This window comes from Euwallacea similis, chromosome 31 (assembly GCF_039881205.1).
Source record: "Euwallacea similis isolate ESF13 chromosome 31, ESF131.1, whole genome shotgun sequence".
NCBI lineage: Eukaryota > Metazoa > Arthropoda > Insecta > Coleoptera > Curculionidae > Euwallacea > Euwallacea similis.
Window position 1 is genome coordinate 204,292 of NC_089639.1, and position 57,343 is coordinate 261,634.

The 57,343-nt window shown below is 31.6% G+C and overlaps 3 protein-coding genes across 10 annotated transcripts; 2 read left to right on the top strand and 1 right to left on the bottom strand.

The window, feature by feature from the left end:
• Positions 1–3,090: 3,090 nt before the first annotated feature.
• On the bottom strand, positions 3,091–27,317 carry LOC136417972 (ELAV-like protein 3). Of its 8 annotated transcripts, none has more exons than XM_066403842.1 (8): positions 26,945–27,317; positions 13,092–13,494; positions 11,709–11,747; positions 8,584–8,720; positions 7,315–7,468; positions 5,335–5,373; positions 4,645–4,876; positions 3,091–4,562 (listed from the first exon to the last, which is right to left on the bottom strand). In XM_066403842.1, the coding sequence occupies exons 2-8, from the start codon at positions 13,279–13,281 to the stop codon at positions 4,238–4,240; spliced, it is 1,116 nt and encodes a 371-aa protein (XP_066259939.1). In that variant the 5' UTR covers positions 13,282–13,494; positions 26,945–27,317; the 3' UTR covers positions 3,091–4,237. The 8 variants fall into 8 exon arrangements, with proteins under 8 accessions (XP_066259939.1, XP_066259938.1, XP_066259937.1 ...); XM_066403841.1 differs by having other exon boundaries at positions 26,941–27,317; XM_066403840.1 differs by lacking the exon at positions 26,945–27,317 and adding an exon at positions 18,853–19,098.
• Positions 27,318–40,872: 13,555 nt separating this feature from the next.
• LOC136417945 (uncharacterized) lies at positions 40,873–41,552 on the top strand. The gene is made up of 3 exons (XM_066403790.1): positions 40,873–40,921; positions 40,972–41,305; positions 41,415–41,552. Exons 1-3 carry the CDS (start codon positions 40,912–40,914, stop codon positions 41,530–41,532), a joined length of 462 nt encoding a protein of 153 aa, XP_066259887.1. The 5' UTR covers positions 40,873–40,911; the 3' UTR covers positions 41,533–41,552.
• A 5,768-nt stretch (positions 41,553–47,320) lies between these two features.
• On the top strand, positions 47,321–53,879 carry LOC136417908 (cytosolic carboxypeptidase 6-like). The gene is made up of 8 exons (XM_066403769.1): positions 47,321–47,443; positions 47,506–47,848; positions 47,913–48,138; positions 51,022–51,157; positions 51,223–51,449; positions 51,526–51,617; positions 51,694–51,917; positions 53,342–53,879. Exons 1-8 carry the CDS (start codon positions 47,389–47,391, stop codon positions 53,854–53,856), a joined length of 1,818 nt encoding a protein of 605 aa, XP_066259866.1. The 5' UTR covers positions 47,321–47,388; the 3' UTR covers positions 53,857–53,879.
• The last annotated feature ends 3,464 nt before the right edge of the window (positions 53,880–57,343 follow it).

Consider the following 57,343-nt stretch of genomic DNA (forward strand, 5'->3'; position numbering starts at 1 on the left):
TACAGTGCTTTCATTTCAAAAGTAGCCATCTCCATTATTTCATTTTGGGAAAAAAAATTGCAAGGTCCACGAAAAGATTAAATTCTATTTAAAAATTATAAAATTGTGAGAAATTATTATATAATTACCTATATGTACAAAATCTCACAAAAATTAAATAAATTGGAAATTACGGGAGAAATATGGATTTTACTGATTTACATCGTTTTTCTATTACCTAATTATTCAATAAGTTGTTTAGTGTTCATGCTTAAAATAGAAGGTGTTAAAAAGATAACGTTACAAATCAATCAGTATAAACGGTAATGCCCTATCGGACGTACCGTTAAGTGAAGGATTATTGTATTTAGATTTAGTACTAAACGCACACAACCTATGGCTGTAAATACACCCTGTAGATAAGCCGTATGACTTGAATACTCTAGCTTTTCCGTAGAATGTCGGTTGCTAGTCTTGTTACTTTTAACATTTTTATTTTCGATTTATTTGGAAAATTAATAACGTATTCAGCATTTCAATGCTTAGTATGTGATTATGTGATCTTTGAACTATCATTATTTACAATAAGTAAAGCAAAGTAGACCTGCATATTAGATCGAGACCTAAAACACGTTTATTCACATATAAATAGGAAACATTTAAAATTGGGGTACCTGGTAATGTGGCCTGCACTACCCACCCTCCAATTAATCTAACTTAAAAACCTTTAGGCCTGAATTTGACAGCAATATGTTCCCTATGATAAATTATAAGTAAGATAAAACTTAAAACAAGAATAACTTGAATAGCTTACTGGTACAATCGGATCTAAATGGCACACCTCACCTTATAGTACACATGATGTTACTAAAATATTTGGACAAACTTTGAGAGGTGATAAGCTTGTCCAAATTAAGAGGGGTATATCTTATAAACAAAGTAAGAAAACTGTGTGATTGGTGACATGGAGTGTTGGAATTAAAAAAGAAACAGAATTTTAGATAATATTTTCAAAATTGTTATTTCAAATATTTTAACATTCGAGGCGTTATGGTGTGTATCTCTTATGTATGTAATAACCACATTCTTGTTAAACATCGCTACTTAAAAAAATGTAAGAACTTGGTCAACAAAATAAAAAAAACAGTGACGTCCAAATTATGACAAAAAAACTTTATTGGACCCCCGAATCTCCACCGTTGAATAACATATTTTGTTGTTGTGTTAATCGTAAGTAGCATGTACTGGTTAGAAATAGTACCCTAAGATTTTCTGGAAAATCTGTTTTAAAAATATCAATAAAATTCGATTTTTAATTTAACTGATTTTAAATGAGTCTTTGGTCTCGGCCTAATTTCTTTACGAAAATAAATAACGAAAATACTTACTTTTGAAATGAATGCATTATATAGCCCAAAATACGTCAGTTAAGATATCAAGAGGTATATTGAAAATCAGTGCCTCTTTTAATGTGGACTCTATTCCCTCGTTCACTAGCTGACCCTGCATAAAAATGTTTAATGGTACATAGATAAGTTTCTTTTATTTTTTATTCTCAAATTGAATTGGGATTCTTAAAATATTTAGTACTTTAGATCCTAAGTTAAAGTCTGATATTAAAGATTTTTAGCTTGGGTCAGTTGGAGGATGGGATCCACATTACAAGGGACACCTGATTAAGATCTCCCCTTCGATATCCCAATCTATGTGTGTAAACCTAATGAGCCAAATTTCACCCATGCATTCTTTTTTCAAAACTATGACGATTTGGCTAAACTATCTCGTCGTGTCTTTCAACTCGTAATATTTTTGTATAAGGAATATGTGGATGTAGTTTTACGCATTAAGTGGAGACCACCCTCTTTAGGGATTCCATAATGATTAGTTTCCTATGTACTAAGTAAAGAAATCAATAAACCCAGGTCTGCTTGTAGCGTTTTCAGCAATAAGTAACTAACAAGTAAATACATACATATATACTTATTATATACATATATGTGTATATATATGTATATCATTATAGCGAGAGGGATTGCTTATATTGGGTCCATCATTCATCGAATTTGAAGTCGAATAATTTCTATGCCGATCCTATTTTTAGGCAATCTGATAGAGTTCTTTTACAGTTTGAAACTACATACAATTTATTAGATAGCAGATTTCTTCAATTTGGATAAAACAACCTAAAAATGTACACGGTATGTCAGCCGCTATTTTTAGAAGTTAAATTTAGATTGCCTAACTATAGGAAATTAATTTCGCAACACGGGCAAGCGGCAAGCGAATACCGGGATGGTTATTAAGGACGTCCCTAGTAGGTACATATCGTGCATATTTGGGCGGGAGTACCTATATACTCGAGTTACAAAGGCAAATAAATTTGACAAATAATTATTACCTATATAATGTTTTGTTTGTAGGTAATTCGAAAATATGCAGTTGTTGAAAGGCCAAGAGGAAGCAAGTTACCCTGCTTACCATCCTTCGTTACGCTCACAACTAGTATCAAAGACCTCTTAGGTTGATTAGATATAGTATCATATACTTAGCAGTTCACTCGGTTGATTTTCAACGTTTGTATATAAATTTACCTATTTATTTACAGTTTCGTAAATCTGATGCGCTGTTTGTCGATGACGGTGTGCGTTAGCCCGTTTGTTCGGACTTTTTCATTTACAGTTCTAGAACTATCAAAGTTGGCAATATGTGCAACGCGAAATTAAATATGTTCGCTACAATTATTTTTAGCACCGTGTTTTCTGGAAATCAAGACAAGGGTATAATGTTAAGTAAACCAATATTGATATTACAAAGGCAAATATAAGAACAGATATTGAATATGCCAGAAGTGTAAATAATATTTTGAGTTAAATCCATTTCAATTTTGAAGTTTTTTTTACCGAAGTATGCACTGTTTACAAGAAATGTGGTAGTGACTGGTCAGTCTGTGATTTTGTTACGACAATCTTTTCTAATAGACGCGAACGTCTGAGTAATGATTTTGCTTTTATTTGTGCAAAGCTGAAAAATAACTGTAGGTAATTGGTTGTTTATCGATGCCACCAGCTAAAAATGCGAAACACAACTGGGAAGTAAGAAAAACCAAAGAAAGCCAGAAATTATAAATAAACTTTAATTGATATTCTGTAGTGTAAAACGGAAAAATGAGAAAATAAAATAAAAAATAGTCATAAAAGTGAAACTAAACTAATAAATTATATAAAGAAATAAAAGATAGATCCCGCGGAGACGAAAAACAAAAAAATGAAAATGAAACAAAAGTAAAATAAAAACGAAAGAAAAGGTTGTTGTGGCCTTGCCAAAGCACTGTTATCGGCGTGAATGCAGACACTCAGATAAAACGAATCAATTTTCTTAAAATAAATAAATAGAAATTGAAATTATAGCGAAAATTGTCAAATGAACACAACACACTATACGTGTGGGCCGATGAGTAGCTTCGACCCGTTGACTTATCCCAACAATCCGGCAAATCAACGTTAGAAGAGTACCGAACTTCTAAATCGGAGAATCGCGGTTGCCCACCGACCCAAAACTAGAAAACTGCGTTCAGCGACGAGGGCGATTACTATTTTACCAGTTATTTACGAGTCAGTCTGCGCCTACACGGCACTAGAACTATGAAGCTACCCTATCACAAAGCTATAGATGACGCCCTCGACGCAGTACGCCGCTTCGAACACAAATTACGACGACATTAAGATGCGGAACTGACCACCGAATTAGGTGCGCACGTGAATTCGGCGGCTAAATTCCGGGACTAGCAAATACACAAATTTAAACACTACCTTTTAAATACATAAATTACTACAACACCTAAGGCATAGGTACATCGAAATCAATAGTAAGTAATCAACTGCATAAGAGGTACCTAGCAAAATACTATCCCGTAAGCAACAGAGCGTAAGAATTGCGTCTTTCATTCCACACAAACGGTATGGCACAGTCATTACAAATTTACTAATAGTTATTGAACGTCGAACCGCTCAATGTGCTTAGGAAACGCGAATGCACTTCTGACTAGCTTCGTATTTTTTTAAGTACTAGAATAAACGGGGGACGCGTCAATAGCGCCCCCGGGCCCCAATACCACCGCGTCTCCGCACGTTCCGCCACGTCAAATTGCCTAAAAATCATCGAGTCATCATCCCGAAAAAGAAAATGGAATAAGTTAAAACGGCGAAATGTGTCGGAGAGGCGTCTCGACGCGCGTAAATATCTAAAGCGAATCATCGCTTCATGTCGTTTTACTTTTGTTTGTTTTGAAGCTGACCTGGAGTACCCGATTGCCAAGCGTGTAACCGTTCAAAGATTGGATAGCTACCACAGCCTCGTCGTAATTTGTCATCGTGACGAATCCAAATCCCTTGCATTTGTTGGTCTGCAGATCCCTGATCACTTTTACGCTTTGCACAGCTCCGAACGGGCCAAATAGCTGCCAGAGGACGTTCTCCTCTGTTTCTGGAGCCAGATTATACACAAAAATGCACCAACCAGATCCGTTCATAGCGTTTCCAGGTAACATGGAATTTGCCAACAGGTCGCCGGCTAATGGAGAATATCTGCAACAAATCGATTCATATTCTGAGAAAGATGTTGACATCAAGAGAAAGAGAAACTGGTCCAATAACAACGAGAACTTACCGAAATCGTCCAGTAGGATGGTGGATAGGTCCAGCAAATCGTCGGGTGGCTTGAGGTGTAAGATAAGCAGCCAACGGTGGAATGGCTTTATTGTTATTGCTGGGATTGTTTGCAAATTTTACGGTGATAGGTTCAGTAGATCCCTTAGGAATGGTACCATTTAATTCCTGTATCGCCCTTTCGGCTTCCATGCGCTGATCGAATCTAATGAATCCTACTCCTTTCGAAAGGCCTATTATAAAGAATTGTCTTGTTAGATCGGTTTGTTCTGTTTAAGCACAGTGCCACGTTCTGCTGGAGCGGAGCCGTGCTTTGGCGACGAGAATACACTATGGTCTGTAAATGTGTGTATAAGTCAATGTCGTGTAGTGATTGCTCTGTTCTTTATACATAAAACTAAACGAAATCAACGAAAATATAAAGAAAGAAATAAAACGGCAACATAAATGTGTCATGCTTAATGTAAAATCAAAATATATTGCTAAAAAAGTATTAATTTAAAATCACTTTCATGTGTTCGTCAATTTTGGGGCAGAGGGGTGACGTTGGAGCAAAATTTAAAATATACTCATTATCACGAACAATTTTTATCAGTTAACATTTAGAGCGAAAAACAGAACAACCAAAAGTGGGTTCGTATTGGTGGTATGGTGTTCAGTTGGTGTTAATGGTAGAAAGACAGGTACGTACCAGGTAAATTTTCTCCGGCCCCCGAGACAAATTGACGTACTAGGGAAAAGAAGAAAAACGCAAAATGTAGGTCACAGTAAGACAACTAATGATGTAAATAACAGTTGAAGACCGCACCTTTGTATCTCAACTTCAGTAGCAATCGAACGAAACTTAAATATTAGAGAATAAGGAAGAGCGTTGCTACTTGACAGTGGACATACATGAGTGAAGTCTAAAACCGTTTTAAATAAAAACAAAAATATATCAAGGCCAAATTCAACAGTAACACGAAATGAGAAAAGTAAAATGGACAACCCAAAGCTACAAATTCAAATAATAATAAAATAACACAAACTTTTACTGATTATGATATAATCAATAAAACGTATATTAATGTATATTGTATGTATGTTACTGTGATAGTGGCATTTTTATTCTAGATAAAGCAAACGTTTTTATTAAAATCGTATTCAATAAAATGTACAAGATGTTCAAAGTCTGAACTCTCACTGGTTTATATTTTATATTTTAACAAACACGTCAAAATTTTAAAGAGGAATTCAGAATTTATATTTCAACATGATGTTAGTTCAGGTTAAGTAGGTAGGTAAATGTCATAGGAGGACTTCTTACTTGATCATCTCGTACAAATAAAAATATTTGCTTCAAAAATTTCTATTGAATATACAGGGCCCGCCACTAACACGCAGACGGATTATTGCTCTTAAATGCAAAAATATATTGTCTAAATTTAACTTCGGTCATCGATAGATGTTCACTGCGTTAATTTTAAAATTATTTAGATTTATAGAACCAAACATGTATTTATCATAGAAACGGCACTTGGCTAAACGCCCGAATACGTCCTTAGTAACTCAACTATGTATACCTATACCTCGTGTCTCCCCCATCCGCTGGAAGCAGCGAAAGTAGCAATTTTAGCTCTATCCCAAAAGGAAAGGAAATCAATTCCGGATTATTTAAAATTATTACAAACAATTAAAAATATGTTCAAATAGTTTCAATCTGTATATTGCGAATATTTCCGATAGTTCGAAATAGGTTTTTCTCTTTGTTGGAACAGACCTTTCATTTTATTATAAACAACGTATTTTTGAATATAGTTCTCTGCGGATCCTATCAGCATTGCGGTTTGATTTGTCTAAAGTTTCTATGATAAATGCATGTACTGTGTAATTATAGGGCCTAGATATAGGGTGGCGACATAAAGTTGTTTGTTAAAGTGGGATCTCTATACATAGATATTTAAATTGTTTTTCTCAAAGTGTTTTATTAGGTTTAGATTTAGGAAATATAGTAGTATAAATGACCTTTATGGGTTCATATTTCATTTTCAAAAGAAAATTTAAAAGCGAAGTATGTTCAAATAATTACTAGAAATCTTCATATTTGCGTTTAGGAGCAATCATCCGTCCACATGCTGGTGACGTAAATTTTATATTAAGTTCAGTATAAAGGGTGGTCCCATGATTAAATCTATTTTTATTAGAACGTATTATAATATAGAACGATGACACCGCAGATTTCTTCCCTTTTTGTGTTGGATGAGTAAGTTTTTCCGATAAAGTATATCGGTTACCTATCATTAATAATTATTTTCCACTTGCACTTAAAGTTCATTTATCTTTATTCCACTTTAACACATTAATATTTAAGTACGTACACAAAACATATAGTTTTATAACGTTAGCCGTACCCAGGATATGTTACAGGTCAGAATATTTTTATAACGTGAAAAAATTGTTTTTGGGTATACTCATACTGAAAATCAAATGAATAACCTTTTTACCTGTCCTAATTGTCCGTCCAGCGCTACCTGGACCACCCTATATGCTTTTACTTTCAGTCAGATTAATCAGAAGAAGCATTATATTTAATAAACATGAATATTAATCGTTTAATATAAACACATAGGTACTTCTTCTTATTAGTGAGTGATTCAGAGAGTTAGTCGAAGAAACATAAAATGATACTAACCGGTGATATTATCGCAAAGTATGCGAGAAGTGATAATTCTACCAAATGGGCTGAATAAGGCTTCTAAATCTTGTTGGGTCATGTTCTTAGGTAATCCAGACACGTACAAATTGGCCCCTTTGATTGCTTCTGAGCTCGGTCGCGCATATGACACCTGTAATGAAAAAAAATTCATAGTGATTTTCTTATTAACATCTAAAGTGAATTCTATGTTTCTTTGAATTAATAAAATTAGAGACCTACATATCTCATTTTTAATTTTTCTTTTGCAAAGCGGTAGCCTATGAAAATTTTATATTGAAATTTTTTGTGCATCTTCCGAGTATAGATTAAAAAAAAGATGGAGAAAAATAATACTTCCTTGGCCTACTGCTTTGCAAATAATTTGAAAAACTTGGCTATATGACTAAGCTATTTAAGTAGGTACCTACCTAAACGAAGTGATTAGTAGTCTGCATTCGAACAATTTTTTTTTGAAGATTTTAAATATATTTCTTAATTTAATTATAATCTTCCTAGGTGGCTGAAATTACAACCACTCCTAGGTAGTCATGGGGATTCAGAAAGAAGTACTAAACCTAGGGATAGATAGATCTTAAAATAATTACAAAGAACATTGATTTAAAAATGTACTTGATGTACTTGAAAACTTTAACATGTACCCTGTGTATGAATAACTAAGCGTGAACGAACACACAATGTTTAATAAATCTATATTTTTCTCTTTATTTTATTAAGGTCTATTAATCCCTAAATTTACAGTAGGTACTTTTTTCTAAATTGCTCTGTATATAATTTATTGGTTTAGCACACGTGTTCACATATAGTGACGATCATTTCCGAGGAACGTTGCCAAAACAAAGGTCGTATCAGCAATGTGTATAGAAACTTTAGGTATGTAATTTTCCGAGTAGCGATTTGACGGGTCACAATTCCTTAACGCGTGGTTTTTCTGCGGCTACTTGTAAAATATAAATTTCTTTGCAAATTTCTGACGGAACCAAGGCTAAAAACTGACAAAAAAAGACACACCAAACTTAACGAAAAATACCCATCCTATTCGAAGCATGGTAAGGAATTACAACACAAAATAGTGATACATAAAATTTAAAAATGCAGAATTCTGATCGGGAGCTGATTCTAAATCCTACATTGAGGCTTGTTGGCGATCACGACAACGATATGCACGTTTCAAGTGCGACTCTCAAGGATGGATTTATCAAATAAAAGTACGAGTCCCAATCGGATTCCCAAACTTGAAAAACTTACCTTGATAGTTTTATTTTGTAATCTTAGCCCATTAAGAGTATTGATAGCTTTTTCAGCGTCTTCTGGCCGGTGGTAGTTCACGAATCCGTAGCCCAGTGATTGCCCTGTAAGCAACGGACTAGTGATAACCCCAGGAACTGTTGGAAATCCAATTTCGAAAAAAACACATGTTAATAACACAAAATAAACCCAAAAAATTAAGTTAAAAATAAAGTTAAGTAGCAAATTAAACAGTGTACAAAATATTTCCAGGTACGTGTAAATACAACCCATATTCAAGATTTGTCTCAATAACTGGAACGAGTTCGACTAAACCCGCATCAATAGTACGATACATGTGTCGAGTATTGACTGGTGTTAAATTTTGACTTTTCCAAAATTCTGGTAGATATCAAACTCAGTATATAAGGCTGAGATTATTGGAACGTAAAAATTTAGCTCTAGCGTGCATATACTTGTTGGAAACAAGAGGGATATCGCAAATACAAACGTTACTTGGAATTTCGAGATAAAACAGTGTTTAAAAATACAAACGTTTATAGGAGATTTCATTCAAAAACGTTTATAGAATTTCGAAGGCCCAAAGAACAACGCTACATCATCGTTTTAGCGCTAAAATTATGACGTTAGTGTTCTTCTCCTTGGAACATTTAGATTCTAATCTGTCTCCGTGAATGATGAAATCATGAATTAAAATCAACGTCATGGGATTATCCATATTTTTGTGAGCTGGGACTGACAGTTTACAGTGTAAAAGGCCTGAAGTTGATATGACATTTCATTTGGCGAGAACTGAACTATTCCGATTCTGTGACAAATCTTGTGTAATGAGGGATGGATATGAAAAATGTTTAAAACATCGAAGTTGAATAACTTATTTTGAATAAATCTCTTGTAATTCGTTACGTTAGACAGAAGCAAAATAAGATTCCAAACATTGTTAATTTGTAAACAGTATACGTAAATTACATGTACCTATGTATATCCATGTCATATAGGGATATACATTAGAGTATTTGTAATTTAACAATTTTGTCATACTATGTAAATACATTAGAATTCGAGATTTAGGGAAAAATATCGATGTTAAGTGATAACATCAAATTAATAACATCATGTTATTGAAACAGAAAAATCGATGTTTTCCAAACATCAATAAATCATATCATGCGCATCCCTGTATGGGTTTTGTATCTATTAGTAATTAGTTAATATGACATATTCGAGCATTTATAATTCACATATTCTTGATTCTTGGGAAAAAGTAAACCCATTGAACATGTATTTTTAAATCCAATAAAATATATATGAATTATACATACATTCTGATGCAAAAAAATGTTAGTGTAAAATCGACTTAAAGAAGAGGTTCTTTTACGGAAGTTAGAAAAAAATGTTAGTATGTAGATACCCCTACAACACAAACATGGTCGAGGTCGGGCAAACACTACCTATCCAGTAGTTCTAATATAATGTGAGTATAATAATTAATTAGCTACAAAAGCGGTAACTACAAAAATTTGAAATGAAACAAATCGAACAAATATTCTGCGTCAGATTGCAAAGAATCGTTTTTTGTTTCTAATATTGGCATATATCTATCACAGATCCAGTGTAAATATGGACCACTTTTAAATCTACCGAATTTGCTACCTTTGATTTCATTATTATATGGGTCAATATAACAGATATACGGAATGACTCTGTACCATGAGGCAACGTAGCAACACATTAGTACATTCGATACGTAGGTACGTCCTCGAGTTCACATTTCAGTGATGGGGAAGGAAGTATCAATTCAGAGCCGTAGTGTATAGTCTACATTTTATTTCAAGTATAAACCATCACTTTAGTCCCAAATAAGCCTCATAGAAATTTTTGTTAAAAACAGTTTCCTCTTAACGATTTCCATAATATTCACTTTTAAATTTACCATAAGCCCAGACATAACGGTTGTAAATTTGAATACGGCACTGCTTCAATACCCTGCATACATGATAGTCTCCCCTACATTTTGAATGGCACGTGCTAATGAAAAGGTGACTCACTTTTTTGTTCAAAGGGGAAGCACAATGGTATTCCAAACGAATTGATAAACTACAGTTTCTATGGCCTGAACTTTAATTTAGGATTTAATTTACAATCGCCACAATCTGATTCAAAAAAATACATAAATTGGCAGGCAAAAAATTACAAAGTATATACTTATGCATTGTTTTGTTATATAAATCAGATATGCCGTAACACCATCGAATTTGAGACACCGTGTACATTCGATTAATTGGGGCGCACCCGGTATTGCGGACTCACTAATGTGCAACAAACAAATTATCAAATTCGAGGGAGATCTTTATAAGGTATGCCTCGAAATACACATTATCTAGTTCCAGTCTACAGAACCAATGAATTAACATATTGAAATGGAACAACGATATTATTTTATCATTTTTATTGATACCTACTATGTAGGTACTGTAATTATTACAGATATACTTAATTAGTAATGATTGCATATTTGAACACTATATTATTTAATGTTAGTTGTTCTCTAATCCCATCTACTTCAATATACCACCTACGATATGCACAGCACTTCAGTGTTATAAATAATTGCAATAATTTACAGAATATATATTTATTTTTTAAATAACAAATTGCTACATACAAATTTTATGAATATACAACGAAAATGTCAGTATTTAAATATGTACTTTAAGCTACATGAGGTTGCTGTGGTGCGTAACGCGGTAAATAATACAAAGCTGCCGGTAAAATTTAATTTTGGTTTAGAGGTAGTACTAAAAGTTATTGCCAAAGGATTTTTCAAAATACTCATTAAAAATTTTATTAAAAAATACATATATCTACTGGCATATGATCAAAAAGTATGTGGAATACATAGGTTAATAATGGGAGATAAGCTTTGTTAGAAATGCATGTCTGAATAGTAATAAGAATAAGTAATACTTCGGCAAACACCTTGACTGCCACCCGGAAGTTTGCGAAAATCTAGGACCAGTTTTTCAATCGATTATTAATAAAGTAGCGGTTGGTAAGTATTGAGATCGCAAAACCGGCCCTTTTAATGAATTAGTAATCCCCAATAGAATATATGTTTATTGTACCTTCATCTGTAGATCCTAGTTTAAGAGCCGACCTTTTTTCTGCAAGGAAATATATGAAAGTAATTCTGATTGGTACTCGTAAAGACAATAAAATTTATTAGCTGAGGAAAGATCTCCTCGAATGTTAGAAATTAGGAATGGCAATGTTTAGTGCGAAAGTAAGTACAATTTTTGTTATTACACTATGTTTAATTGCGCTCTATTAACAAAATGCGACTTAAATAGTATAATTAGGGAAACTGCAAACACAACGGAAATGGCAAGTTAGCATTTTCAATAACAATTTTTACGATTCAATGGCCGACATAAAATGAAATTCTCTTTAAGTTGTGCGACATAATTTTTTCAGTTCTTTGCATTAGGGGTAAGAGTTATATTTCCGGGAAATGATTCATTTTAATACCATTTATTCGGATTAATCCCGCCATCCAGTTCGAAATTTGTTTCCCTAGTAAAATTTTTGAATACTTCGAACACAAAATAGATATTTTTTATGACGTGTTTATAGGTGTATAGTGCGTTCTAATGAAAACAAGCCACCCTACATTATTAAGTTACCATAAACTTAAAATTATGATACGCACAACTGTTGTTTCAAGAAGGACATCTGGGGATCTCTTTTGGTATAAGACTCCAATGTACCAGTTTCATCTTTTATCCACATTATTTTTAGTGACAAAAATTTCAAATTAAAAGATTTTTTCACTTTGAAAGGCCCTTTTATAGTCTACTGGGGCATGTTTTTTTTTCGATAAAGTCTAAAAAATAACAGACAATACATAACAGGGTTTTGAATATCAATTCTACACAAGTATGACTATAAAACGGAGGAACGTTATAACCACTCTCATTTAGGCTATTGTTTGTGAGCTTAATGGCAATGTTGTAGATTTATGGCATAGAATTTTATTCAATCTATTAAATTCTGCTTTTGGTTGGTCATTTTCCATTTTTATTAATTTATTATTTTTCCGAAAGTTTTAGAGAAAAAAACTTACTAAATACCTTAAAAAATACATGCTCTAACAGAGAATAAAAAGACCTTTTAAACAAAGTACTACTCGATACGCCTTCCTTCTATAATAAATTGGAATTTTTGATACAAACAACGATAGCGAGACTGATAATAAAATATTTGAATCTTGTGTCAAAAAACGTCTCCCTAGACGTGTATTAAGATTGTTTTTTAAGCTAACTGTAACTTAACAATCCAGTTTAGCTTGTTTTCGTTTTTCCTTAGAATGCACTATATGTAATTACTAAATTGTGATTTTCTGTATTTGTGTACGTCTTTAATATGTAAACTGGTAAATCACTATATTTTAGTACGCAAATCATGAATTATTTAAGAATAAACATATGCATAGTAATAAAGATACATACCTGTAACTTTATCCCTAATAAGTTTACAACTTTCAACTTCGCCGATACTGGAGAATAGCGACCTTATTTCCTCCTGCGTCATTGTTTGTGGCAGATAGTTTACTATCAAATTTGTCTTAGATTCCTCCTGTCCCCCGCCAACATTATTACTTCCGCCGTTTTGCTGGGCGTCCAACCCGTTTGACATCATATTCTTGTTGGCCGTGGCTGTTTTATCGTCGCTCAAATTAAAAGTAGTAATTGAAAATTTCTTTATTAAGTCTTCAATGGTGCTGGTTTCTTGGGACAGGGTTCGACGAAAAACGAGTAGCTCTTGTGCAAGATTTTGGTGTTTTTTACGTGGTAATCAGTCGGTTCCAGTCTTGTGGACGACTTTCTACGGATGTCTTCTTCTAATAGGTAGCTGAAAAAAAACAACACTTATTCAGTTATATTATAATATATGCGTTCAAAAAAAAAAAAAAATTAATTTCTTATTACGCAATTGGTGTTTGAAAAAAAAATTTAATTAATGGCGTTTAAATTCCCAAAAATGGTTTATTAAGACATTTAGCAGATTTTGGGAAACAATGTTAACTCCGAGTCAAGATAATTTTTTCCTAATAGATATTGCACGTGGCCGATTTTATGGGAACACGTGAGAGCGAAAATGAAAATTTTGTCCAACCAAATTGATGAATGACATTTTTTATTGACAAGAATTTTATTCTCACTCTCGCGTCTTCTTTCAAAATCAAGGACATGCAGAAGATCGACTCAAATTGTTTTCATAACGTATGGGCATTTATAGCTCACAAGTCATCTAAAGGGTACATTTTTGAGAGCTCGTGTTTGTGAAGTACCTGAACCTATGTTAATAAAGGTAAAAGATTCAGAAAGTCAATTTTTTTTAGAATCATTAGCTAGTACTGGCCTTTAAAAAAAAGGTTTTTTTCAATACCATGTAGTGTAAAGTAGTAGTAGGATAAATACCCTGCAAAATTGTAAATTTTCAAACTTGTGGATTTTTTTTATGTCAATAAAAAATTATAAGGTATTTTCCTAGACATTTTCAAAAATATCTCATTTTTCATTTAATTACTATGTATCAAGGAAATACTTCAGCCTACTGAAAAAAAAATTATGCCTGAAATTTCATTTCTTGCAGAATCATTGGCCTAGATTGGTAGACATAAAAGAAATCTATTCAAAATGGTACGAGGTTAAAAACAAAAATGTGTACAACTCATATATTTAATAGGTACGCACATTAATGGAATTTGCATGACCGTATAAATTAAGAATTGAACTTTCATTCAAACATCATTTACGGACTCCGGACGGCATTCTAAAACGTATTCATAAATTTTTTAAAAATTTACAAAGCATATTTATGAATTTTATAATTTTTTAATGAAAATTTAGCAAAAATTTCAATAACTACGTCTGTATAGCAACACTTTCTAGCAATTGTTGTTTGTTAATTGAAGATTATTTTCTGCGAAAGATGGTTAGTTTAAAATTTTTAACGTTTATGTAGGGGTTAAGTACAATGAATATGAAGTAAGTAATAAAATTTTAAAATGGAAATTTGTAACCAAATTATGTTTTTTCGTTTGATATTTTTTATATAACCTGTAATTACAAGTTTAGAATCTGAGCAAATATATAGAGCGGTTTATTTGAAGTAAAGAAGTAAACAAAAGACAAAAAACCAAATAGATTGTTCTACTACAAAAAATTCAGAAGCCATAGAGACAAAATAAAAGATGTGTCTGTATTGCATCAAATATACAGTAGGATAGTATTTTTTAAAGGCAAATAAACAAATGCTTATTTAGCAGTAAAAACATAAACAACGATACAAATACAAATAAATATGATTAATGTTCTAAAATGTAAATAAAAATATTACACTTCTAAAACTTTAAATCTAAACTAATGAAATTACCTGAATAACAAATCGGGTAAAATTTGATTATAAATTTTCATGTTGTAATTTTGCTCCTTATTTTATATTCATTGTACCTACCGTGTCAAAGTTAAAAATTCCAAATTTAGTTTTCAATAAAAATACGTACAATATTGAAAAGATTTTTTTATGTAAATCAGTTGACAGAGTCTACAGTTAATTAAAAAAAAAATTATATAAAGAAGAGGGGAGCGAGACGTAAATGTTTTACGAAAATATCCCAAATCATGTTTATTCTTTCTCACTAATAGATGAATTCTTGTTGGCGAGCATTTCATGGTATATGGAATACAGGATTTCATACAATAAAAATTAGCACGACAATTGTGTTATATAAAATGTATTATACGTTCTCAGCCCTACTTCACGCTATTATTTTATCATAATTAAAACTAAAGCGGAAATGCCGGCGTTTTGGTTTTTTAAAAGTGCCGTCTAAGCAGGATTTTCGGATTCGAATATCAGATTGTTTTACATCAAATTAAAGGAAATTTGGCGCCCTTCCTGAATATGAAAAAATATAGACACGATTGTTTTAAAAATAATAATCTTGTGGTTACTTTTAGTTAAACTGCCAATTATTAGAAATTTATATTATATGGAAAATAAACATCTTACGCAAATTATACTCTCTCCGCAAATTTTTGTATTCTGAAATAAATCTGTGGTAAGCGATTTCATAGACATCCGGTATATTTAACCATCATTTGATTATGTCATATTTTAAAATCGGCATAGAATCTGAAAATGCAATAGCATAAGTATTGATGTTTCATTTAAAAAAATGTAAGTTTTGTATGTCATGTATTTTTTTTATCAAACCAAATACAGTTTCTTCTATATTCAGAGAAGATTTATACTTTGCAATCTTAAAAATATCAAAGAAATATGTGTTAACTTTGAATGTTTGAAAAATTGCCGGAGAGATATTTAGAGATTTTCAGATCCTAATATAAGGTTGGTAGGCTTATGGTGTATATTCTATTAGGTATTGCGTACCCACTTTTTTAAGTATAGTGAAATCTTTTATATTATAATCTTAGTGTTCTAGAGCATTTATGTCAATTTTTAAGTAATTACAGGGATGATATTTAGAGGTATATCCCTTCTGATCTAAGACTGATACAACTATGAGATAATTTTTTAATAGAGAGAGCATCATTTCTATACATTTCTTGTAGATTTAATTATCTACATAATTTCGTAATTTAACAATCCTCAACTTTTAAGAGTATGCATGTTCAAATTCCTGGAGACATTCAGCGGTCTATAATTTCTGGTCAAAAACTGATACATTGGCGACGTAGTTTTTTATCTAACAAACCGTAATTTTGTATACATTTACTGCAAATTTCACTTTTTTTTCACTTGCTATTCAGTTTTCATGTATGTATTTTCATTTCTCTGTCAGAGGTCCTGGACGGACATCCGAAGGTCTTTAACTTTTGAGCCTTGGCTGATACATCTATGACAAATTTTCCATGTGTATTAAGGGCGCGTAGTTATCTTCATATTTCATTTAAATATCATTGTTAAAACTTTTCCAATACTACAGTTTCAAAATTTTAAGTTAGTTATTATACCTATTAGATAGTGTTTTCTTTATACTTTCTAAAAATTTAATTATAGCAATTTTTCCACATTTCTACTTTCAACTTTTCAAGTCATGTAGACTTCTGATGAAATTTTCTAACGACCGCTCTGAACAATATAACTTCTCAATCCATGGCGTATTTTTTCGGTAATCAGCGAAAGTAGTTGTATTTCTATTTGACGTAAATTTCGTACTGCAATTTTTTCCTTTGCCAAGTTAGTTTGATATTTTAGGTTCTACTCTATGGTTACTTGTTAAGAAAAAGTTTAAATAACATTCTGAGGGGTATAAATTTTGAGTCTTAACGGCAGTGTCCATGGCGCAATTTTTATATCAAAAACCAGTTTCCTTTACATTTCTTTTGAATACCATAATTTTTCATTGTCACTTAGTGAGAAATTCTCTAAAGACGTTCTGGAAAACATGACTTTTGATCCTTGGTGATAGATCTTTAACATATCTTCCACATCAAACGGTTCTATATCAATTTTTTATACAAGGTATTTCTTAGTGGATGGTAAAAAATTAAATGAGTGAATAATGAGCTTATTTTAAGACAAAAACTTCATTTAAAGGTATGTCCTAAATTGTTTCCATTTTGATTTACAGGGCATTGAAGTTTCTTTTTTTTTCGATTGTCATTAATTTCTTTGTTATTTGTAAAGATAATTAACTCAAAATTAGTAGTAACAACCATTTTAGTATTACGAATAAACTGAAAAAACAATTATTTAAAATACTGTACAGGACGTTACTTATTTCGTGATTGCTCTTAATATTTTACATCAGAACTTTTTTATTACATTTTTAGATTTTATTCATTAACTTCATTTAATCCCTTATGTTTTTTATCAACTTTTTTGCTTCTTCAGATTTTTTACTAGGAAAAATAGTTGAAGAAATATTTGTAAAAATATCTAATCATGTTCGCCCCGATTGACCTAAGGACATGATAAAACGGCAAGGTAGTGAATGCCGCAATTAGGTATAGTAGAATTTATATTTGTTTTGTTATATAAAAACATATTTTTTTAATTTGTTCGTATTGCTAAGATGATTGTTACTACTAATTTTAAGATAATTATCTTTACAAATAAGAAAGAAATGAATGAAAATTGGAAAATAATAAAAATTCAATCCCCTGTAAATCAAATTGGAAGTAATTTCGGACATGCCTTTATATGAAGTTTTTATCGTAAAATAAGTTCATGATTCACTCATTTCATTTTTTACCATACTTTAAAAAGCGTTCTGTATACACATGTTTAAGAGTGAAATCTACACATAATTATATCCAACTTTCGTATTTAAGTTTTATGTCCGAGTAAAAAGAAAACGTCGATAAATTTCACCCCTAAAATTGCAAATAAAAAAATCGTTACATTTTTTAAACCCGAGTAATCGCTCGGATAGTAATTCCTGTTGTCACCATAGAGCTATTTTGTTGTACACACCCTCACCCTAACACCCTATACACGAATAATTTAAATAAATTAAAATAATTTAATACTGTAGAGCACGCCAAAATGAACATGTACAGTGGTCTACGTCATACAAACATATATGTATATATACCGGTATTATTTGTTTTAGTGTTAGTGTAAAAAATGTGTCTGGTCTATTTTTAGGCTCGTAAATCCCATGCACTTTTACCAAAGTCTGCTTTTATAATTTTAACCTCAATAGTCCGGAAAATGGGAGGGAAAATGTGGACGTAAAAAGAAAAATTTGTACAGGTAGTAATCTGTGTAAATGATTCTGAAATATTTTCTGTGCGAGTTGTGCTCAGTCTGAACTTCCTAGTATGCGCACAATTTGGTGAAAATATGATGATTTATTTTTGGATCAGGTTATTTTAGTTCCCAGAACGAGGGTAAAAAAGTGAAAAATAAGGTGTCAGGGCACAAAACTGCTTGCAAATGATGCCACATTCCACATTTACAAGAATAACACATAAACATCCGTTTGTTGAAAAATTTGAATCTTAAGAGGGCATACACGTAAACGTACACGATTATCAGAGTCCGAACTCTGAATTTAGTTCTAAAAATACCTTCATATAGCGGAAGTTGGGATTGTACATGTACCCACTAGGGCAGATACCCCGAATAATTCTCCTCACATGATTATCCATTATTAACACTAAAATTACTTTGTTTATCGTGCCCATGTAAATTATCGATTCTTCAGGGATAACAACGACAGGAGCAGCTTACCTATGTAATGTTATTTATACTATAAAGTCATCAGATATTTATTGTAACCGAAACGATGCGTTTTGACACAAGGTTATTCAATTTGAAGCCAGAACTCAATCGGGGCACTAAAAGCGAAACTAAAAGGAAAGTAACAAAAATAAAAAAATAAAAACGAACTAAAACGACACCCGCCTTCGCGCTACTCGGTCGGTTTTCACACTAAACTAAACTAACTAAATCTAAACTAAATTCTGAATTAAACGACGCGAACGCGACGCCTGCAAAACGCGCGCTCCTCAATTTTGTACTTCTTCCCTGCGCATGGGCACTCTCACCCCTTGTTTCAAATGGCGTCGGTCTCGTTGTCAAAGGGGTTGCATTTGTGTTGGCTTCAGTATTTCTTCGGCATATAAATTTAGAGGTGTGTGTATAACTTACCTATCTGCTTAAGTAACTCGCAGGATTTTTTTAAAGAGGACAAAAAAAAACATTATTTTTTCGCTGTGCGCAAAAACCAATTTTAACTGTGCGCAAAGACGAAATGCAACTGCGCGGTATAGAAATACAATTTAAAGTAAAAGTAAGAGCTTAATCAAAAATAAAACGAGACATGCATCCATTCAGGTCTTAACAATAGGGGAAAAATCATATATTTAAGACCAGCTGATGCCTGGACGCTAGAGGGTACGAAGGTCTAAGGGTGGTTTCCCCTGTCTAGTTTTTACCGATGCGTCTAGGTTTCATGAGGGCATTCACCCTATATTATTGCGTCACATTTCACTTGAGACGACTCCTACGAGGGCTACCCGCTTTTCATATTTAAAAAACAACCTTTACTGCTCAGAACGGTAATTTATTACCCTTCCAAAGTTTTAAATTAATTAAATACTCAAATTCAGGTATGTTCGTAACGCGGTCCATAAGAACGTGTCTAAAAGTAATAAAAGAACTGTTTCAAGTAGCAAAATGCAGACGGAAGAACATGAGTTTGGCTGTAAGTACGAGGGCATGTGTATATACCATTAAGTTTCTGGTTCCAGTTGGCAACCCCTGTACTTATATGTGGCACACGACGCTTTGTATCTGCTACCCCCTTATTACTGATTAATGCAGATCTGCATTCTATTGTGTTTGATATGCCGGACAGTTACTGTTCAGTGATTATGTAACGGCGATTTCAATTTTAAGATATGCATATACAATATTTCATTGAATTAAATAAAAAGAAGTTACACATGTACCATTTTTAATTCAATGCAATAGGTATCGGCTTATGTTCAAAATAAAACAAAGTGCAAACTTCGTTCGCCAAAATTTTTAAAATCGTTGAAAAGCACATCTGCTACAATTTTTTGAATAATTTTCCTTATCCTATGTGGCGCAAATTGGGTCGACCTGTATGGGTTTCTTGAGAATTATAAAAGCTAAAAAAATTATTAATTGTTTAAAGAAAGTTGAAGGAAATACAATTGTCATTTCGATTGTGTTGAAATTGTTTTCTTTTTAATTATTTTCTAAGAACCAAATTCTTATGTTTTTAAAGAACTGCAGTAATTTTCGGAAATAAACATATTTTTCAAATCTACAACAAACATTTGTTAGGAGAACTTATTTCGTGTTGTCTATCTGTGCATTTATTGTCAGTTACGTCGCATTAGTTCTAAAATATCATCATCAATTTTCATTTTCCTATGACGGCCATATTGCTTTCAGCACAGGTAGAAAGAACTTTTTTCGTTTTCAATGGTGTCTTACTTAGATTTTATGTCAAAAATGACAAAGTTTAATTTTTTCTATCTTGGTCATGACCTTGGCGGTTTGTGCTGTACAAAATAGTTACTATTAACGCAATAATTAGCTCCTACAATACTTTGCTAAGTAGTTAATTTATGAAGTAATTTTGTAGGCAAAAGAAAAAAGTTTGCTCAATAGTTGTGGTGAAATTAATATTTGGTTGTCAAAATGATGTACATTTCTAGGAACACACGTTTAACATTTTTCAAATAATGTATGAAACGTGTACCTTTTTATATTCCTTAAAGTATCTCGAACTTTCTATTCTAACTGTCCTACAGTCGTAGAGAGCTCAAACTTATATACATCTTATTTTCTACATACACTTAAAAATATAAAATTCAAGAGGTGTAAAGTCTGAGGACCAAGTTGGCCATCTTACTGGGTCGCTCTTTAATACATAGTATATATAACTTTATTAAATTATCAACGATTATGTTAGAGATTTGTCTAAATAAATTTTGAATTTTGTGAGCGCAGAGCACCCATCCTGTTGAAACCCTACAATATTTATTTGTTCCCTAAGAACTATATCTCTAACAACTGGTAATTTTATCCTTTCAAAAAATCTAGATATCTCTGCCCGGTTAGCGTATACTTGCAAATTCTTATAGTTATATTATTTAATTTTGCAATTATTAATATTTTGTGATCTGTGATTAACATACTGTACATGCCGCACAGTATATTAAATCCAAATCTTTCTTGTGTGCTGATGTTGGGTAATTTATTAAGGATTCTCAATGGTGATAGTGTTTGTTAAACACTCCGCAGTTGCTGAAATCTGTCTCATCTGTCTAAATAATATTGCTGCTGAATCTACATGTTTTAAATTTGAAAATTCGACCCGCTTTAGGTAGTCTATTTGAATCTCTGAACAATAGTTGGCTTATACCAACGATATTTATTTTCTTTGATGATTCTTCAAATTGTCGTCCTTGGTGTCACTAGTTTTCCTGTCGCGACTTTCGTCGACGCCGATGAATTCACATTAATTTGTTCACTAATTCTATTATTACATACCTGATTATCGTTTTGATAATGGGTCGCAATTCTTTAAAGCTCCAATAATTTCTTAGGTTCGTTATAAGTTTTTCAATAATTTTGCGCAGGATTGCGACTTCTCAGAAAAGATAAAATTTCAAATAATTCGTGGAGATAAGATTTTTATTCCTCTTATGTTTAATTTTTTTTCATCGGTATATTGTAGTCCCATTATTACATTAATTATCAAAAATTAAGAAAAATCAGGGCTAATTTCGACAGATATGAAATTGTTTTGTTGTTAATTATTGCATTCATAAGTAATAGTAATTGTTTTGAACTATAGTATTCATCGAAGTCATGGACAATTTAGAAAAAGTGAAACTTCACCATTTTTAATATAAAAATAAAAGATTTGTATAGGGTGTAATAGACCATTGGAAATGAAAAAAACCTTGTTTTCAACCGTCTTAAAATCAATATGGCAGAAATCATTTGATGACGATACCTCAGAATTGAAACGTTGGATAACCCCCAAAAACGTACCTTATCAATTTTTTTATAGATTTGAAATGTATTTAGAATTCAGGAATGTAAAGTACTTTTTCGAAAACACAATATTTCGGTTTGTTGAAAATAACTTAAAAACAAAAAAAAAGAAGTTTTCAAGACAACATTGAACTAACCAACGTATGTCATTCAACTTCTCCCATTTCACCATTTTTCTAGCTCTTCTAGTTCTCAAGATACCTATACATTAAGGCCCGATTTAGGCCACAGTTATAATCCAGAGAGACTACATAAACTCTCAAAAATATTAATAATAGGTGCAGTGCAAGTAAAAGAACGCTGTGACGCAGTGGCAGAATAAACGTAAGTTTCCTTCTTTCATAACACATATTTGAAAAGTAAAAGGTTCCCGGATTCGAAGTAGTCACAGAAATAAAAACTGAAAAAAGCATAGCCTAAATTTTAAACATTGATATACCTATAAGCCAACGAAATCCTAACTAACGCACATGTGATAGATAATATTTTTTTTATGGCATAGATAAAGAATGATCATTAAAAAAACTGAAATAGACATTGAAATATCAGAGTCGTGCTTTAATAAATTTATTTGTTATCTATTCACATTGGAAGATTTGCGGTGGTAATTAATAAACGAGCTTCGTTAGCTTGTTAGTTCAGGTTAGTATATTGATCAGGTAGTATATTTGATAAAAAAGTATATCTATTTCAACATCTATGTCAGTTGAATAGTATCTATATGGAGTGTTTTTTAAATATACTGTGGAACATCGAGAAGATGTATTTGGCGGATATGTTCCGAATCGCTTCATTTCCGAAATACAGGGTGTTGAAATCCTAAAAAGAATATTTTTTTATTATTTTAAATAAATGAATTTAAATTTTTGTCATTTAATATCAACATTATAATGTGCATTTTACATATAGGGTCCGGCATGTATATGGAATAATGGTAATAACTTTTTAAATAATTTTTCCATAAAAAAACGTTTCAAGTAAAAGTTACAAAGTTAATTTGTTGTCGCTTTTTATAGTCTTGAACTTTTTTCTTACCCCATAACATTCCAACAAAGTCCATCTTTAGTTTTTCAAATATAATCTTCTATTTTCGAATTGTTTTATGGAATCTACACTTATTTGCATATACAAATATGTTAAATTTGATTGAGATTAGGTAAGATAAATTTCGAGAAAAACATTATTTAGCTTATTTTAGCCAAAAAAATTAAATTCGATTAGAAAAGCAAAATAATAAAAATACCTTCTGTATTTTTTAAACATCAAGTAAATAGCATTCCAGAAATTTCAACGACAACAAATTAGCTTCGTAACGTTTACTTCAAACATTTTTTGATAGAAATTTTTTTAAAAAGTTATTGTCATTATTCCATATGTATAACGGACCCCGTATATCAAAGTTAACGTTAAAATATTAATGCTCAATATATTTTGGCTATTTCCATATTTATTTGGAATAGAATAACTAAAAATAAAACTCTCCTTTCCTTTGATTTTTTTTTCGTATCTCGCTTCGCTTTTTAGATTAAAATTAAATTCCAAACCCTTGGACAAACCTGAACGAACGTAATAATATAATTGAAAAAAATTTTTTTAATGGAATTAGCGCTTTAAAATGAAAAAAAAGGTTTAAAATAATTATCTTCAACGAGGAAAAATGAATCCCATTATCTTTTAAGAGACTTTCCCACTCTTTCGACAACAGCCGTGTTATTTTTTTAACGTCCTGTATTCGGGAATGGAGCGATATCTAACGTATGTTTGTAGAAACATTTTCAATCAAATTAATATCCCCTTAAAATAAGCCGTGTGTTTTTGAAACACCCGGTATATTAAGATAGAAGATTCATAAAACATCACACCGGCGAATTCAAATTTACAGCACTGCGGAAAAATGGTAATCGTTTCCGGACAGTATTTTCTTAAATTTGCTATTTTAAATGTATAATTCAATCATAGCTAACACAACAAAATAGAGAAAAATAACTATGAGGGTGGTAAAGTTTCAATATTTTTTTATAGTGTTCAAGGCTCATAAAATGTTCAATTTAAATTTGGAAAGGCTTCATTGTTAGATATGTCAACTGATTGCTAAAATCTACAGGTTATTTTTTTACGCTCACATTTTTTAACTTTCTCCTTTATAATTGTTTGTGGCGAGCCATTGATCTTTCATTCTTAAAATCCTGAATGTTCCGTTTAATTTAGCCCGAAATAACTTACTAATGTCTTACATATTTTCCACGTAGATCACCGTTTTTCAAATAATTCCAAAAAATACCTAAAAAGGCATAGGATTTTCTAATAACATACATAAAATGTATGGTGATTTCTTTAATTCTCTTGCAAATAACTGGAAAACGGTCATAGATACGAAAACGATGCCAGAGATAAGTTTCTAAATGAATCAAGGAATCTAGGTGTTTAGGAAGATACGATCAGCGAAGCGCCATAAAAAAATTGAGGTGAGGGTAAAGGGGGTATAACTCTAGAAAAAAACATTACTGTAGATTCTCGTAGTTGGTATATGCAACAAGGCCGCCCTTAAAAGATTAGATATATTCAAAATTTGAGCAAATACCTCAGGAATATTATATCTCCTATATGTATATGTACATATACAATGTTTTAGAAAGTCCGCATCATATAAGAATTTGTTTTATTATTTTTAATAACGAAAATTCGATTGTGGCGAAAGTTTGCGCTTGTCTTTAGATTTAAAAACGCATGAAAGTAGTTAGCCTTACGTCATTTGGTCCCTGTCAAATTTGACATTTTTTTTCAGAATGTCAAAAAAGGAAATGGTGCTGTAACATTACATTTACTTATTTTATATTGCAGGTTGCACTCTTTGAAAATTTTATGTGTTTGTATTAAAAATGACACCAAAGTAGTCAAAATGACTGGGAAATTAAAATAAATGCATTTTTGCATCAAAACGATTCGAATTGTTGTATTGAAAAAAATGTTTTTCTTCAAATACACAAATTGTGCAGACGCAATAGGAAAGATATTGACTTTGGAAGATGCTAGGTGTAACATTGGATAAGTTTTGCTGAAAAAACTCTTAAAAAATTTTACTTTATAAGGGCATAACAAAAAATTGCTAAAATGTAAAAATGTTTATTTTGCAATGAAACTCAGTCCATATATGTAAAATGTATTTTTAAGTAACTTTTTTTAATCATTTTTTTCGATAAAATAAAATCTAAGAATATTTTTTTATATTCTTATCAAAAAATGTCAAATTCGACAGTGACGCGAGACCAACTATTTTTATAGGTATTTTTATTCGAAGACAAGCACAAACTTTCGCCGCAATCGAATTTTCGTTATTAACAACAATAAAACAAATTCCTATATGGTGCGGACTTTCTGAAACACATTGTATATTGATATAGGAGATATAAGAAAAAAAACTTTGACACCCTGTATCCGGAAACGAAACTTTTTTTAATATGTGTTCATAAAAACTTTTTGTATTAACTTTAAAATTTCTGTTGACTGTTAAGTTGCTAGAAAAAACTGGAACATCCTGATCACTTTTTGAGTCATACCGTGTATTTAAAATTATGTTCACCTCATATCTCTGCCTCCATCTTATAACTTTTACATTTAAACCATTAAACCATTTTTCTATCTCTTCACTGTTTTGAAAGAATTCTTTACTACAAAAATTTGCGACACCTTGTACTATTAAATTTTTTTATTTACATTATGTGAGATTGTTGCTATCAGCTTAATGCGACATTCAAGAATGAGTTAAGACATCTAAAAATATAATAATATTTTTATTATAATATATTATAATATTTTAATTTTTTAATTAAATTATATTATAATATAATAACTATTAATGTAACCAGTTAGGAAATGTGTGGTTTTTTGTTGTTTTTGCATTTCCGAGGAATTCAAGTCTGTTAGCAACTTTATAGTACTAATTATCGATTATATTAATGTAATTATTTAAATTAATATTTATTAGTTAATGTTACAATAAACATTTTTGAAGAAAATAAACTAAAGAGGCTACTTACGTCTAGATGTAAGATCGATCTAGATGATAAAGCAAATATTCAGGTTAAATAATTACATACTTTATAATGCTAATTAATACGTACGTTTATAAACAAATATCAGCCTAGAATGGCAAATCATAATTAAATAGCTATTACGAATCGAAATAGACATTATTAAAATGTGGAAATACAAAAGAAATTTAGGAAATTGTGTGCCGCCCAACAAACTTGAAAGTTGACTTTTCCTTTGTGTTTCATTTTGAAATAATAATGAATTCCGAAAAAAGTGCTATTTGCAATCCACAAGCAAATTTATAATTTAAAAAACCATATGGTGCGCATTTTATCTGTGACACAGTATAGGAATAGGAATAGGTAAGGATAATATTACAAGCATATGTATAACAATATATAAGAGTTAATATATTATAGGAAGATTATTAAAATATATTAAAAATTTTCTTAGATAAAACATTTAGCAGCACAAGCAGCATATTATAATACGAGAATTATTTACTTTTAATAGTGATTTACATGTTAAAATCAGCTCGGGTTTAACCCTGCAAGCGTTGTATTGATCCGCGACACTCGCCCTCTCCTCCTCCCCCCCTCACTTGGTTGTCCCCGCGCACCCAGTTTCCACCCCTACGCTTTTCCAAATAGAATTATTTTGTCTTTTAAATTTACACTGTTCACCGATTTGAATATTGAACACCGTTTTAATAAAAATCTATTTACAACGTGCATCTGGTTTACTTACCTACCTTACTGAGGAGAATTCTTTCAAAAACTTGTAAATGTTATATCAAAAACGTTCGCGATCACAAAATGGAGAACTAGGAATAGTAGGGGGTGATTGTATGAGTAACTGAGGCAAGTTAGTAGGTATAATAATCGAGACAAATTTGGAAAAATTGCACTGAATTACTTTTCTGCAGGATTATTGAAGCCAACCAAGAAATACAAGAAACAAATTGAACGAACCGAACTGTCAAAAATGTAACTAATTCTTGATAATTGTCAAACACTATCGTAAACGTACACAATAGTTATAATTATATTAGTAAGAATTAATTATGCAAGAATGATATTATTACATAACGTACACTACCAAACGTAACACAAGTGTTATTCAGAGAGTGCAATAACTAAATGGTGTTGCATGGCGCTTGGAGAAAGGGTGTCGGCTTCCCTGCTGGTCGATACGATGAGCGCGCACCGATTTTAGGGATGATTTTATTCCTGCAAACCGCCCCCATTCCTCCTCCAAGCCCGGATTCCCAGTGCACAAACCAGCTTTCTGCACGTCCGATGCAGGACCGACCACAACTTTTTATTGCCCACCATTCACCTACTTTTCAATTCCTGCCTTACCTCCCGCATTCTGTTTTGACATTTCTCCTTTTACAGAAAAAAAAGGACCATAGATACTTCATGCTTCTTCGCGATGGACTATATCTTACTTACCTACTTCTCGTTTTTTGATTTTTCAACTATAAACCATAAAACGACTCGTACATTTTTCTGTCGTTTGCGATACTTAATGTTACAGAATATCTAACAGTTACTTTAATTTTAGGATATGGGCCATTATTAACAGATACGATTTGACACTCAGTGAAGTCATGCACTCTATTGGGATTGCAAATATAATAAGAAAGTTGCCATCTACTTCCGGTTCCACAGGAAGCACAGTCATATTGAAAATATTAAAATGTTTTCTCAGAAGTTTTCGACTTTAGGGCTCGCTGCACGAATACAATTTGGGATCGCATTTCTTTAATTCTAAGTAACAATCGTACTAGACGAATAGATATAATTTAAATTATATTATTAGTAACAGTTACGCCACTGGAAAACTAAACCAGCTACTACAAATGGGTCAAAAAGAATCATTCTATATTAATAACATGAAAGGAGAATATCGACCAAACTTGGCCTAAAAATTGTCAACATGACGAAGAATGCGGCACTGACAAGTCAGTTTGCGACTGGACGCCAAATCTAAATGTTCTTTTCTTGACATTGTATTGTGCCACTAATTTGGAAATATGGGAGACTTTGGAGAGGGTAAGCTGATGCTGAATTATTTATATTGAACCACAGTAAGACTAGTCTAAGGCTTATTTAAATTTAACCTTGTTTACTATTAAATTTAGGCTTCTTAAATTTAATTCGGCTAATTTTTACTAATACTATTTTTGGAGCTGACTCAAACAAATTTTGAATTTGATGAATATACCTACCTCGCTTATGTACCAGTAATGTAGAACGGGAGTTAATTATTAAAAAAGTCCTGGCAACACAAATTTGAAACTATTCATGGTAAAGGGTCCTAATTTCCAAATTGAAGTTTAAAATCTGTTCCCATTTCAAACTCATTCGTGATAACTTGCTATTCAGGCAACTTAAACATGAACTGGGTCAATAGTGGACTGATTTTCTATTATTACGAAAACTTGAAGGGAAGCACTGCATATATAGAGATGAGACATATACTCAAAAAAACAAAAATAGCTATATTAAATATGTAAAATAAATAAACGTCTATTTGGGACTTTAGATCGGAGACAAAGTGTCCCAACAATTGGTAGTTATTTCGTTTAGCATTAGAGTTAGAGAAAAATTAAATACGGGACTTTTCGAATAAGGTACTGTGCATATTTTAAAGTTATACGAAAATATACAGGGTGTTTCAGAAAAGTTAAAAAAAGTGGTTTCTTAAGTTATTTTATTTAATGTGTTTATATCCTTAATGTAATTTTTTTTTTTACTTTTGTATGCCTTAAAAAATGTTTTGTACTTTTATATTATCAAAATTATTGTTTTTATTAAGCGTTAACCACTATTATCTATCACAAATAATTTAATATTTATGTTAATAATTTTTGCAAATTATAACCCTTTATGTTATGAAAAATGGGAAAGTTTATATTATATGTATATACGTACCTACATATGTATATTGAAGGTAGGTATAATACATGAGCTTCATAGGAATTACGCAGAATCAGAATTTCGCATAGAATACAAAGAGATAATAATATGGAGAATATCCCATTAAGAAAACGTATTTTGAGACACCAAGTATATTTTTCTATAATTAAAGAGCACAGCACTTCATTCTACAACTCGCGTTGATATTTAACTTTCTAATTCTAATTGGGAAGTTCTCTTCTCTATAGAGTAGAAAGGAGTTAACCAGCAATGACTTACGTTTATAAATATATTTCAGAATATTATTAAGAAATTCTTTTTAATGAAAAATGTTCTAATAAATAATTGTATCAAAGCTAAATATTTTCTTAGGGAACCTGAAACATTGAAGTTTAAAGTAAAATTAGATGTTTTATATTAGTTTTAAAAATGCGAATAGCAGAGTTAAAATAATAAAATATCATGCAAAAAAAGATTACAGTTTATTGAAGGAATCGAAAATGAAAAGATATACAAATCGAATATAAAGTCAGATAACTTGATAGAAAAATTAGTGAAATCTCAAATCGGAGACAAAAACCGAGAGTTGTAAATATACTACAGCTAATAACTTTAATGAGTATTTCGTCAGTGTTGCTCCAAAGTTAGTGTCGGAACTCTAAGTAACATAATACCGATGGGATTCAGTGTTGCAGATATTAGTTTAGTTACCAGGTAGTGAAAAAATGTTTACAAGTTGTACATAAATTTAAATATATAGGAAATGCTGGTCCTGATGAGGTATTTAATACATTAGTCTGTAATAAATTAAATATGGAGTGCTTTGTTTGATATACTCTACTATACTTGTCATACTTTCTGTCTACCTTTTTTGGGTTAAAAAAAAAGGTAGCTCCAAAGCAATGAGGAACTATAGACCCATAAATCCACCGTCTATATTTTCCAAAATATTGAAAAAGTTATACCTAAGCATATCCTTAGTTTTATGACGGAACCTCATATGTTAAATCAAAATCAGTAGGGACATACACTCCTGTCCAATACAATAATATAATTCACTAAGAGTATTTTGGAACCAATGGAGGGGGACAGTGTGCCTGCGGAGCCTTTTCTAGACTTATGAGAAGGTTATGATACAGTAGATGTTACTTCATAAAGTCTTGGGGAATAAAGAAAGGGTGTCAAATCGGAGCAAATAACATTTGACTGAAAGAAAACAAGTTGTTCCTCTGAATGAGGGAGGAAACAGAGTACTCTCGGAATCAGTGTAAAATTTGAAATTGACGGCCCCACGGGGTAGTAACATAAGTCCAGCGTTGTTTATTTTTTATATTAATATTTTAACTGGACTTAAACGCAATTAGAAAATTTGCAAAATGACGTATTACGCTGACGACACTAATATTGCAATAGCAAGCTTGCAGCAGTCATAGTATTTTGTTTAGAAAAAATAAGCTAGTGTTAAATGAAAAAAAACCACACATTGAAAAATTTTTCATTAAATGAGGTAACTTATACATATAGAACTACAAACAGTAAAATTTCCAATACAAGAAAAATATATATTTGTAGGAATAATAATCGATAGTTAATGTTGTGGTAGTATTATATTCAGTATGTAATCAGTAAACTAAAATCGGTATGTTACAGAGTGAGAGTAATTTGTAAATATATTTAGTTTGATGTTAGGAAAATTATTTATTATGCGAATTTAGAAAGTATCTTTATTATATTATTACAATTATGATAAAACTAAAATTTAGAGTCTTGCCAAGGAAAATTCAAGAAAAGGAAATGATGTCTACTGTAACATACTGGGTGATTTAAAATTCAGTACAAAGAATTTAGGGGCGAATTTTTGAGGTCAAAATAAAACTTGTTTTTCCTATAAACGAGGATCCGCAAATGTTTAATTTTCGTTATACAGGGTGTTAAAGTATTGTCATTATCAAAATTCGCAGTAGAATATACCTACATACTTTAATAATCGTATAACTCACTAATCTTACAACGTAAAAAATGTCTTATGTAAAATGGCTAAATGCGGAATGAAATTACCTTTTAGCTCACGTAATAAAATATGGGGTGTCCTACTTGAAGAAAATGACTTTTCGGAATTTTTTAATTTGTCTAATTCAATTTATTTTGTAGACCGTCGTGCAGCTGATTATCAAAATTGAAATTGAAAAGAATGAAGTGCAGTGTTTTGACTATTTACTAGCAAAATTTTGTTCTTCTACCTTTGATAGGTTCACCATAACATATTACTATTAAGTGGGTTGTTATACCTCACACTCCAAAAATACCCCATTTAGCACCTATTCCCAATCCATATTTCCTTTACCCTCAGGTACCTTCCTAGCCCCCAACCACCGCCAGAAACCCACCCCACTAATCTTTTCGTCTCACCCAAACCATTTAAGCAAAGACATCAAAAACCTTCTCAAATCCCCAGGTACCTACATGAGGATTTGATTATTGATTATGAATTAAAGAAATTTACTCCGAATTTTTTTTAAATTTCCCCAAAAAAGTTACTTTGCACAACATATGACGAGTTGGAGGAAGACGTTTAGGTGCATCTTTTTGTTAGGAAATTATTACTCTAATGTAGGCAACTGAAAGGTTACTAAAATGTAACGGTGCACGCCAAGCGCGAACCTATACGGAACCGAAAATGCACGAAAAAAAAACGTTCCGGTTTTATTCTGCGATTCGCAATTGAAATCGAAAATTTAAAAACTAATTTCATTTTGTAAACTCAATTCGACCTTGGGTGCCGGGACAGTTTTGCTTCGTGTATCATCGTTTTTTATCTAGAACCCAGTATCAATCGATTTTGTGTTTAAATTTTCTAAGTAAAGAGGTAGGTAATGTTTGGTACAGTGAGACGTTTTCCCAGCTTAACTAATCTTGAAAGCCATCAATAAATTGCGGAGAAAGTTTTTGATACTGAGATACACTATTCTAATCTAGTTTGTGTGCCCATTTCCTCATAAAATTTTCAGAAATATTCTTTGTAGTACATATTTCATTCCAATGAACTAAGTCTGAAAATTCTTCAATAAACGGTTCCGAGAGATTTTGTTGTATGGATACCCACTGCCAATCAACCCTGTCTTTGAATTTTCGTATAAATGTTTCTCTTAATTTTTATTACATCGAAATTCGTTTCCAATTAACTTTATGTTGAAAATCCTCTATAAAAGCCTCAGATGGCTTCATTTCACTAATTAAATTCCATGTGTGGTTTTCCAAAGAGCATAATCTATGCTGGGCTAATTTGAGTACATATTTGGTATTAGTGTAGAATTTGACTAGATAGTGTACTTTTTTCTTGAATTCTATTATAATCATAAGCAGAAACAAATATAGATGGTACCGAAGGAAGTAAAAAACATAATGTTGAAATTAAATACGCGATTTTATAATTCTTGTTGCAGTTTATTTATAACAAATATTTTATTTTTACAAAAATTTAAGACATCACTAGTAAATGGTTTTTCTTTAGATGAGTAGTACAAAACAAGTAAACATAAATGACCACACATTGGCGGATTCGAAAAGTGTTGAATTCTATCGGAATTATAATATAAATTATCTTTGCCTAAATATCTAATCAGTTCGAGGGGTGGCTTCGCATCACCGTAGGAATCAAAATAATATTTACAACTTTTAGTTTTAAAGTAAGTGATCCAATGACTATCGTTTTCATAACTATTTTTTAAATTTAGAATGCCACATTCATTTATTTCAGGATAAACAGGAAGTTCGTCTGTCATAAAAACGCCTCTAAAATGTTTTAAATTAAATTTTTTAGCTAGTAATGTTATGTCTAAATTAGTAAGTGGTTTTATTGCGTTTTTTTGTGAGGCATTTTTCGATTTTTTTTTATTCCCACTCCAACATTTAAATGTTTTACATCTGATTCTAAATCTTCCATTTTTTTATTATGCCTTTTCCGTTCTTCCAACGTTGCAGCTTTATCTTTTGCATTTACTACCGCTGAAGCAATCGAAGCACCACCACCTAAAAGCGCACCTAAAGCCCCTAAACCAGCGAAAACTAAAGGGAGAAATCCACCGGCATGATTAACTTTAAGTAGTTCATAAGAAGTGTCCAATGCTAAACTCTTTTTTTCAGTTTTACATTTTTCCAATTGATTTTTTTGTTTATCGGTTAATATTAATTCATGTTTTCCGTTCACAAGTTGCTTATACTGTAGTCGCACTGTAACGGTATCTTGCCTTTTAGAGGCCCGTTTAATTTTTTGTATTTGATGATCAGTTAATGTAATTTTTGTTATATTAGTCATTTATTATAAGCAAAATAAATAATTAATGCAATTTATTTAATAAAACCCCCAGCTTCAGCGTTTCGTTCTTTAAAATTTTAAACCCATCATAAAAAATCGTTTTGCTTTCATAACATTCATCGCGACCTATGCCCACGACTTTTCATTTGTATCAGCGTCTGGTGCTGCAACTCTTTCCCAAGCCTTATATTCAGGTATTTGGTCTGCTTTATGTCTTTGTTTTGTATCTTTGTGATCCCTATAAAATATGTCATGTTCCTTTGCTGCTTCGTCCAATTTGTTTATGGGTTTATCGTTTCTTTTTAAACGTTTCTCGAGTTTTGTCCCAGACCCTAAATATGAATAACCTGGTGCCTGTAATTCGAATGGTAAGTTGTTTAACAAGTCGTTAAAAAGTCTCGAACCCTCTTTTAATGATCCTCTAGGAAGACTAGGTACTATTCTTATTAAATATTCTAAATTTTTTGGTGTATCTACGATGTTTTCGAGTGAATTTTTAATTAATTGAATTACATCTAACTTTTCATTATGAAAATTGTTATTACCAGCTTGTTCTTGTACATATATGTATGTATTCCAATCTTTTCAGCAACTCATTCAAATTATTGACGTATTTATATTCTATCTTATTTTCGTTGTATTTTAAGATACCTTTACCAGTGTACTCGGTTTTATTTTTTCTCTTCTTTTTAAAGCATGGTAAAATTTTTTTATAAGTACATTAGATTTTTGTCCGCCACTTGATTTTGGCTTATTTGTCGTGTTATCGTTATTTTGATAAATACTATCGGTTGAAAATAGTATGCTTTTATAAGTTTCTAAATCATCTGTCGTATACAGATCAACATTAGGTACTGCTGTATAGGTTAGTAATCTCCATAATCCTCTGGTCCCCTCGTACGTTTTTTCGTCTAATATTATGTTATCATGATTAAAATTGATAGTTTTATTACCTATTTTATGAATCTTACTGTCTTTATCGTATTATATGCCAAATTTTGAATAATTTGCTCTTGGCAAATATTCTTTTGCAATTGGACCTAATGTTGTGAATTTCTTTTCTACGTTTGGAGGTATTACAGCTGATGTTGTAGACTGTGGTACATCCAATTCTAACGGTGAAGGTAATGACAATAATTTTTTATATGATAATTTTCTAATATCTGCATCAGTCTGTTGTATCCCTTCTTTAATTTTCTCTACAGCGTTTTCAACTTTTTCTAAAGCAGACGTAATAGGTTCGTACATTTTCTCCTTAATTTCGTCGTGCAATAATTCGTTTATTTTAGTTCGTTAAAATTTTTGCATTAATTCCTTTTTCTGTTTATCGAGTTGTTTTGGTTCTACTGCATGATCCTTTTTCTGTGCAATCTTCTGTTCTAGTGCAGTTTCAATAAAATTTTCCTCATTTTCAAAAATTTGTTTCTTCTTTTCGTTCGTTTCTTGTATTTCTTTTTCTTTTGCCTTTTTGAATTTTAATCGTAGTTGCGTTTCTACCTTTTTCAGCTCTTTCGCTTCTTTTGCATTCATGTCTTTATTATTAGAAAATATTTTTTAACCTTAACTCTAAACATAACGTTGTTTCCTCAAAATAACATAGTTAAATATTAAATGTTACATCTAACACAACATGTTGCTCTATTTACGTAATCTAATATGCTACTATTCGTATTCGTCAATGTTTTGGAATTTATTCCTATATTTTTCTTTAAAAACCCTTTTTGTTAAATCTATAGATAGAAAACCAAAATCCTCTTTCTAACATAAATTACAAATTTCTTGGAATTTGGAAAATGGCATATCAAAACCTACAAAGTCGTTGTAAATTTTATTAGTGTAATGATTATTTTGTTTAAAAATACAAATAAAATTCAAATTGTTTCTAATAGGTTTCAAATCGATCAACGTGTAACATTGACTTAAATATACAGGGTGTCCCGGATAAGGATGCACTCTACAGGGACCTCGTAAACCATAAGAGATAGAGAGAAGGTTAAATTAGAGAAAAGTTGCGCCTTTCTATGTTCTGCAAAATCATATTTTCAAATTTGAAAAATTCCGAATGGATCCGAAGTTATTTGAGGAAAACCGATTTTTCGCGATTTCTTTTTTACTGTTTTCTGATTTTATTTCAAAAGATATGTTAAAATAAATTTGACATTCTCATAGCCACTTTTTCTCCTCTACAAAATGGCGTTTTTAGATTTTCGATCCGACGTTTCGTTTCTTAGAAACCATCATTAACTTCGTTTTTTTAAATAGTCAACAAATGTTATTTTTGCTATCAATAAATTCTATTTTTCTTCTGAATCTTTGATTCTTCTGAAAGTATTTTTCCTTAAGTTTATTCATATTTCTAATTTTTTTCTGCTTTATTTTAACAAAAATAATATTTATAGAAATAAAATAGAAAAAATGCCATTAATAAAAATATCCGGAAATTCATCAAATCTAAATCTAAGATTTGAACAACCCTTGATTTTGAAACCTAAAAAGTTATGTAAACTTGGGTTGGTAAAAATAATTCTCAACAGTGTTACCACACAAAAAATTAAAAATTGTAAATTTCAATATCAGTTGGAACTTGACGGAAAAAAACTCAATACAAGTATATTTGAAATTAATGATGTCTATCCAATTGGTAATCTGAAATTACTTTTTATAAACTGTTTGGAGGAACTTGTTGGTGTAGCTAAAGTCAGTTTACATAAAACAAATAAAGAAATACCAAATTGGTTGGAAAATTTTGATTACTCCAAAATGAAATTAGATGTAAATTATGTAGGAGTTATATGTTCTTTAAGTTTTCAAATGCCTTTACAAATAAAAATTATAGAACCAGGAAATTTTTGTCAAGTACTTAGTTTAAAAGAGACAAATAATTTATATTTCATGCATAATCAACCATATATTTCTCATTACAATCCCAAATTTTTAAAACCATTACATGTGGTAGAAATGCATTCTAACATTTCCGAATTCAGTTATGCTAACTATGAATCAAATCAACACTTGCACAACACTCATGAATTGTTATATACCAATTACGTTCATAAAATGCTAATTTCAGATATAGAATATGAAGAAACGCCACAGTCGATTTGATACGTCCCTCTAAGGGAGGGTTGATTTGAGATATAAAAATCTCATTGCGCAACAGAAATAATGACTTAAAGATATTGAGCAAGTTATGATAAATTTGCATTTGTTAGAAGAATAAATAGGAAATAATTTCTATATATGTATAATAAATGTCAGAACAAGAACTCATTTATTGTCGTAAGTGTAAAAAGAAGACTGAGAATATCAACGCAGTTGCAGTACAAGCGTCTAACGGGGTATGGAGACTTGCAGCACAATGCAAAATTTCTAATTCGAAGAAAAGTAAATTTATTAAACCACCAAAATCTAAAGCTGTAACTAAAACAGATGCAGAAATGTTACGAGGTTGCCCCGACCTCCTAGGATGCGAAGCATCGGATGCTGAAGGCATCCGAAGGAAGCCTTTGGCTTCCGTGTCCGTAGAAGGCTAAGGAATAGCACAACAGAGTTCGGAAAAATTTTCTTACACAAAAAATTATAACGTTAGAAATTGACGATATTTGGGCCGCTGATCTTGTAATAATGACTAAATATGATGAAGAAAATGATAATTTTAAATATATATTAAATGTGATTGACACATTTTCCAAGTTTGCATGGTGTGAACCTCTAAAGAAGAAAAATGGTGCAGAAGTTACTAAAGCTTTCGAAAGAATTATAAACGAGGCGATGCGTGTAAATCATAAACGGTCAAATCTGCTTCATACAGACAAAGGATTAGTTTTAAAACGCAACTTTTAAAATAATGTTAAAAAAATACAACATTAAAATGTATCATACAGAAAATAAACAAAAGTCAGCAATTGTCGAAAGATTTAACAGAACAATAAACGAAAAATTAAAAATCCAATTTGAGATTCGTCAAATTTTTTAATGGATTGATATTTTACCAAAACTGCTCATGGAATATAACTATACAAATGTGCACAGCACAATCGGTATGAAACCATCCGAAGTTAAAACAAGTAATGAAGCAGATATTCTGCTTCGATTGAGCACAAGAAGTGTTACTTTCAATAAACCTAAATATAAGGTTGGAGTCGTGTACGAATAACTAGTTACAAGAGTACATTCGCGAATAAATATAAAAATAATTGGTTGAAAGTAATATTTTTTATCAATAAAATTCAGCACACTAACCCTGCCACATATAAAATTAAAGATTTGGATAATGAAGAAATTATTGGTTCATTTTATAACTACGAGTTACAACCAACAAAATTTTGAGAAAAAAATATTTTATTAAATAAAATATCATGAATGAAAATCAATTAAATGACACTACAACTTCGGCACCATCCGAAAAAAATATTTTGTTTTGTGAACCATTTCATCTAAATCTCTACCCAAAAATTCCATTTCCGGAATTCAACTCTACCAATTACAAAATTAATCGAATAATAAATCAATACCAGTACCTTGATAGTGAAAGAAAGGGTAGAAATCGTATGAAAAAGAAATATCGTAAAATATCGGTAGGAACTTTTGGCATAGAATGTGTAATTACACTTTCAAAACTTGGAGTTATGATTGCATCTTTTGCAATTCCAATTCTAATTCCATTCAGTGTACCAGTTTCTGTTGGATTAACAACATTTGTGGCAGTTCTGCGAGGTTCTGGTGGAATAATTACGAAAAAAATAAATAAGCATGTTGCAATTGGGTTGTTGGCAAAAAGTAAACTTGATTCAATAGAAGAAAAATTATATAAGGCAATTAGAGACGCAAAAGTCACCGATGAAGAGTTCAATGACAATGAACAGGAAATAAAAAATTATGAAAAAATTAAGACAATCTTAAACGAATACAATAAGAATAAAAAGGAACACAGCAGTGGTAAAGATATTAAAATGACACTTATTGAAAAAGGAAAGACAATTGGAAAAGCAGAAGCGTGGGAAAGTTTTAGGAAGAAATTAACTAAATAGATTCAAATGTGTTTCGCCATTTTTTAAGAGACCTAAATATCTCTTAAAAAATAATATTTAAAATATCTATATAAATAAATAACAAAAATATGAGTAAACAAATATTTTCAAAATATTCTCAAGATGTGAATAGGGCTGAATATAAAAATGTACATCCTGTTTCAATGCTAAATGTAAATAGCATAAACAAGAAAACTTTATTTCAAATCGATACCGGTGATAATTTCTGTACTTCTGATTTCCAGTACTGTATCACTGGAGTGTATAAACATCAGGACGATACTAAAAATTATGGTCCAAATTCAAATGTCAAACTAATTGACAATTTTGTTTGTCAGTTGTTGGCTTTTTTCTCATGTCGAAGTAAAGAAACATAAACTGTTAGACGAAATATAGTTCCCCGAAATTGTAGGAACAGTTAAAGGAACTATATCGTTTTCTGGTGCTCAAATTGCAGATGAAAGTTTAAAAAGTGTAATTACTACGAACGGATATCTTTTAAATTCAGGTTTTATCTCAAGATTCAGTGATGAAGGAAATGTTTCAGTTGTTGGCAAATTGGGAGATTTAGGTTTAGGATTTTTTTCCAATGTGAATATTCCTATCTATAAAGATGGTTTTGAAATAACATTTACGAGAAATAATGACAACGAAGCGTTATACAGGTGGAAAAGTAAAAAGACCGATGGTACTTTTGACGATGGTACATTACCTCATCCAGGAAAAATTGTAATTACGGAATTTTTACTAAGAATACCAATTATAGAGTACGACGATAACACTAAAGTTGAAATTATCAATCAATTGACTACAGGTCCCTACCAATACGTATTTAAAAGTTGGCAATGTATACAACACAAAAATGTATCAGGAAAAACACTGCATTTAGATATCACTAATATTTATAGAAATGTAGATAATCCGGTATTTACATTCGTAGTTTTTCAAACTGATAGAACTAACGGCCAATTAAAAGATAAAAACTTATTTGATCATGCAAATATAAAAAAATCTTTAGTTTGAAATTAACAGCAAGCGTTATCCGAAAGAATTTCTCGACTTAGATTTCGAAAATGAAAAATACGCTATTACTTATGATATGTATAGTAATAATTTCAAAAAAGTGTTTGGACTTGATAATACAATTCCTCTTTATACACTTGCTTTATTCAACGATATTTTATTCAACGAATTTACTGTGTAGATTTGTCTCGCCAGCCTGCCAATATCTCTAGCTTGAAAAACAAAATTATTCTTCATGTGGATTTTAGTAAAACTGTCACTGCTCCAACGGGCACCTCAGAAGGAACAAAATAGATAGATACAGATAACTATTTTTTCAAATCTAAGTTTTCATCACGATATACTAAAAAATACTCTAAAAGAGGAACTTTCATGTTTTAAAGTAAGTTTAATCTGTTATATTACTGTTACACTTACGTTATACGATTATATCGTTAATGTTTCGGTAATGTTATAAAATTTTTATTTTAATATTAATAAATATTGTTAAAATGGGTCCTGAACAAAAATTCGAAATTTACGAACTAGTTGAGTACGAAAAGTGTTCTATAACAGAAATAGGACGTAATTTTAACACTTCTAGAGCGAATGTGTTACGAATTTATAATCAAATTAAACCGCTATATGAATATATGATGAATAAACATGGACTAAAAGATCCTGTAACTAAGTTGAAAGAGGAACTTGAAAACGTTACTACTCAAATGCAACAAATGCGTAGTAGTACTGAAGCGCAAACAAAATGTGATGATAATGATAATGTAATTAACAGTAACAAAGAGATAACGAGAAGTGAACAAAGTGAGCAATTGAGGCAATCATCGAAACAGTCAAATGATAATCATCAACCTGTGAAAAATGAATCTGAATTGTGTAACGCTGTAATAACAGAAAATGAACATGTGCCTGACAAATTTATATACAATTCAAACGACAAATATATAAATGGTAATTTAACCAAAAAACAAGTTGAGGAAGAAATTAAAAATTTAAAAACCAAACCACAAATGTGTTTGTATGTAACTAAACATCAAATATGCACCACAAAAGGGAGATCAAAAGTTTGAAATGTTTTGCACATTGCACATTGCAACATTAAACAATTGCTTATTATGATTATAAAAGTATGTGTTTCTAGAAAGAATGCTAATAAAATAATAAAAAATATTCCAATATATTTATAATGAATTAGTGACTTCATTATAAATACTCCTTTATTCGTTCTAACTTTTTACGTATATTTTCATTATGGTCGCGCCATCTTATGGCAAAAAGATATACTACATAAGAATAACTTCCCTACATTACAGTTTCCTGCATCAATCAATAATAAATTTTGGCCGACGCTACGCACGCGCTTATTTTGACATTTCTCATTAAACAATAACACTAACCTTTAACTTATCTGAAATGATTTTTTATAATCATGATAAAAAGTAATTATAGCGAACACCTTTTGAACAAAAAATAATCTTTTCATTTTCAGAAGAAATCTTAATAGAAGAGTGGAGAAAATTCCAAAGCGTTAAATTACAAAAGCGACTCAAAATGAATCATCCCTGCAGATTGGAAGTAATGAATCCAATAATAGTAATTGATACTACTTTAAAATTTATAACACAAGGAGAGAGAAAAATTGTGTTTTCTGGTGATCAAGAATTTCAGTATGTAATATTAATGGAACATATTAATGGATATATGCCCAACCAAAGGGAGGGTACGATTCAAATATCATACAGAAACCAAATGCAAGCTGTACTTACCTTTCCCACACCCATTTATTACACAGCTGCCTTAAGGGCATTAGAAAATGTTTTAAGGTAATAAGGCAACGTGATTGTAACATTTTATATACATACAATACTTTTAAAAAGTCTCTTCTGACTTTTTGTATGAAATGTCCACACTAATTCTTTAAAGTTTCTTCAGAGAGGAAATTGGAAATATACCCACACCACCATCAAGTAGTAGTGATGATGGTGTTGAATCAAGTAGTAGTGGTGAAAGTAGACACGACAATAGTAATAGTTCGAATGAAGAAGTGTGATATTAATAAAATATATGAGAAAAATAAAATATTATTTTGAATTATCTATTTTTATTTTCATTTTCTAAATAAATTTCTTTAATTTTCCCTAGGTACCTACCTGGGGATTTGAGAAGGTTTGTGATGCCTTTGCTTAAAAGTTTTTCCAATGATTTAGGTGAGACGAAAAGATTAGTGCGGTGAATTTTTTGGCGGTGATTAGGGCTAGGTAGGTACCTGGGGGTAAAGGGAATATGGGTTGGGATTAGGTGCCAAATGGGGTAATTTTGGGGTGTGGGATATAACAGCTCACTTAGTAGTCATATTTTTTTACATCGAAGATTTTTGCCAATTTCGACATAAAACAATTTTTATCTCCGAAAGTTGATATTTTAGGTTAGCAAATGTTACATAAAGTTGACCTGAAATTCAATATGGAATAATAAACAATATAAAAAACATAGTCATTCCATTTAAAGTAACAAAGTTGCTTCAATCAATTTCTGCTACTTCCAAAAGCGCCGCCATTTTGAAAATATTTTCAATCAGTAGATGTTGAGCTCGAATGGCTGTATACCAAATTGTAATTTTCTAGCTTTCGCGAATCTCTAAATATTCTAATGGGCACTAATCTAAAGACACCCTGTATGTATACAATCGTCAGAATATATATATTTATGATTATGACTACTCTAATATTGAAAAAAATAATATCGACCCGTTGCTCACTGTTGATTCTCTCTGTATATTGTTTTTGTTACTTAACGATGGTTGCATATACACATTGTACCAATATTATGTATATGAACGTAGTATGATATCTTGGCACTATGCCTGGCCAGTGCGCCAGTCGCAAAGTCGAAAATATGTCGCTATTCAATTGTTAAAAGAACGGTACGCGGAAAAAAGAAAATAACAATGACAACGAAGATAGAAAAAAAGAATTTTAGGATGAAAATAAAAGTGTGAAACTAAAACGTCACGGTGTCATAGAAGTAAAACAGTCGCCTTTGTATAGATAGGGGCGACACGGCCGGTCGTAGAGTCCGAATGCCGTAAGAAGAAATCGCTACATCATGATTTTAATACACAGTTAAGGTCCGAATGATATAAATGAGAACTACCCTATCGTAATATTTGTATTTGGAGCCATTTTTTATAACTATCAAAAAAAGTTCAGATAAACCTTTGAGTTTCAACTGAAAATATAGAGAAAAATCATATTTTTACGTGCCCTATTTAACTGTTGTGTTTGATCTATTAACTATTATTTGAACTGCCATTGAAAAGGAGTATTAAATGTTCATCAATCATTTCTAATTTCATAACATTCACCAAAATTGTTCATGTGTGCTTTCAATCGCGTTTCCATACCAGTCGTAAAATAACCTCTTTGAACTTAAACTTAACTTTTGAACTTAAATCTCAAACTGAAGTTTGAACCGAATGTTTAAACCCTTCAACTGTACGTTAAAACCATGATGAACCGGTGTTTTTCTTACAGCGTTCGAACTCTAAACGCAAATATTATGACGCTATTGGAGCATTCTTAGAACGTTTGGAATTTACGACCACCTTTTAGCCTCTTTGTCAAACTTTTTACATCTATGCCAGAAGTAAGCGACTTTCGATGTCTATTTACTTGCCATAATACAGAGCGTTTCTAAGTCATGGTGTCAAATTGACATGGGAGATAGATTACGTCATTTTATACTGGAAATTCTATATAAATATATGCCCAAAAATGCTTAATAAAAAAGATACGGGCCATTTTATAATATTAGGTTGATGCAAAAGAAATTGCGGTTTTTATGTTGTACATTTAATTTGTCGAAATTCTTAGTAAAATCTTAAATAAATATTTACATATTGCATACCATTTTAAAGGTTAGGTTCTATTCTTTACTTTGGTTAAAATAATTTTGTGCTTGTGTTTAACTGAAACTGTATTTTCTTTAATTTCAACATGTTAGAAAAAAAGCAATTTCGAGCTATTTTTTTGTATGAGTTTAAGCTTGGTTGAAAAGCGACTGAAGCGGCCCGCAATATTAACACAGCATTTGGACAGAATACTACTAGTGAACATACGGTACAATGGTGGTTTGCTCGATTCCGTAGTGGCAATGAAAGCCTCCAAGATGAAGAGCACGGCAGTCGACCATCAGAACTTGATGACGACCAATTAAAGACTTTAATTGAAGATGACTCGAGCAAAACCACACGAGAAGTTGCAGAAGAACTCCATGTAGACCAGTCAACTGTCGTTCGCCATCTAAAACAAATTGGAAAGGTAAAGAAGCTCGATAAATGAATACCGCACGAACTGAATGAAACTCAAGAAAATCGTCGTTTCGACGTATCGTCGGGGCTTCTTCTACGCAACAAGAACGACCCATTTCTCAATCGTATTGTGACGTGTGATGAAAAATGGATCCTATACGACAACCGGAGACGTTCGGCTCAGTGGTTGGATCAAGATGAGGCTCCAAAGCACTTTCCTAAGCGAAACATGCATGTGAAGAAGGTCATGGTTACTGTTTGGTGGTCTATGGAGGGTTTGATCCACCATAGCTTCTTGGATCCGGGAGAAACTATTACAGTTCAGAAATATTGCCAACAAATCGACGAGATGCACCAGAAACTTCGACAAAAACAACCGGCATTGGTCAATCGAAAAGGTCCAATTTTGCTACACGACAATGCTCGACCACATGTATCTTTGATCACGCGACAAAAGCTTCATGAATTGGGTTACGAGACTCTTGACCACCCACCTTATTCTCCCGACCTTTCTCCTACAGATTACCACTTTTTTAAACATCTGAACAATTTCTTGCTTTAGAAATCAAGGGGATGCAGAAACGGCCTTCAATGAGTTTGTCGATTCCAGAACCACAGACTTCTATGCTAGAGGCATAAATAAACTTTCATCTCGTTGGCAGAGTTGTATTGATGCTAATGGTGCTTAGTTTGATTAATAAAATATTTCATAAGAAAAATTATGATCATTTAAAATTAACGGTCAGAAACCGCAATTTCTTTTGCATCAACCTAATAGTTTGAAAAAACAAACGTCTGTTATGCACCCCGATGCAGGGAGATAGGTTTGGTCAACAAAAACGCGTTGGTTCTACTAGTCACTACTATAATCAACTATTCTGGTCGAGATTCTATTCGGAAGTTGTTGTTTTTACCCTAAAGCTGTATTTATGTATATATCTAATCAAATAGAAGGGTGATTACAAAACTAATTACTATGCAATGTCTATTGGAAAAACCCCGGACCTTGACTTAATTACTTTATCTGTGGGGCCAAGGTTAAGTTAGTATTATTGGTTGAGCCAAAGGCCGAGTTAGTACAGAACAAATACAACTCTTCATGAGAAATACAAATAAGCTCGAATGTCAGTTAATTTATCCTAATTCATAAGATAGGTACATTACACGTCTATTATTTTCTTCCAAAGTGTATTTGTGATTTTATTGAAAGTTGGTACACAAAACATGTCCGTCAGGTGAAACAATTGATTAGTACATTGTTTTTAGTTGCTATGGTAACCAAATAACAGGGGTGGCCTAGAGATTTTTTCAGTAGGTTTTTTACGAGTGGACAAAATGCATAATCGGTCAGTTTTTTTTTTAATTTACAAAAATGTACTCTGGTTTAAAATCTATAACGTGCACTGTTTTTGTGAAAAATGATTAAGTATGAGATGTTGCACACTACGCATCTACCATTGTTTTAAGGTTTCAATCATTTAGTTTGCCATGCTTTTTTATTATTTTCTGTTGTCAATGGCAGTCTTCTAGATTCCTGTTATGTTACTCGTTTTTAAACATTTTGTAAAAAAATTTTGATAGCAGTGGCTGAAAGATGCACTTTCCAGAAACTTACTAACATGCATTTAATTTTTGGCAAATATAGTAATTAAAGAGCAGCAAGAAGATGTTACCAAAAGATATATCCTAATAGGAGAATTCTTTCAAGGTAACTGTTTGTTTCAATTCGTTTTAGAGAGCCAGGAAGTTTTCAAATCATTAACAATACTGCTAGCAGGCCGCGTACAACAAGAACGTTAAAAATGAAGAACAAATATTAAGGTGTTTTGAAAAAGATAATACCTTAAGTACTAGAAGAATAGGTGCTATGTAAAATATACCTCATTCCGTAGTGTGGAGAGTAGCTAGAGAGCAACTCCTATATCCGTACCACCTACTTATTACAAATACAAAAACTACTGCCAGGGGATTTTGAAAGAAGGATAACGTTTTACAATTAGCTCCTCCATAAAATAGAGCATGAATCAAATTTTGCGAAAAATATTCTTTTTACTAATGAGGCTTCAATTACAAAAGATGGAGTGTTTAATTCAAGAAATAATCATATGTGGAGTGAAGAGAATCTTAAGGAAACACTAAGTAGTGAATCCTAACATAAATTAAAATTAAATCTGTGGGTGAGCATTTTAGAAACTAAATTCTTGGCTTTGTTGAGTTACCTTAAAATTTCAATGGTGCTCATTATTTAAACTTCTTGGTGCGCCAACTTCCAGGAGTGCTGCAAGTATTGATTTGCAAATACGTCGAAAGATGTGGTTTACGTACGATGATGCTCCTGCCTACTACTCCAGAAATATCAGGAGATATTTGAATAATACTTTTCCTGCTAAGTAAATCGGTTATGGACATAATGTTCCACAGAAATGGCCACCAAGAAGCCTTGATCTAAATCCTTTAGATTTTTTTTTTTGAGTAATGTATATGAGAAAGTGTACAGTGGGCCAATCCCCAATGAAAACTTTTTAAGGCAAAGAATTGAAGTTGTGTTTGCGAAGATAAAACAAAATGAGGGGAAGTACAACAAAAGTACTACTTAACTTCTTCAAAAGGGTCAGAGATTGTGGTCGTGTTGGTGAAAGACATTTCTAATAGTTTGTTTTGTTATCACTAGTTTTTTAATTTTAATTTTTTTTAAAATCTAAACAGTGCAGTATCTAATACTTTTCTCGAAAACAGTGCATGTTATCGATTTTAAACCGGAGTACATTTTTTGTGAATTTTTAAATAACCTTCAAAGAAAACTGACCAATGATGCATTTTGTCCACGTACAAAAAAACCTATTTTATTTGGTTATCATAGCAATAAAAAATAATGTACTAATCAATTATTGTTCCGCCTGATGGACATGTCTTGTGTACCAACTTTCAATGAAATCGCAAAAGCCTTTTGAAAGAAAATATTATAATAGAAGTATATTTTTCCAAACTATCATAAAACGCCCCGTGTCTTTTTTTATAGCATTTTTAGACACATATTTATATGGGAATTCCGCCATAAAATGACGTAATTTACCTCCCTTATTAATTTGACACCGTAATTTAGAAACATCCTGTATAATGATTTGTACAGTATAAGTAATACACATGCCTTCATGTTTATTTGTCCGAACGAGAAAAATAATATGTTTGCATGGGTATGAAAAGATAACTGCGTAAAGTCTTTTTAAAAAACTGGTTGTTTGACTTGACAGACTGAAAGGAAACAGTAAAATCTTAAAACTTATTATTTACCCACCTAACAGACCAAAATTCTATCCATTTTGATTAAAGATTTAAAGTTGTACCACTTTGTATATAATCAAAGCTACGTGCACGATTTCCCCGTCTACTGGTGTAATTATATCAACTTTCACGCTATCCATTAACACTTATCCTGTCCATCAGATTTCTATTTCGGATAACGAGGTATAAAGATAAATGCCATGAGTTCATGCTATTCACCTAGTTAGAAAGCAGCTAGTTAGAAAGAAACCGCTTTCTGAGTAGTTGCTAGCGAACTTCCAATAACGTTACAGTTAGTCTCTAAATAATATAAGAATGAATATCGGGTCGGATCCTTTGCAACACACAAGCGTATATCATGGCAAAGAAGGTGTCGTTACAAGAAACCCTGGCCCCTGTTGGTTTGAAAATTGTTTTATGTACATTTTTTAGATTCGGATGATAGCGATGGTGAAGGAGGTCTGGGGAACGTTAACAGACAAATAATGCGTCCTCCTGGACATAGCGGGAAAGCAAAAAGAGGACATCTCTGTTTCGATGCTTCGTTCGAGTGCGGGAATCTAGGAAGAGTGGACTTGATTAACGAATTCGAATACGATTTGTTTATTAGACCCGATACCTGTAGTCCCAGGTTGAGGTTTTGGTTTAATTTCACCGTCGATAACGTCAAACTCGATCAAAGGGTAATTTTTAATGTTGTCAACATCAGCAAAGAACGTAACTTGTTCATGGAAAATATGACTCCGTTAGTTAAATCGTCAAGTAGACCTAAATGGTAATAAGACGTTTATTTCAGTTTTTTTTTACTTTTTAAAACATATCTAGTTTTTAATTTCTAGGCAAAGGATCCCTAATAAGCATGTCTTCTATCACAAATCCAATGTTCACCAAGGTCACTACATTTTAAGCTTTTCTTACGGTTTCGATAAGGAAGAAGATATATTTCATTTTGCCCTTGCGCCTCCCTATAGTTATTCGAAACTTCAAATTTTCCTATCGGTGCTTGAAAAAAAGGCTGCATACCTTAAAGAAAACTTTTGCAGAGAGCTTCTTGCGGAGAGTGTGGTAAGCAATTGAAGCATACGCATACTCATAAACTGGATGGATATCCACCTATATATGGATGGACCTCCACCTAACTAAACCAGAGCGTGTTACCCTTATATTTCTGTATTTGTCCATTAAAGTTTAAAATAGTTTAACAATGTGTTTCAAAGTTTAAAATAGTTAACAAAGGTAAGAAAATTTTTTAACGAACTTCTATAGTCTATTTGGAAATGTTTGGTAGCACAACTAGGGGGTCGAAAGCCATAAAACCCCAGTAAACCAGTGTCGTTTCGCTTTTTTAAAAAACTAAATGTTTTCAAATTTGTATTTCTTCTTTTTTTTCCTACACTTTTGTCTTTATTGTTCTATTTTTATTTTCCATAATAGTAGTGTAATTTTTTTCTGTTGTACTATGTTGCGTTATTATCTTAAATATTGATATTTAAATAAACATTACGAGAAATTTAAAAAAATTATTTAATTTCAAGCTGTACCCTTTTAAACTCTGCCACTGGTACTACATTTCATCTGCACTACTATTGTTTAAATTTTATGATCTATTGTGTTTTTTTTAAGGGTCTAGGGTACGCACGACCTTAGATTGCGAAAATTGCCTCTTTACTATGAAAATCGTCCATTATTTTTTCAAATTTTGACGACTCACCCTGCTAGTAAAAATTTGTGTTTATTGGTGTTCTGTGCTGCCAAACATTTTCAAATAAACTAGCAAAAAATGAAAAATATGCTCAAATATTGGTGCAAAATTGATGCAATATCTCTACTTGCACAAATTAGTCCAAATATTGATGCTTGAATTAACTCTCGCTGTTTTTTTACATTAAAAAGTAATATTAATTTTACAATAACGTTTAAATTATTAAAAATATTGCCATTCGGAAACAACAACCTTTTCCCACTTTTCGGGTAACAAATGGATTCCGCGATTAAAAAAAAATCAGATTCTTTTGAAGAGATCCATTCATCTAGCGATTTTTTGATATTTTCGAAGGTCTTGAAGTGATGCTCAGAAAGGCTGTGCTGAATGGATCGAAAGAAATGGTAATCTGAAGGAGTAACGTCTGTTGACTAGGGCGGGTATGCATCGTTTTAAAGGGCATTCAGTTGCCTTTTCAGTATCACCTTATTTTTTTATTTTGTATGATCAGTTCTGGAGAAATTAAAGCTTAAAAGCGATGTTATCGATTTCACTTACCAATTATTTCAACTTACTAGATGTTTAAAATCACCACCACCAACCTGAACATAATGGTAGAAACATTGTTCAAAATGCTCTCTGCCATTATTGAGCATTTCTGAAGTTATAAAAATAAATTTGTGTACAATACGTTGCCGCAAGTCTTCAAGCAATTCAGATTGTGTCGCATAAATTTTTAATTTTAAATGGCCCCATAAAAAGTACAGCGGGGACAAATTTGGAAAACGTGCGGGCCATTTAGTAGGTTCTCTTCTATAAATCCCATCATTTAGGAAATGTTTCGTCTAAAAACCGACTTACAGGGGTCACGTAATGTAGAGGAGCCCCATCTCATTGAAAAATGATGTCTTCAATACGGTGGCGGTTATTTTGTCAATTATTTGAGTTAATGATAGGTTAATGACATTTTCTAATAAATCCAAACAGATTTCTCCCTTTAGATTTCCAAGTAAAACGGATGGGCCAACGATATGGTTTCTAAAGATTCTTAGCCAAATTTTTAGTTTTTCTGGATATTGACTATGAACTTTACGAAAAAGTCTTGAATTTTTGCATGATAAATAATGGCAGTAATTAATTAATAAAATAAATAATTAATAATATTCATCAGAAAAACAAATGTTATAAAGATATTCTTAATTGCTAATAATTCGTTGACTAATGATGTCGCAAAATTCCAAATGTCGATGGTTATCATCTTCGTTTGGATTCTGAACTAACTTTATTTTATAAGGGTGAAATTTATGTGACTTTAATACCCTCTGGATGGACATACACTGAATACCTGACACATCTAATAATCTTCTATTGCTTAGAGTAAGTTCCATCATGAGTGTCCCAAATCAGCTATTTCAACTGCTTTCGTTCTTACTGAATTTTTAACAACCTTCTTTTTTGTTTTCCAGAGATTTAATTTCTCAAAATGTTGTCGCCAAAATTGCGCATGAAAGTGTAGGGCACGTGTTTTTAACAGGAAATTATTCATTAAATAAATTTGCAGCCCCTCTCGCACATTCATTGCTTCGAAAAAACGGCGACGTATATTCAATTTTTTCTTAAATAGTGTAAACCATTTTAAAATGAAACGATAGTGTTTACAGAAGTAATTAAAGCACTGAACTAGTTCAAATTTTTAATGTTTAGATAGGAATAATAGTTTGATTCAAATTTTTCGACTTATTGACTAAAAACGTTCCGTATCTTAACAGCGTAACATATTACGTTGTTAAGATAACATCACTTTTAAACCTTAATTTCTCAAGAACTGTTCATCCAAAATTAAAATATAAGGTGATATTGAAAAAACAATTGAATGATCTTTAAAATGATGTAGAACAACGATACCTCTTTTCATTTAAAGTTTTTAGGGTGAAAGTCACCCCCGCTTAAGGGTTAAACCTGAAAAAATTACACCAAAGAAATATAACCCCCATGAAATTTAAATGGGCGAGTCCGAGTATTTTTGTTTTCTACATCATAAAACAAAACACTCCAGTGAACAGTTTTCAGTGAGCCATCCTGTATAATTTGGTTAAAAATTGCCTTACCAATACCTATTCATTTTACCTTTGATTTGACGTGATTTGTTACCTTCCAAAATATGATTAAACGATTTTAAAGTTAAATGGACAAATACTGGAAAATAATTGGTGGCGTTATTGTTGTTCCCTAGTTTATGTTTTCAGCAAAAAAGAAAGGTGGATTTAATAACAGTGGGATCTTTGACACGTCACGCGTGTAAGCCTAAAACCAAGAGAAGAATGGTGTGCATAATGGCTAGACTCCATCCAGGAGAAACACCGGCGAGTTTCGTTTGTCAAGGTATACTTATTGTTTACCGGTATTTTTCTACCTCACATTTAGGTATATCTCTTTTTCCTTTCAAGGTCTACTAGAATTGCTGGCCAGCTCAAACGCTATAGCAACTATTCTCAGAGAAAAAGTCACATTTAAAATAATACCAATGCTCAATCCAGATGGAGTCTTCCTGGGAAATTATAATAGTACAGTAATGGGCACTAATTTAAACAGGTCTTGGCATATCGCCAACCAATGGTTGCATCCAACAACTAAATCTGTGATAGATGCTTTAATTATATTAGATAAAAGCAAAGTGAGTTACGGTTTCTACGTTGACTAAACTAAACGAAAATCTTCGGCAGTTTAAAATCCGTTTACTGTGATTGTAGGACTTTCAATTGGATTTTGTAGTAGATATTCACGCTCATTCTGGTTTGACAGGATGTTTTGTATATGGAAACACCTACGAAGATGTATATAGGTCTGAACGCACAATCGTATAATGTTAGTAACTACGTATTAGAATTATTAGTCTCATATATTTTTGTTTGTTTTAGATATGAAAGGCACATATTATTTCCAAAACTTTTGGCAACCACAGCAGATGATTATGCTCCAAACAACACAATGTTTAATTCTGACAATAGTAAAATAGGAACAGCTCGGCGGTGTCTCTGTTCACTTCTAAGTGAAAAAGTCAACTGCTACAGCTTCGAAGTGTCTATATTCGGTTATAAATTGAAGGGTAGCGATGTGATCATTCCTTACACAGAAGAGAGTTGTATCCTTGCAGATAGAAATACAAATTGATAGGAAGCGGAAAGGAACAGAAAAAGAAAACAAGAAGAAACCAAAAAAACAAATCCTTAGATTCGAGAATTGTCCCAGAAGTACCTGACCTAACGCTTAAAGAAAAAAAATTTAGAAAATATTATATTATTTGTCAACATAGTCTCCTTTGAGATCGATACAATTTTCTCAGCGATCTTCCATATTTCCATGTTTCTACACCTTGTTTCTAGTAAGAAGGTTCGAATGTGTCAAAATAGGCATCAACCTCGGACTCCACCTCTTCATTATTGGTAAATCTCTTTCTACCGAGCCATTTTTTCAAGTTTGGAAATAGAAAATAATCTAAGGGGACTAAATCTGGTGAATAGGGTGGATGAACTAAAAGTTCGAAACCAAGTTGATTGATTTTGGCCATCGCGATGAAGGAAATGTGGACTGATGTGTTGTCTTAATGAAACAAAGCTTTCTTTTTTGCCAAATGCGGTCGCATTTTCCTAACTTCTTCGCTCAAACGCTACAATAATTTTATATAATATTCTACGTTTATTGTTTTTCCTTTAGGGGGATAGTCGATAAAAATTATCCTACGTGCATCCCAAAAAACTGAAGCCATCACCTTTCCTGCGGTTTTCGCCTTCTTTGGAGCCGATTCCCCTCTTTGAGTCCATTGTTTCGACTCCTTTTTTGTCTCCAGTGTGAAATAATGGATCCACGTTTCATCTATGATTTTTAATCGTCGCAAAAACTCGGTTTTATTACCGCAAAACTTTGCCAAACACTCCTTTAAAACATCTTCACGCGCTGTTCTTATTTAAATGTGAGTACCACCAAACGCGGCACTCATCTTGCACGCAACTTTCTCATAGTCAATTTTTAGGTCAAAATACGATGTAAAATACTTTTCGAAATGTCTGCTAACTTGCGCAATTTTAGCTGTGGGTCTTTTAATACAGTTTTGTGGATTTTCACTACAATTTCTAGAGTGATCACCTCATTGGGTCGACCACTGCGGAGTGCGTCTTGATCGCATTTAAACTCTATCACCCAATATTTTAAAGTTATTGACGAAGGATCAGATTCTTCTAGAGTAGAATCTAATTTCGCTTTGATATTGGATCTGGACTAAGATCTTTTAGATGAAAGTATTAAATCACACATCGATGACTAAGTTTTTCCATGTTCACAAAATCTCTAAAAGCGTTCACTAAAAACGGCCCCAAAAGTAACACAAACCAACGTAGCACCCTAAAATTTTAGACATAAGCTTTTTAAGGTTAGGTATAGGTAAATTTTTAACAAAGAAATCGCCATCTGTATGTCAGGTCGGGTATTTCAAGGACTATCCTCGTAACTTGTTTTTTTTTTCAGATTACTCTCATTCTGACACTGTTTTATCCTTAATTTAAACTTTAGATATGCGCTGCGGAAGAAATCTCATACGAGCTTTTTTGGAATATTACAGGACGACAGGGGCAATTCCTTTAGAAATTACTATGGAAATGGGAAATAAAAAGAAGACAGCCAGGTCATCTCAAAAACGTCATGGAAGTAATAAACGTCCACTAAGGAAAAAGAAATCTTTAACAGGACGCGTTGAAGCACAGCTCCATTTTAAAAATCTCAACATCAATTATGACAGCGAAACTTCGGTAGAAGACTGTTTGTATTCATATGGAATATGTAGTCCCAGAAAGACCTTCAACAGAATATCCGAGCAGCACAGTTATAGAAATAAAAACGAAAACGCTTCGAGGAACAAGCCCAATTGTAAGAACGACTTCGCGGCTATTGCCAAAAATTTTGTAGTACTTCCAGAACCAAGTTTAACTGTAATCGATTTCAATGTAATATCACGAAATAACATTGATAAAATGTCAAATTTGCACCCATTAAAAAAGTCTGCCTCTTTTGATCTACAAAAAAATTGAAGTAATTATAGAATCTTACAAATTATTTACTGAATTTTCTTCACTGCGTTAAAAATAAATTAGGAGTTTTTACCCATTTATTATTCATTTTTATAATTATAAGTGTTAAAAGCTCGATGTAAATTCACTTCAATTTGACATAGTGGTGGGCAAAACTATTTTTTGTAAAATTTTCAAAAGTAAATTTTTGAAATAGAACCCTAAGGCTCTATTTCAAAAATTTTATTTTTATTTACAATACATACAGATTGTTTTTAACTACGTATAGAAAATTTAAGGGCATAATCCTGGATCCATTTCAAGTGGAAAATATCTAATAAACAAATGTCCCCAAGTGCTTCGTTTTTAAAATACAGGGTATTAAAATATACTAAAAAAAACATTTTCCTTGAATATTTCCAATATGGCTCAAATTGGGTTTTTTATTGATATAAAAAAGAATATCATGTTTTTTTCTGACGTTTAAAGTGGCAGCTAGTTCGTAATCAGTGCAAAGTTTACTTAAGATAGATGTATTATAAGTAATGGCGGTCATTTTCAACGGTTCTTATAATATTCAATTAAGTTTTTTATTTTTTTGATTTTGAAATAAATTAATCTTGCACTAATCGATTATTAATAAAGTGTTCCTGCAATTTTTTTCGGTTCTTTTTGGAACAAAGAACGTAAAAATCGGACTTAACTAACGACAAACGCAGTACATTTCACATGTAAATAGAATAATAAAGTTATCCCAAGCGTACGCCATTTTTGCATCGAAAAAATCTGAGTACATGTAAATATAGAGCTCTTTACTACACATTCGCATGCTAAAATTCAAAAATCCAATTTGGGCCATATTGGAATATTCAAGGAAAACGTTTTTTTTTTTTTTGTATATTTTAACATCCTATGTTTTGAAAACGAAGTATTTACGGATGTTTGTTTATTAGACATTTTCCACATGAAATGCATCCAAAATTACGCTCTTAAATTTTCTACACGTAGTTAGGAAAGACTCTGTATAAATCTCATAAATAAAAATGATATGTGTGATACAAAAAACGCTACACTATACCTTCCATCTTTAATTTTCTTTAATCATTTCCGAAAACAAAGCAAAACTTAAAACGCTGGTATGAAAAATAATTTATTACAAACGTAAGAATAATTCGTAGTTTAAATGGACAAAAGTATTGGCACTCTTGATATTTTCTCCTAACTATTTCTAGCTATTTAACTGAATTGAAAAAACAATTGCAAAACCTTGTTTATATTTATGTCAATAAATAACAAAAGCAAGACATTCGTTTGAATGTCTGTTTGCATTGTAAATTGTTGTTAGTAGTAAAATGGATTGTAAAGGTAATGAAACCACAAAGTCTGAAAGAAAAGGAATTCTTAATGTACATCGAGATGGAAAATCGTATTCCGACATAGTAAATATGGTAAAAAAAAGTCGTTTTACAATCCATGGGGTTATCAAAAAAATTAAAAAGTGCAGTGATTAAAAAAATATATCACGATCTGATCGGCCACCAAAGCTATCAGTCAAAGAACAAAGACAAATTATTAAACAGATTAAGGTAAATTCCCATACTTCAGCTTCGGAAATTACATTTATGTTAAAACACTACGAAAATAAAGAAGTTTCCATCAAAACTGCTCGAAGAGTGTTACATAGGCCCGATTACAGAACTAGAGTTGCTAGAAAAAAAAACTATACATACATCAGTAAAATCAATCAGGAAAAGCGATTAAATATTGCAAATCAATGTGAAAAAGTTATTTTTTCGGAAGAAGGCAAATATGATATTTTTAACTGAAATGGAAAGTCTTTAGTGTAAAGAAAACAAAATACTGACTGTGAAGTGAAAAATTTGGGAAAAAGCGTTAAGACTAAGAGAGGCAGTGTATTGGGTTAAGGTTGTGTGGCTGCAAGAGGTGTTGAAAATTTGGTGTTTATCGACGAGGTAATGGATAAAGTGGTTTATTTAAACATTTTATATAACAATTTACGACAAATTGCTGAAAAACCGAATTTGATTAATGATTACTTCTAACGGGATAACGATCCGAACTATACGGCTTATATTGTGAAATAATGGATACTTAACAGGTTTCCCTATAAATTAGCAACACTAACTCATTCACCAGACATGAATGCGATCGAGAATTTATGGAACGCGCGCGAATTTACAAATCAAAAAGCATCATTTTTCGAATAAAAACTATCTTAAAGATACGTTTCTTTAAGAATGGAATTTTGTGAGTGAAGCATTTACCCGAAAATTAGTTTTCTCTATGCAAAGGCAGGTTAAAAAAATTATAAAAGGGAAAAGTCTACCGACAAAATATTAATTTTATTTTAGTCCATTCTTTCATTTCGTTGGCTAATACTTTTGTTCACTTAAAATTACGAGTTAATCTTATGTTTGTAATAAAATACTTTCCACATTAGCGTTTTAAATATTACTTTGCCTCAAAAATAAAATTAGAGGTTGAAGGTATAATGTAGCATTATTCTTATGATACATATCATTTTTATTTATGAGGTATAAGGCTTTATTTCAAAAAATGTATGATGTACCGATATTTTTGTCCACCACTGCATATGGCAAAATTAATATACGGTTTTCTCAATGGCTTCTGTTTGGTCCGAGTATACAGGGTGTTGCAAAATATGGTTTAAGAAAGATCCACATCTAAAAATACGACAAAACATTCTTATTAACATAGATCCAGAAATGATTCTTTACCAAAATACAGGGTATTAAAGTATGAAAATGATTCTCAATATAATATTTCCTTTACTGCTCCCAGCGTTTATATAAAATATATTTACATATCTGTAATTCAAAGGAACGTGTATTAATCTTAATGACACACGCAGGGTAATCATATGTGTACTTTGTAATAATAGTAGAATACAATTTATTACAATTTAACATTGCGTTAATTTTTGATTCTAGGAAAGTCCTTATACCAGGGTTTATCATTAGCTTCTAGAAAGATAGATAAGTGTAAAGAATGATCCTATGATTATAACGCTTACAACTATAGAGTGAGTTTCCAAAAATGTGAGCAATATCCTGGAAATGAAAAATTCTTATCATAAAATTGTACTTATGTTTATAAATTGTTTTCTAAATAACTTTTTTTAGTTGATGAAATTTAATGAATTTATTTAAAAGTAATACATTTATTTTTAAAAATTTTAATGCAAAAATGTTTATTTTAGTATCTAGGTAATAAAGTAAAAAAAATACGCAAAATTCCATTACGTTTGTAAAATACGCACTTTGATAAAATTATATTTTCTGGATAACAGTTCGGTTTATATATATCAACCAAGAATATCTTTTTTTCCTTATATACGCTGAAAATCTAATAAATCATGTAACAGTAAAAAAACCCAAAATTTTAAAAGTTTAGGGATAAAGAAGTTTAGAGTAACCTCCGTTCACTTCCCTGAAGATATAGAAAAAGTGTTACGTTCTATCTTATT

Excerpts from the sequence above, each read along its gene's own strand:
- LOC136417908 (XM_066403769.1), top strand. The coding sequence starts at position 47,389 with ATGAATATCGGGTCGGATCCTTTGCAACACACAAGCGTATATCATGGC. Across the intron at positions 51,158-51,222 it reads GGCGAGTTTCGTTTGTCAAG|GTCTACTAGAATTGCTGGCC; the intron begins GTATACTTATTG and ends TTTCCTTTCAAG. Across the intron at positions 51,618-51,693 it reads ACCTACGAAGATGTATATAG|ATATGAAAGGCACATATTAT; the intron begins GTCTGAACGCAC and ends TGTTTGTTTTAG.
- LOC136417972 (XM_066403842.1), bottom strand. The coding sequence starts at position 13,281 with ATGATGTCAAACGGGTTGGACGCCCAGCAAAACGGCGGAAGTAATAAT. Across the intron at positions 7,469-8,583 it reads TACAAAATAAAACTATCAAG|GTGTCATATGCGCGACCGAG; the intron begins GTAAGTTTTTCA and ends TTTTCATTACAG. Across the intron at positions 5,374-7,314 it reads ACTTTGCGATAATATCACCG|TACGTCAATTTGTCTCGGGG; the intron begins GTTAGTATCATT and ends TCTTTTCCCTAG.
- LOC136417945 (XM_066403790.1), top strand. Across the intron at positions 41,306-41,414 it reads GCATTAGAAAATGTTTTAAG|AGAGGAAATTGGAAATATAC; the intron begins GTAATAAGGCAA and ends AAGTTTCTTCAG.